The 72089-nt window shown below is 43.8% G+C and overlaps 1 pseudogene; it reads left to right on the top strand.

Annotated features, from left to right (window-relative positions):
- Nucleotides 1-35261: 35261 nt before the first annotated feature.
- Nucleotides 35262-35379, top strand: LOC124552825 (annotated as a pseudogene).
- The last annotated feature ends 36710 nt before the right edge of the window (nucleotides 35380-72089 follow it).

The following is a 72089-nucleotide window of genomic DNA, read 5'->3' as shown; positions in this document are numbered from 1 at the left end:
GTGAGGAGCACTGAATGGTAATGAAATGTCTTGCGATTGTACGCGTTGGGGGAGCGGGTGGGGGACAGAAGAAGAGGCAAAAGAGAGATACTTGTTTTTTCAAATAAACTTTTTTATCTTATACAGTTTCTCCTTTCAGTTGCAAGAGGGGAATATTTATCTTTTCTAATGTGCATGTTTGAAAAAGTTTAAGCTCAGCAGTATTTAAGATGTATGAAGCTATTTTGTTTCCTGTTTAGAATTCGTTTCGTTGAAAACGACTGTAATCTAATGACTGGCAACAGTTGGACATTTACACGTGTAAATTAGTTCACATTTCCAGTGACGATGTCAAAGGAAAATAAATAAATAAATAAAAGAAATGAGTTCATTGTAAGGGGGTTGGGGTAAGTTTCGATAGCAAAGTGGATCAAGTAAATATAGTTACTTGAATGTAAAATTTCCGAAGCTTGCAATGGGGCAAAGCATCTTCTCATATTGATCTACGTTTGTTTCGACAGGATTCAGTAATACAGAACTATGAACCTCATTTGTAGCTTTACGATAGTAAGAAAATCTTTCATCTGCATAAAACTGCAGAATCCAAAACAATACCAAACAGTTTGTCCAAAAATAAGAGATTTATAGTGATAAGAACGCCCAGGCGTTTCTGCCTGCAACAGACCTTGCGTTCGCCGTGCCTAGCTGACGTGACGTCACGAACAAGCGCCGAAGCCTTCCTTTGAGTCGGTGTTGGGTGTAGTCGGTAAGCTGTGCATGCTGGCCGGCGTTGTGTCGCCTGTAGTTCTGAAATGCGGCAACCCGCCAGACACGGCTGTGTTGCCACATATGTGTAGTTGCAGGCGACGGGCTAGGCTAAAGCACTTCGGACTTCTCATATACGGGTGTTTTGGAGTGGACAGGTGATCGTGTACAACATCTCAGTTAATATGGACAATCATTGCGGCGTAATTGGACGTTAAATTCACGATTTTCCGTTCAAGACCGTTTGTATGCAACGGAATAAAAACAACATACGTTTTGCCAGATGTGTTCCGCCTCAATTTATTAAACATTATCAGTGGCCTGAAATACATAGACATTACCATTTGTACACAGCACTTTCAACTTACATAATTTGCTATTGTTTACGTAAGTTACAAATAGATCTGGCACAGGCAGCTGTTGGTCAGTACAATTTTTATTACTTTTTGTGTTCATTGCTGCTCTACTGTTGCCCTTGGCGTACTATTGATAAAACTGTTGATCTAGCTTTAGCACCAAAAAACTTTCTCAGCATAGGATGCAAACTTCACAAAGTGTCTCATGTTGACTGTTATGTAGTGTTGCCAACTGTGGAATGTGTTTTGCGGCCGGCCGGAGTGGGCTAGCGGTTATAGGCGCTACAGTCTGGAACCGCACGACCGCTACGGTCGCAGGTTCGAATCCTGCCTCGGGCATGGATGTGTGTGGTGTCCTTAGGTTAGTTAGGTTTAAGTAGTTCTAAGTAGTTCTAAGTTCTAGGGGACGTATGACCACAGCAGTTGAGTCCCATAGTGCTCAGAGCCATTTGAACCATTTTTGTGTTTTTCGATGTGTATTGTCATTTTTTGTACTTTGTATGGGTGTGTGTGTGTGTGTGTGTGTGTGTCTGGGGGGGGGGGGAGTGATTTGTATGGCCAGGCTTAGTAGTGAGTTATTGTTTATGTGTGTTGGGTTGTTTATCAGTTACCTGCTTTCTGCTATGGCTATTTGAATGCGATAGTTTTCTTGTACTGGGATGAGACCTTTGTTGCAGTTGTTTATTCTGTAATTTTCATTTCATGTTCTCCTTTTTTGGAGTGATGAATACACTGTTTTAATGTTCAGAATATATGCGGTAATACGTGTCAAATTTCAAATTTTTATATATCCTTCACATGCTGCGCTAATATTCTATCTTGTAATTGAAAAACACACCGCATACAACATACACTGCAGATCTGTTTGTAGCTTACATGCACGATAGGAGACTGTGTAAACTGAAAGTGCTATGCGAATTTCAGGCCACTTGTGATGATACTTTAATAAACTGAGCCGAAACGAAACTGACAAAACAAATACTGCCTTTTACACTTGCACACAGACGGTCCTCACGTAAAATGATCAAAATGGCGTTAGTAACAACTGGCCTTTCAGAGCTCTTTGTCGTGTCTGACACAACTGAAATATCTTCAGTGCGACTAAAATTTTTTATTTCTTCTCCACGAACTTAATTTCCTTTCGAATTTCCTTCTTGAAATGCTTTATTGCTTGCTCAACATAGACATGAAACAACATGGTGGATATGCTTCTCACCCACTGCTTACCTTTCATGTCCCTCGAACCTTGTAACTGCAGTTTGGTTGAAACTTGACTGTGAAACTACAGAGCGATGTGGCGCAGTGGTTAGCGTACTGGACTCGCATTCGGGAGGACGACAGTTCAGACCCGTGTCCAGCCGTCCAAATTTAGGTTTTCCATGATTTCCCTAAATCGCTGCAGGCAAATGCCAGGGTGGTTCCTTTGAAAGGGCCTTCCGCATTCTTGATACAATCCGAGAATGTGCTCCGTCTCTAATGATCTCGATTTCGACGGAACGTTAAACCCAATCTTCCTTCCTTGTACTGTATTGTGTTGTATGTTAACCGAGGCCCTAGAAACGACGGAGAGGCTCCGTCCCCGCCGCAGCCGCAGTGGTCCACAACCCCGCGACGACTACCGCAGTCCACTTCACCCCTCCGCCACCCCACACCTAACCCAGGGTTATTGTGCGGTTCAGCCCCCAGTGGACCCCCTAGGGAACGTCTCACACCAGACGAGTGTAACCCCTATGTTTGCGTGGTTGAGTAATGGTGGTGTACGCGTACGTGGAGAACTATTTTACGCAGCGATCGCCGACATAGTGTAACTGAGGCGGGATAAGGGGAACCAGCCCGCATTCGCCGAGGCAGATAGATAACCGCCTAAAAACCATCCACAGACTGGACGGTTCACCGGACCTCGACACACATCCGACGGCCGGATTCGTGCCGGGGACCAGGCGCTCCTTCCGGCCCGGAAAGCCGTGCGTTAGATCGCACAGCCAACCGGGAGGGCTATCTTCCTTCCTTACCTGAATGTGAAACAAATATTCTGAAAACAGACAGGCCTTGATATACATCAACGGGGACAGTTGAAAATTAGTGCCCCGACCGGAACTCGAACCTGCTTACATTGCAGACCCTCTATCCATCTGGGTCACCGAGGGCACAGAGAATAGTGCGACTGCAGGGACTTACCCCTTGCACGCTCCTCGTGAGACCCACATTCCCAACTTAATGTCCACACACTCCATTCGTAGTGCCCCCGTTCATTACACTCATTACTCGCAGCAGACAGTGTTACCGAGTCCCGTAAGAGTTCGGCCAATACGTGTGCATCCAGCACAGAAGAAGGTCAATGGCTGGTTAGCCTTAACCATATGAAGATGGTATCTGTTACTTCGGACATGTCCGAAAGAACATATACCATCTTCATATATGTGGCCCATGTATTCTGATGTAGAATACCCCTGCTACTGATTTTTTAAACACGAACATGAACTGTTGAAATTACTTCCGATATTTGAGGTGGCGATTACTCTAAACTTAATCTGACTACCTGTAAATGAAATCGAATACAAAGGATGCCTGTAAACGGTACACGGAATGGCATTCACATAAAATAGTCAAGGCATTTTAGCTTATTGTCGCGTTCTAAATCTGGGTGCATTAAGTAAACGCATCTAGTGAGATATATTTCCCTTAATAATTATTTTTGGCTGCTCTGTGGAATGAGAATTTTTCTATCGTTCCAAAACCTACAGCTGACTGTCCACAAAATTGTCCAAGGCAAGACAATACTGTATTCTTACGATTTGCATTCACACAATGAGGATAAATTTAGTGAAATGTTTGGAAATGAGGGAAAATTTTGTTCAAATTTAATGTGTGTTTCGATTCTTTAATAGCTCAAGAACGGATCACATAAACTTAAAGATTATTTTCTTTCTTTCGCATTGTTATTATTTATTTTTGCTTTACTAATAAAAGTAATTTTAACTGAAATTGTAGGGTGAGTAATAACTAGAATTCTAAACTCGTGACTGATAATTTGCCCTGGATACCAAGAGAGATACTGTGTGTAGAACAAAATGCAATATATACACTACAGTAATTACGCGGCTAGCGTTCGACTTCTCGACTGTCTCTCTTCTCTCTCTCCCTCTCTCTCTTCTCTCTTCTCTCTTCTCTCTCTCTCTCTCTTTCTCTCTCTTCTCTCTCTCTCTCTCTCTCTCTCTCTCTCTCTCTCTCTCTCTCTCTTTCTCTCTTTCTCTCTCTCTCTCTTTCTCTCTCTTTCCCTCCCTCACCCCCCCCCCTCCAGCAGCAGAGTCTCTCTGTCTTCCGGCCTCTGCTACTAATCTGAAGGTGACCCAAAGCAGTAAAGGGCTTTTGTGCTTTGTAAACGCTTCTGTTTCGCGCCCTCGTGTGGTGAGATTATTGGGAGAGGTTGGGGGTTCTATATTAACATATGCGTGAACAATGTCATAACGAGTCCCCTAAGACCCCCACGTTTAGCAACGCTCTTGGCGTCACCCATGCGCCTTTGCTAAAAATGTTGCTCTCAGAAACCATAGTCGGTTCAGCCTTGTGGTTGATACAACGCCTGTGTCCTAGATACCTCGTTCGACACCTGTTCGCTGCGATTTGCCTACCTTCAAACCTACGCAACAGAATGGGAGACACTTACTGGGTTTCGGAAACGTGACCGTTTAACATTGTTGTGCCGTGTACAACCTCCGGTAGCCAAACCCTGACATATCACTCAGGTGTTCAGGCATCCAAAGACGCTCACAGTGGCAAACATTCCAAACAAAACCACCATCTCTCATATATTCATTTCATGGTTTCTGTACAGGTTGTAGATAATTTTTCGCTCCTGTATATTGTCTTTGCCACCTTTAAAATACCAAAAAATCTAGTACACTGTCAGTTCCATGAGCAGATGGTCAGTATGGATGCCGAGGCAAGCCGGACGCCGCGCGACGACTGGAGTCCACAGTCTGCTCTCTCTGGACGGGGACCACACCCCCCGCCCCTCCGGCTCTCCTCGTACCAACAGCGGCCATATTTCTGCGGCCCGGTTCCGCTCTCCTTATTTTATTTTCCGCTGGAACGGCGCCCTTCATCAGCGCCGACATCGGCTGGCGCGGCTTGCCAGCCGGCGCGTTTAGCCGCTGTTTAATTACGGGGAAAAGTGGCCGCCGGCGCTCGAGCCAAGCGCGACCCACCAGCTGGACATGTGCCCGCTCCTTCCTTACAGCCTGATTCATTCCGTCCGGTCGTCGTCGCACCGTAGTGCTGCCACTCAAGTCACTGTGGCCGTCTCACACACACACCGGTCAGGCCGGCTGGAAGTGACACAGGTGCCGACAGTCCTTTAGAGTACCAGAAGTCAAGTTCAATTTAGACCTGAGGTTTTCTCGACGTGTGCGATGTTCAAGAAGCCAGCTGACGTCTCGACAATCGTCGATATTTCGACAGGAGCACACACTGCCATTGTCAAGGCGAAACTGCAGCAAACAAGCGCTACACCAGGGAATTTAAAAGCTCTGTTTGTCGAGAAACTCCTGAAACATAACACACAGGCGCACACACTCACACACCCACACAGGCACACACACTCACACACACACACACACACTGTAAACACTCATGCTATCACAAACCAAAGACGATCGATGTCATAAATTACCGATAGTGAAATTATTATTGAATGGCTGAGATAACATTAACTCTGTCCTCTCTTTTCTTACCCACTCAGAATTTAAACAAAAGCCGCAATCTCTTTTTATAATGTTGCTTGCAAATTTAACTTCAACTGCTTCCTTAATAACACAATTGTAGTAGCTGAAAGTAGATGGCAGTTTCTCAGTGTTGTTATATTCCACAGTATGACTGGTGCCAAGACAGAAAGACTAGCAAGAGTCTTAATTCTTAGGTTTTTGCCACGCGTAAGGTCCCCAAAGAAGGGGATCTTCTTCGTCCGATTTTAAGTAACGATGGTGCTCCGACATACCGTGTAGCAAAACACTTCGTCACTCTGTTGAGCCTAGTAGTTGGTCGGTGTGAGCATCACATTGACAACCCGGCGGAACTCTTACGTCGATTGGAGGAAATGTGTTTGACTGATTCTGGTATCCCAGTAAGTTTAGATGTGGTCTCTCTCTTCGCTTGCGTTAGTCTGTCTGATTCGTTACGGTTGATTGAGATTAGGGGTGATGTTGAATTAACTTCCACACTCTGAATTCAATGACTAGTACTACGAAGAGAGCGATGGAGTTACGGTGGGAAGGCCGTTGTCACCTATTATTGCCAATTTGTTAAGGAAGACTTCGAGGAACGTGCCTTGTAGGCCGTTTTGAAGCCCATCTTTTTTTTGAGAGATGTAGTACGATACTTTCGCTGGTTTGCCTCATGGAAGTGAGAATTTGAATGACTTTATAGAATAGCTGAATTAATTTTTCCGCAATATCTTTTTCGCGACGGAGATGGAAAAGAATGGGATTTCCCATTCCGTAAAGTGTTCGTTACCTACCGTGGGACATGCCTTATAGACAGCCTCGTCTCACTCACTTGTAACTACAGGCAGAAAGTTGACACCATTAGACTCAACATGAAGGAGTAGCTAGTACCTTGATTCACAGGGCCCCTCGGACCCTCAGAGTTCGTCAGATGAGTTAGCCCACCTATAAATCACCTTTCGTCACAATGGAGATAGTGACAAACACAAATGGCGTTCGCAGCGCTATTGACCAGCTGCGCACGGTGAGTTACGACACTATCGAGATGGCAGCAAAATATGCGGCCTTTTATCCTTACGCAGGAATTATTTCGAACAAGGTCGGTCGTATTTTGCGGAAATAGGATGCAAAATGTGTTTTTCGACCACCATCTATGATCATTGTCCTTTTAAACTCCCGAAAGGATTATCTTCGTTTGTCTAAAGCGGGTGCCTACCGTATTCCTTGATGTTGTGCCATGTAATAAACTGGTCAGACTATCATGACTGTGGAGGACAGCTGTACTGAGGATAAGCGATACATGCGCTTCCAACAGACTAGTAAATCATTCATTGTCGATCTTTGTCCAGGCACTTATGGAATATAGCAACACGGATATCCTGCCGTGCACTTCCAGATACAGGGGTAATATTAGCAACTAAGGCTATAAACGGTGAAGGTTGTTTTTGTTTAAATTCTGCATGGGGCACTGCTCTCTCCGTTGTCGAAAACAGAGGGACAGATTTAAGACAACCTCACCCTCTGAGTATTAATTTCGCTATCGATAACTTCTGACGTCGGTCATCTTTCGTTTGTGATGGCCTTAGTGTTTACTGTGAGTGTTGTGTGTGTGTGTGTGTGTGTGTGTGTGTGTGTGTGTGTGTATTTTATCTTTCCGGAGTTTCTCTACAAACCGACTTTTTAAATTCCCTTGTGCTGCAGTTTTGCCTTGAAAATGGTAGGGTATCAAAGACCTCACCGCGCTACATTCCCCCACGTTATTTGAACATGCTCTGTTACATGATCTCATGTTAATTCTTTATGAAAATCGTATGTTTTAAGAGTATCTACCATTGCCTTCTTTAAGAGAGTACCTAACTGCTGATGAAGTAAAGGAACCGAACATATAAAATGTGTTTCCGTCCACAGCGACAAGAAGGTAATACTGACACCAACGATGGATCGTCACTTACAGTGTTTCGTTTCCGTTCCTACGAATAATGACGGACTTGCTCATATGCAGCCTCTCAGAACCAGACACACCCATACACTATGTGATCAAAAGTATCCGGACACATGGCTGAAAATTACTTAGAAGGTCTTGACGCCCTCCATCGGTAATGCTGGAACTTAATATGGTGTTTGTCCACTCTTAGCCTTGATGACAGCTTCCACTCTCGCAGGCATACGTTCCATCGGGTGCTGGAAGGTTTCCTGGGGAATGGCAGCCCATTCTTCATGGAGTGCTGCACTGAGGAGAGGTATCGATGTTGGTCGGTGAGGCGTGGCACGAAATCAGGGTTCCAAATCATCCCAAAGGTTTGTATAGCATTCAGGTACGGACTCTGTGCAGGCAATTATAGGGATGTTACTGTCGTGTAACCACTCTGTCACAGGTCGTTCATTATGAACACGTGTCGATCGTGTTGAAAGATGCAATAGCCATCCCCGAATTGCTCTTCAACTGTGGAAAGCGAGAAGGTGCTTAAAACATCAATGGAGACCAGTGCTGTGATAGTACCACGCAGAACAACAAGGGGTGCAAGCCCCCTCCATGAAAACCACCACCACACCATAACACCACCGCCTGCGAATTTTACTGTTGCCACTACACACGCTGGCAGATGACGTCCACCGGGCATTCGCCATATCCTCGCCCTGCCATCGGATCGCCATATTGTGTACCGTGATTCGTCACTCCACACACCGTTTTCCCATTGTTCTATCGTCCAATGTTTGCGCCCCTTACACCAAGCGAGCCGTCGTTTGGCATTTACTGGCGTGATGTGTGGCTTAAGAGCAGCCGCTGAGCATTAAATCCAAGTTTTCTCATTCCCGCCTAATTGTCATAGTACTTGCAGTGGATCCTTGTAAGTAGGCTGTTTAGGTTTTTATATTGGTAACGCCACGTAGCGCTCTGTATGAAAATCACTGACTGTGCTGTGTGAAGTCTGTGGCTGGTTGCCATTGTTTGAATATTTGCTATTGTAGTGTTGGGCAGTGCGATGCGAACAGCGCTTAGCGTTGCGCAGTTGGAGGTGAGCCGCCAGCACTGGTGGGTGTGGGGAGAGAGACGGCGGAGTTTTGAGAGCGGATGATCTGGACATATGTCCATCGGAGACAGTAAATTTGTAAGACTGGATGTCATGAACTGCTATATATATTATGACTTTTGAACACTTTTAAGGTAAATACATTGTTTGTTCTATATCAAAATCTTTCATTTGGTAACCTATGCGTATCAGTAGTTAGTGCCTTCAGTAGATAGAATCTCTTATTTAGCTGAGAGTATTGGCGGTCGCTGTATTGCAGTAGTTCGAGTAACGACGATTTTTGTGAGGTAAGTGATTCAAGAAAGGTATAGGTTATTGTTAGTCAGGGCCATTCATTTGTAGAGATTATTGAAAGTCATTTGCGCTAAAAATATTGTGTGTCAGTTTAGTGTTGATCAGAATAAGTAAAGAGCTAAATGTCTGAGTACGTTCAGTTCTGCTCAGCTGTTTGAAAATCAAATAACGTAAAGGGTTTATCAGCACCATCATTCATAAATTTTTCTAAGGGGAGGTTTCATCCTGATGCAGTTTGGAATTCGAGTCCGATGGTCTGGATAAATGTCTGCCTATTAACGTTACGACCCTCTTCAACTGTCTCTGTCAGTCAACAGAAGAGATCGGTCTGTACGCTTGGGTGGTGTACGTGACCCTCCACGTTTCCACTTCACCATCACATCGGAAACAGTGGACTTAGGGATGTTTAGGAGTGTGAAAATTTCGCGTACATACATACGACACTAGTGACACCCAATCACCCGACCACGTTCGAAGTCCGTGAGCTCCGCGGAGCGCCCCATTCTGCTCCCTCACCATGTCTAATGACTACTGAAGTCGCTGATATTGAGTACCTGGCAGTAGGTGGCAGTACAATGCACCTAATATGAAAAACATATGGTTGTCGGAGTGTCCGGATACTTTTGGTCACATAGTGTACAAACACTACATTGTCGCACAAATAAATGAAAAGCTGGTCAAGCACCCGAGTTCCGATAAAGATTTTCAGGAGAAAACTGATCGAAGAAGCATGCCGTTGGATGCTATACTGGAAGACTTCGTGACTGCGTGCAAGGACTGGGCTTTAGATCTCTGGACATTCGGCGTTACTGGTCTATGGCAGCAGACGACTGACGTCAGTGCCTTTGCTAACAGCATGGCGGCGCTTGCAGTACCTCTCGTGGGTTCGTGACCATATCGCTTATACCTTACACGACTGGAAAACAGTGGCCCGGTCAGATGAGACCAGATCTCAGTCGGTAAGAGTTGATGGTGCAGGCCCCACGAAGCCATGGACCCAAGTTGCCAACAAGGCACTGTGCAAGCTGGTTGTGGCTCCATAATGGTGTAGGCTGTGTTCACGTACAACAGATTGGGTCCGCCCAGTGTTCAGCTATTCGCCAACCATTGCAGGTTTTCTTCGACTGCTTTGAAGAACCAGCGAGTGACTTGGCCAGCCATATCGTCAGACATGAATCCCTTCGAGCATTTAAGAGACATAATCAAGAGGTCAGTTCGTGCACAAAATCCTGCTCCGACAACATTTCAGCACTTATCGGCGGCTATAGAGCCAGCATAGCTCAATATTTCTACAGGGGCCTTTCAGCGACTTGTTGTATCCATATCACGTCGATTTTTGCAGCACGTCGGGCAGTAGGAGTTCCGACATGGTATTAGGAGATATCCCATCATTGCGTTTTTTACTTTATGCCCACTCGAAGTGAGGACTTTACGTTAGAATTTATATCATACAGGGCAACCTTCTTCGGACCATATCCGCGTACGTTGTGAATTCTGCACGCACTGGCACCAGGGAAGTACCAATTTTGTTACTCCGATACTATTATTTTATCAAAATCCAGTCATTACTGTCCTAGAATATTGAGAGAGCCCACGGAAATACAAAAGTACAAAACAGCTTTAAGAGAGAAGGAGGGTTGAAATTTGACCATTGTGGCCCTTGGTACAAACAGTACTAACTCCATAACAGTCCCCGACCCTAGGCAGCTGTTTATGGCCCCGGAAGGGGACCATGCGTTGATACTTATAAACTGGTCTGATAAGCTTGTTAAAGTTAGAAAGCTCTCTGTGACTTTTTATAGCGTTTGACGATGTGTTCAGCACTAGGAGACGGATCATTCTACGTCTACGTCTACGTGATTACTCTGCTATTCACAATAAAGCGCCTGGCATAGGCTTCAACGAACCACCTTCAAGCTGTCTCTCTACCGTTCCACTCTCGAACAGCACGTGGGAGAAACCAGCATTTAAATTTTTCTGTGGGAGACATGATTTGTCTTATTTTATCGTGATGATCATTTCTCCCTATGTAGGTGGGTGCCAACAGGATGTTTACGCAATCGGACGAGAAAACTGGTGATCGAAATTTCATGAGAAGATCCCGTCGGAACAAAAAACGCCTTTGTTTTAATGACTGCCACTCCAATTTACGTATCGTGTCTGTGACACTATCTCCCCTATTTCGCGATAATACAGAACGAGCTGCCCTTCTTTTTACTTTTTCGATGTCATCCCTCAGTTCCCACGTGATGCGGATCCCACACCGCACAGCAATACTCCAGAATAGGGCGGACACGCGTGATGTAAGCGGTCTCTTTAGTAGGCTTGTTGCACCTTCTAAGTGTTCTGCAAATGAATCGCAGTCTTTGGTTTGCTCTGCCCACAATATTTTCTTCGCGATCGTTCCAATTTAGATTATTTGTAGCTGTAATCCCTTAGTATTTAGTTGAATTTACAGCCCTCAGATTTGTGTGATTTATCGCCTAATCGAAATTTAGCTGATTTATTTTAGTACTCATGTGAATAACTTCACAATTTTCTTTATTCAGGACCAATTGCCACTTTTCGCACCGTACAGATATCTTATCTAAATCATTTTGCAAGTCGTTTTGATCATCTGATGACTTAACAAGACGGTAAATGACAGTATCATCTGCAAACAATCTAAGACGGCTTCTCAGATTGTCTCCCATGTCGTTAATATAGATCAGGAACAATAGAGGGCCCATAACACTTCCTTGGGGAACGCCGGATATTACTTCTATTTTACTCGATGACTTTCCGTCTATTAGTACGAACTGTGACCTTTCTGACAGGAAATCACGAATCCAGTCGCACAACTGAGGCGAAATTCCATAGGCACGCAGTTTGGTTAGAAGACACTTGTGAGGAACGGTGTCGAAAGTCTTATGGAAATCTAAAAATATGGAATCAATTTGACACCCCCTGTCGATAGCACTCATCATTTTGTTAGTATGAAAAGCTAGTTGTGTTTCGCAAGACCGATATTTTCTGAAGCCGTGCTGACTATGTGTCAATAAACCGTTTCCTTCAAGGTACTTCATAATGATCGAATACAGTATATGTTCCAAAACCCTATTGGTAAATCGACGTTAGTGATAAAGGCCTGTAATTCCGCAGATTACTGCTACTTCCCTTTTTGGGTATTGGTGTGACTTGAGCAATTTTCCATTCTTTAGGTACGGATGTTTCTGTGAGTGAGTGGTTGTATATAACTGATAAATATGGAGCTATTTTATCAGCATACTCTGAGAGGAACCTGACTGGTATACAATCTGGACCGGAGGCCTTGCCTTTATTAAGTAAGCTGCTTAGTTACTCCGAGGATGTCTACTACATGTTTCTCATCTTGGCAGTTGTTCTTGATTGGAATTCAGGAATATTTACTTCGTCGTCTTTGGTAGATTACGTACAGAAATAAGATTTGTAAGGTGGCATTATGCTCATGTAACAAAATTCGCTAAGAATTTGCAGTTATTGAAGCAATACGAACCTCTCCGAAAAGTGGAGTGTGGAATTGACACTTGTATTAAGATGGGATACAAATCTAGCAACATTGATATTATTGGACATAAAATATCTTTGCGGGACATTCACAACTGTTGCTAAAATTTTTCATTGGAAATAAATCCAATCCAGCTGTACTTGACGTATCCTTTATTTACCTAAAATTGTACACACAAACCCGGGTATCATGATATAAATCCCATTTTGACGCGCTACAAAAATAAGTAAGTAAATAAATAAATAAATAAAATGAGAGAGAGAGAGAAAGCAAGCAAGAAAGAAAAAAGGGAAACTAAAGGGATTCTTCGGAAGATTAATTAACATTGAAAGAGCCAATGCAAGTATGAATATCAACTCATACCTTGGTTGCGCACGAGGGAGTCGAGCTGGTCATCTAAATAAATCCAGTAGATGTATCAAGTAGCGTGCGAGATTCCGTGTGGGCGAGGCATGAAAAGGTTCTCTGAGCCAACCAGTGCCACACCGGGAATTCGGGACCCAACCGAAAAAGCAGGGACGTAACAGGCAAACAAGCACACATCGCCTGGCTACACTATGAACCAACTGTGAACGACTACACATGTGGCGTGGGCTTAAGGTATTAAAATGAAGGCGTAGAAGCGGTAGAATTCCAATTTGTGAACCTCAAAAGCAGCTTACCGTGTAAGTGCTCAGCCCGTCGCATATCGTTGACGCCCAGCGAGAATGGTCAACGGAGTGCTTCGCGAACAGCAATGAGTCTCCTATGCACACGTGTATGTGAGAGTGTAGCCGTCAGGGGAACTGACAGCGAGGACGGGAGGGCCACCGAAGAAATGGGAATGCGGTCGCGTTTTACCTAAGATTTCTCCTGTGCAGCACTAGTGCACCTATCTCGTGCTCAATCGAGGTATGATCTGATATCCGCATTTCTCTGCACCCTTTCAATGTTAATCAGTCTTACGAAGAATCGCTCTTAATTTTCCTTGTATTTTTGTAGTGCACGAAGATGAGATTTACATCCAGAAACGCAGCTCCTGTGACCATTTGATACAAATAAAAGATTTGTCAAGTGCAGCTGGACTGGATTTAATCATCGCGGGAAAAATACTCTTAGAATTTGCAGGGCGCTGCCTTTTAAAACTTATGCTGTAGAATAAAAAATTCTTAGTAGTAGTCACCAAATTCTAAGCAGCAGATGATGGTAACAGTTATTTACGAAACGATGGATTATTAAAATTTTTAACTTCCAAACAGAATGGGATATTTATATTTAAATATTTTTATGTAAATTGAAGGTGGATGAGGGAGAAGGGAAAGGAAAAGCCAGAGACTATTCACGTCAGATTTTATGTATAGTGTAAAATGTACAGAAATACAAAAAAATAATAAGTGTTGACATAATTTTACACAAAAGAAGACAAAAAATTGGACACTTCAAGTGCATTTGGTGTAGCTCTCATAAGGCCTTGGTGCAGGTGGTTGGTGAAGAGGAACATTGAAGGAAATGGCTGTTAGTCTGCTGAACGCCACACTGGCAGAGAACTGAGTCCAAAGAGAAACCCCAAGTCCGCAGACTGATCTTGAATCTCGTTGTGTTTGATCGTAATCTATTGAGAGACCTCCATACTGACCAGTTCGCCGAATGTCCAGGATGAAGTTCTTTCTTCGGAACCATCCACTCTCCCAAATACCGACATTTCTCTCGCCATCTCGAGATACTTGCCGCATGTGGATTCTCGATGAGAGCCTCAGTAATTGTCAAGAAGCCCTTTCTTGATTTCAGCCTAGGATGTGCGGGCTGACGACCATACAGTGTATGTGCTTCCTTCGTTGTGGCCTTACTTTTCTCATATCTCGCAGCTACCTCACGTCTGATTTCAGGAGGTGCTGTGCCAGCGAGGCAATGGAGTTTGTCCACAGGAGTAGGTCTTAAGCATCCCTTGATAATCCGGCAAGACTCATTTAGAGCCACATCTACGTTCCTGGCTTGACTTGGCTTGTAGCATAACGGACATGCATATTCTTCAGTGGAATAACATAGAGCAAGCGTGCAATTTTACCCTTCTCTGAAACCTGTTAGCTGTGGGATTAGAAGACGCTGGGGACTTTTACGTGGAATCAGCGGCGACGAGTGAAAATAAGTGCCGGACCGGGTTTCGAAATCAGAATCTCCTACTTACAAGGCAAGTGTGACAACCACTGCCCCATCCGGACACAGCGTTCATTGCAACTGCGCCTATGTTGGCACGCCTCTCGGCCGATCCACACTCCCACGCAGAAGACATCTTGCCGCAGTCCGTATCGATGTCCTCAGTGCACGCTAATTAGAGATTCCCACAGGTGGTCGGACATAATCGTGCATTCGCACTGAATGTTGTGGATTCGTTGACCATCAAGACGAATCAGTTATATGAATGCGTGGTATTCGTTCTTCCGGAAATGTCCCAAAGAACAGACACCAGGCAATCATATAATTTAATGTTTTAATATGCTTAAGCAAACATGTACACTCAAGCCCTTACCATTTCGTATCATCTAAGTCTCTCTCAAGCAGCTTACAACAAAAATTATGATACCGGTATGCAGCAGTGCTGCTATAAACAAGATTTGTGTAGGCGCAGCAAGTTTCCGAAGCCACTGTGTATCCCCTTGTAGATAAACTGCAAAACTAGTAAATTAAAAATGAATTGAGAACTTTAAAACGAATTGAACCAGGTCTGTGCTAGTTGAGTGCAAGTTTCGAGTCCAGCAAGGCCCCACCATTGTTCACCACTGTCTACATCATTGAAACGCCTGGTTAAATCCGCAGGACAGAACAGGTAGTTGGAATTGTGGAAAGGGGCCAAAAATGAGCGGCTCTCAGTTACACTCGAACACGTATAGCTATATTTAGTTGCCCAAACATTACTGCGCAAATTTCCAACCTTAACTATCGACTGAATATGTCACACAATCTTATGGCTTAAGGGCACAACCTCTTTAATTTTTAAAACGGCTGAAGGCCCATGATTTACAACATAACTAAAATAAATTTTCAAAGGGCAGAAAGGGCAAAGCTTTATCCTTAAATAATTTTAAAAAAGAAGGCTGAGGGCCCAAACAATCTAAAGCTTAACAATAAGGAATTTTACTTTTAAAACGGCATTTTTTAAATGAGGCAGAAGGCCCAAACAATCTAAGATTTAACGAGTAAGGAATCTAAATTTTAAGACGGCTGAAGGCTCATCATTGAAACGCAACTACAACGAATTATCAAAAGGCAGAAGGCCCAACGCTTTATCCAAAAAATATTTTAAATGAGGCTGAAGGCCCAAACAATGCAAGACTTGACAAGTAAGGAACTTAAGATTTTAAAGTGGCTGAAGGCCCATTATTTAAAACCCAACTAAAAGCATACAAATTCAAACCATCGGCTATAAGCCATTAAAGTACACAATCAAACACCAATAAGAAAAGGCAGTACAGCCAGCGGCTCTCAGAAGTTAACGTTCGCTTCGGGGAGACAGGTAGTTTGCCCAACTATATCCGATCCGCCAGCAACCCAACTAAGGGACAGTCAACGGACCCACCACCAAGACGCTTTCCACCCGACCAGTACACAAGGAACTCCAAAGCCAAAACGTAAAATGCGTAGCCGCCCACCACCAAGTTTGCATAAGCTGTCAAAACTATACATACGTGTTGGATAGGACACTGCCTGAATTTTACGTCGGCCGCCAGGGAGGTAACCGGAACGCTATCGGCCACAAGGTAGAAAATTCCGCTGATGCAATTGGGCCTCAAATAACCAAAATACAGTTAAACTCCATCGGATGGTGGTCAAACTTTCGCCAACTCGAACACTCGCTCTTGCTCACGGGAATACCCCCAACAGCCAACCATGAAAACCAACGGTACAATGTGAATACACTGGCTTTGGTGCTTAAATTACCACTCAACTTTGATGTCCTGCGTTGGTGAGCCACGAACCGCGTAGCAATCGGAACAGTTCCCACACAATCCGACACTGCGTAGAGACCGCCAGCGGGCCAGGCCCGCTGAGCCGCGCGGAGATTTCCCGGCTGATCCACACCAACCGATCGACTGCGGCACACCGGCTAGCCGGAAACTATCAGCACCAGACCAAAGATTGCACAAGGTGTGAATATCGATACACACCGCTGCTGCCACACGTATAAAGAGGAAGAACCACGGCATAACAGCAATAACCGAGGGAAGCCAAACGCAGAGTAACAGACAAGGTTTAAACCAGCGCATAACCCGGGACCAGCACGGCTCAATCATACTTCACAAGCCACCTAACTGTATTTGATGGAGGGTACTTCTTGTACCACTAACCAATCCCCCTTCCGTGTTCCTCTCGCGAGTAGAGCTTGAGAAGAATGCTTGTTGGTAAGCCTCTGTATTGGCCCCAATTCCTCTCATTTTCTCGTCGTGGTCATTTCGCGAAATGTCTGTGGAAGGAAGGAATATGTCGAAACTTCCTGGCAGATTGAAACGGTGTGACGGCCCGAGACTCGAACTCGGGACCTTTGCCTTTCGCGGGCAAGTGCTCTACCAACTGAGCTACCCAAGCACGACTCACGCCCCGTCCTCACAGCTTTATCTCTGCCATTATCTCGTGTCCTACCTTATGAGCACGGGGCGTGAGTCATGCTTGGATAGCTCAGATGGTATAGCACTTGCCCGCGAAAGGCAAAGGTCCCGTGTTCGAGTCTCGGTCTGCCACACAGTTTTAATCTGCAAGGAAGTTTCATATCAGCGCACACTCCGCTGCAGAGTATAAATCTCATTCTGGAAAGGAATATGTTGTCCAACTCCTCCAGGAAAGTGCGTTTTCGAAAGTTCAACAGTAAACCTCTTCATGATCCATGACGCCTCTCTTGAAGCGTCTGCTGCTGGAGTTTGTTGAGCATCCCGCTGAAGGTATCGCGCCGACTAAACAATCACGTGAGGAAATACGCTGCTTTTAGTTGGAATCTCTCTGTCTCTTCAAAAATGGTTCAATTGGCTCTGAGCACAACGGGACTTAACATCTGAGGTCATCAGTCCCCTAGAACTTAGAACTGCATAAACCTAACTAACCTAACGCCATCACACACACATCCATACCTGCGGCAGGAGTCGAACCTTCGGCGGTAGCGGTCGCGCGGTTCCAGACCGAAGTGCCTAGAACCACTCGGTGACAACGGCTGGTTCTGTCTCTTCCATCAGTCCTACCTGGTAAGGATCCAACTTGTAAATAAATAGAGAACAGTGCCATATAAGACATGTTAATATGAGTAAAGCAGGCATAAACACGTATTATCAGCGCATAACTGACTTGAAAGAACTGATACTTATGAGGAGTGTAACAGATTAAAATGCAAGCAAAAACGGTGGGGGCAGATGGAGAGCAGGATGTTATAATCTGTCAAGTAGCATATGATAGAAGGTAGCCCTGAATGGTAACATACACTATGTAAACAAATTGAAATCGGTTGTAAGTAGCATTCTGTGGAAACAAAAGTGAATTACATTGTAAACTGTTGAAAAAGTGAATGATTATAGTGAATGATGACGTGTACACTAGAAAAAAACGAGATACTTGGAAAGGGTGTAAAAGATTAAATTACGAAGAAAAGGTGTGGCAGAGGGATTGAACGCGGGGGAGGGAGGGGGGAGATGAGCATTAAAACAGAGAAAGTAGGTATGCATGACAAAGTACGCTATGTGAAATTCAGAAGTTGAAAATAGGTTTCATGAATGGAAATAGAATTCTGAGGGAAACAAACATCCCACGGAGGCCAACAGCGGGCGAAAAACTTGGCTACGCTGGCAGAAGTTGCCGCTTAAAGCCTTTAAGGAAATGTCTACTTGCAGCTTGGAGCTGATCGTTTAAAATATTTCCAACTTTGTCCGCTAAATGCCTCAAAATTAAAAATTCTTCCCATAAATAAAATCTGCCTCTATTTACCTCTTTGTGCAGAATCACGCCATCCTCTACATTCCTCGCAGAATCATCAGCAATAAGTAAATGTCTTGCGAAGGTAAAATTGTGTACATTACCACCTATATTACCAAACAAACGTTCTTTTTATATCACTTTGATTGGTCTGCCTATTTTTCCGATACAGTAACTCGGAAAGTTACTGCAAATCATCCAGTAGAAGACTTAACGTGAGAACGTATCCTAAACAGTTTGGAGAGTGTGCACAAGATTTTTCTTTATTGGGTTGGGGCATAACTTCGTAGCGTTTTTACGTAAGTTTAATAAACACATATAACAGAGACTTAAGTCATCATTAATGTATCCTCCTTTAGTATTTACCATAGTCTGCGAGCGCTGGGGAACGTTTCGATTCTGCCCTGTACAGAACACGAGGTTTTGAGGCGAAGAACTCGTCTAGCGATATTCGGAGCGCATGATCATCCAGGAGAGGACTTGCTGGAAGGTTATTCGATAGAGAGCGGAGAAACTGAAAATCTGAGGGCGCAAGATTAGGTGAATAAGGTGTGTGCGGAATGTCTTCCAATCCCAAATCCTGTATAGTGTTTTTGACAGTGTAGCAGAATGCGGGCGGCAGTTATTGTGAAGTAACATTGCTTCACACAGTGTTCCTCGTCGCCGCTTTTGAACTGCATGTGGAAGACGCCTCAGATGTAGGCAATAAATATCGGTAGTGGTGGTTACACCTCGGGGAACCAATTCGTAGCACTACATCGTTGCTGTTTCACCAGATGCATAACACTATCTTTTGTGGATGTTCACAGATCTTTCTACGAGAAGCTGTTTCTTTGTTTGGGCTCAGTCATTCCTTCCTCTCCCTTGCGTTAGCATAAAGACACCAGTTTTCATCATCAGTAATGATACGGGATAGGAATGGTCGGTATTATTCATCAGTCGACGACGAGGAAGTACAGATTCATATAAGGCCACCGACCGATTTTTATATTTTTGGTTTAGTGCTTTCGGTACCTAATTACCCTGTTTTTCAACCTTTTCCACTGCACGCAAATGTCGCACGATGGTGGAAAGATCACACTTAATCACATCTGCCAGTGGTTTAGTACACTGAGGTCGATCATTGTTGATTAACGCGTTTAAAGCACGAAGGTTATTCGGAAAGTATGGAACGATTGGTCGCGAAATGGAAACCACAGTGAAAATCCCATGCAGTTTTGTACAAGTTGGTTGGGCAGTGTCTCTAGTATGCCCGTCGATCGCAGTACGTCGTTCTTTTTAGTTGTGAGCACACAGGGAGCACGTAAAGATAGCTAGAACAATAGTGTCTCCCACCAAGTATGAGGGCTTGGTGAGAAATTTCGCCTGAAGGTATGCAGCCAACATTACAAAACTTTCATGCGTTTTCTTCTTCAAGACAATTCTCAGCCGCATTCTGCAGGGCAATGAAGATGCTGCTCCATCTTTTTCAATTAGAAATGTTTGATTACACAGAATACAGCCGATAATTGTCTCCCTCTGAGTTTCATCTCTGCTCACATAAACCGCTGGCTATGAAGACAACATTTTGGCACAGACAACGAGCTGTAGGCCAGCGTAGAGAATTGGCGAAAAGCACTGGCGGCTGCCTTCTATAACGACGGTATTGAAAAGTTGGTACAACGCTACGACGGACGTGTAAGTCGGATCGGCGACTATGGAGATAAGTAGCTGGAAGTTTTAGCTGACTGTTGCAAATAAAATACTTTTGGTTTTCACTATGGTATCCATTTCGCGACCTATCGTTCCTTACTTTCCGAATAGCCCTCGTATATTTACCGACCCGCGAAGGTCTTCGTGAACGTGGAAAGTGGTTAAGGTTGAAACGGTCCTCCTTAAAACGATAATGCCATTTTCCAGCCGTGCTCCGACGAATGCCATTATTCCCAAACACAGTGCAAATGTTTCTGATTGCCTCCGCTGCTGCCACCCCTCTATTCAACCCATACAGAAGAATATGTCGGAAATCTTACAATTTCTTCACTTGGCACTCCATTTTCTAGCGTCCATAGCTCCACTCTACATCTCCAAACGCTGAGATGTAAATACACTACTGGCCATTAAAATTGCTACACCAAGAAGAAATGCAGATGATATACGGGTATTCGTTGGACAAAAAGTGACATGTGATTACATTTTCACGCAATTTGGGTGCACAGATCCCGAGAAATCAGTACCCAGAACAACCACCTCTGGCCGTAATATCGGCCTTGAAACGCCTGGGTTTTGATGGCGTGTACAGGTACAGCTGCCCATGCAGCTTCAACACGATACCACAGTTCATCAAGAGTAGTGACTGGCGTATTGTGACGAGCCAGTTGCTCGGCCACCATTGACCAGACATTTTCAGTTGTTGAGAGATCTGGAGAATGTGCTGGCCAGGGCAGCAGTCGAACATTTTCTGTATCCAGAGAGGCCCGTACAGGACCTGCAACATGCGGTCGTGCATTATCCTGCTGAAATGTAGGGTTTCGCAGAGATCGAATGAAGGGTAGAGCCAAGGGTAGTAACACATCTGAAATGTAACGTCCACTGTTCAAAGTGCCGTCAATGCGAACAAGAGGTGACCGAGACGTGTAACCAATGGCACCCGATACCACCACGCCGGGTGATACGCCAGTATGCCGATGACGAATACACGCTTCCAATGTCCGTTCACCGCGATGTCGCCAAACACGGATGCGACTATCATGATGCTGTAAACAGAACCTGGATTCATCCGAAAAAATGACGTTTTGCCATTCGTGAACCCAGGTTCGTCGTTGAGTACACCATCGCAGGTGCTCCTGTCTGTGATGCAGCGTCAAGGGTAACCGCAGCCATGGTCTCCGAGCTGACAGTCCATGCTGCTGCAAACGTCGTCAAACTGTTCGTGCAGATGGTTGTTGTCTTGCAAACGTCCCCATCTGTTGACTCAGGGATGGAGACGTGGCTGCACGATCTGTTACAGCCATGCGGATAAGATGCCTGTCATCTCGACTGCTAGTGATACGAGGCCATTTCCTTACACGAGGCATCACAACTACGTTTCACCAGGCAACCCCGGTCAGCTGCTATTTGTGTGTGAGAAATCGGTTGGAAAGTTTCCTGATGGCAGCACGTTGTAGGTGTCGCCGCCGGCGCCAACCTTGTGTGAGTGCTCTGAAAAGCTGATCATTTGCATATCACAGCATCTTCTTCCTGTCGGGTAAATTTCGCGTCTGTAGCACGTCAACTTTGTGGTGTAGCAATTTTAATGGCCAGTATTGTATGTCAACTCAAATGGGAGACAGTGAACGATAAATAAAAACTGACGATTTCTTAATAAGCCCGTAGCAATCTGAATACCAACGTGCAAAACAAAATCGCTACGAACTCATGCACCAACAAAATACCTATTTTAAAAAGAAGAATGAGCACTTGTTGATTTTCACTAATGTGAAACACATCTCTTTCACTGAACAAGTGGTCATAACTCTTACGGTATGCATTTGAGTGCCTATATTTACTAGACATTTTTCCTTGCTTTGATTCTTACTAGCACCTCTGAATGCGGAATCCTGGTTCATCGTGTATAACTGTAGAACTTCACAGTTCCCATTCTTACCTTATCGCGGCGCCCAGTGTTATTAACAGCAGGGTGGTGGGGGGTGGAGGAATCTGGAAGACGGCGCAGGGCCGCTCTCCACCAATCAGCGCTCTTGTCACGCGGCCAAACAGCCCCTCGTCGCCCGCACCTTGCTGCGGAAGGCGTTTCCCTGCCAACCGCCCCCGCTGCCAAGACGCTTTGGCTCCCAGGGGGCGGCCGCCTCTATCATTGCCACCCCCGGGGCGCAGCGTGCCAAAACTGCTTTAACATAAATACTTCCGCCGGATTTGCCACCCGCTACGCCCCCCTCCCCCCATCACTCCGTCCAGAATCCCCTTTCCCTGTGGACGGAAGGTTGGACGGAGTCGTCGTAAACATTTTATCGCTCCACAAATGGAGAAGTCTTGCATTCTCTTTTAATAGGAGACTCCGAAAATTCTGTATTATTTCTCAGTTGCTCGTCACCCTTTATGCACGTATCCTCTTCCAGGACGAATCTTGTAAAAGAGGTTTATAGCAACCATAGTAAACAGAGACACTACATCAAAACCGGCAAGAATATCAATTGAGCTGACATTAACCTCCTTCAGTTTTTCAAGCATTTAATATAAATGTCATTTCTACCGGGCCACGGCCTTGCCGCAGTGGATACACCGGTTCCCGTGAGATTACCGAACTTAAGAGCGCCAGTCGGTGTGGCCGAGCGGCTTTGGTCACAGAAAACCATCATAACGACCGGGAGAGCGGTGTGCTGACAACGTGCCCTTCCCATCCACATCCTTAACTAAGGATGACATGGCGCTCGGATGGTCCCGATAGGCCACTTGTGGCCTGAAGACGGAGTGCTTTTCATTTCTACCAATATATGGCTGTAGGCAATGATAGTGGGTGACCGTTATTGAACTACATGCAAAAGATGTAAATTAGTTACAAGCTACGCGTGCACACACTTTATCCAAAATGAAAAAATCACTACCGATATTCGGATTTAGCTTATGACATGTGCGTTATGCCTGCCATAATTGGCGATGATGTGACGCAGACGAATAGCGAAATTCTGCATGACCCGCTGAAGTGTCGGAACATCGATGCTGGCGATGGCCTTCTGAATCACTGTTTTCAGATCAGTAATAGTTATGGGATATTGCTGTATACCTTGTCTTTAATATAGTCCCTCAAAAAGGAGTCGCATGTGTTCAGATCCGGAGGATTTGGAGCCAATCGAGGCCCATGCCAGTGGCCTCTGGGTGCCCAGAGCCAGAATGCAGTCCGCAGAGTGCTCCACCAGGTCTTCAAACACTCTTCTGCTTCGATTGGGTCGAGCTCTGTCTTGCATGAACCACATCTTGTCGAAATCGGGGTCACTTTGGATAATGGGATGAAATCATCTTCCAAAACCATCATGTACCGTTCGGTAGTCACCGTGCCCTCAAGGAATATCACACCAATTATTCCGTGACTGGAGATTGCACACCACACAGTCTCCCGTTGAGGGCGAAGAAACTTCTCGATCGCAAAATGCGGATTCTCAGCTCCTGGAATGCGCTAATTTTGCTTACTGACGAACCCATCCAAATGAAAGTGGGATTCGTCGCTAAAACAAACCATACTAATTTCCATCATGCCCCGCGGCCAACCGTGAAGTCTGAACGTCCTAACGCAAACCGTTCAGAAATTATGACGATTTTACTTTATATAGTTCAATAATTGTCACCTTGTAGATTATAAAACGAAACACTTAAAGTAGTGGATGAGTTTTGCTATTTGGACAGAAAAATAACTGAGAAGGGCAGAAGTAGGGATGAGATGAAATGTAGACTGGAATTCGCAAGAAATGGATTTCTAAAGAAGAAAAATTTATTAACATCCAATATGTTAGGAAGTCTTTCCTGGAAGTATTTGCCTGGCGTGAAGCCATGTGCGGATGTGAAACATGGACGATGAAGATTTTAAACAAAAAAAGAATAGAAGCTTTCGAAACGTGGTACTACAGGAGAATGTTGAAGATTAGATGGTAGATCACGTCACTAATATGAGAGGGGGGGGGGGGGGATAATGAAATTGGGAAGACAAGAAATTTGTGGCATATCTTGTCCAAGAGAAGGGATCAGTTAACAGGACAATTCTAATCCATCAAAGGCTCAAGACACTGGAGGTCAATGTGGATGTGGTGGGGGGAGGGGGGGGAGGGGAAAATCGTACAGGGTGTTTCAAAAATGACCGGTATATTTGAAACGGCAATACAAACTAAACGAGCAGCTATAGAAATACACCGTTTGTTGCAATATGCTTGGGACAACAGTACATTTTCAGGCAGACAAACTTTCGAAATTACAGTAGTTACAATTGTCAACAACAGATGGCGCTGCCGTCTGGGAAACTCTATAGTACGATATTTTCCACATATCCACCATGCGTAGCAATAATATGGCGTAGTCTCTGAATGAAATTACCCGAAACCTTTGACAACGTGTCTGGCGGAATGGCTTCACATGCAGATGAGATGTACTCCTTCAGCTGTTCAATTGTTTCTGGATTCTGGCGGTACACTTGGTCTTTCAAGTGTCCCCACAGAAAGAAGTCACAGGGGTTCATGTCTGGCGAATAGGGAGGCCAATCCACGCCGCCTCCTGTATGTTTCGGATAGCCCAAAGCAATCACACGATCATCGAAATATTCATTTAGGAAATTAAAGACGTCGGCCGTGCGATGTGGCCGGGCACCATCTTGCATAAACCACGAGGTGTTCGCAGTGTCGTCTAAGGCAGTTTGTACCGCCACAAATTCACGAAGAATGTCCAGATAGCGTGATGCAGTAATCGTTTCGGATCTGAAAAATGGGCCAATGATTCCCTTGGAAGAAATGGCGGCCCAGACCAGTACTTTTTGAGGATGCAGGGACGATGGGACTGCAACATGGGGCTTTTCGGTTCCCCATATGCGCCAGTTCTGTTTATTGACGAAGCCGTCCAGATAAAAATAAGCTTCGTCAGTAAACCAAATGCTGCCCACATGCATATCGTCGTCATCAATCCTGTGCACTATATCGTTAGCGAATGTCTCTCGTGCAGCAATGGTAGCGGCGCTGAGGGGTTGCTGCGTTTGAATTTTGTATGGATAGAGGTGTAAATTCTGGCGCATGAGACGATACGTGGACGTTGGCGTCATTTGGACCGCAGCTGCAACACGGCGTACGGAAATCCGAGGCCGCTGTTGGATCACCTGCTGCACTAGCTGCGCGTTGCCCTCTGTGGTTGCCGTACGCGGTCGCCCTACCTTTCCAGCACGTTCATCCGTCACGTTCCCAGTCCGTTGAAATTTTTCAAACAGATCCTTTATTGTATCGCTTTTCGGTCCTTTGGTTACGTTAAACCTCCATTGAAAACTTCGTCTTGTTGCAACAACACTGTGTTCTAGGCGGTGGAATTCCAACACCAGAAAAATCCTCTGTTCTAAGGAATAAACCATGTTGTCCACAGCACACGTGCACGTTGTGAACAGCACACGCTTACAGCAGAAAGACGACGTACAGAATGGCGCACCCACAGACTGCGTTGTCGTCTATATCTTTCACATCACTTGCAGCGCCATCTGTTGTTGAAAATTGTAACTACTGTAATTTCGAAAGTTTGTCCGCCTGAAAATGTACTGTTGTCCCAAGCATATTGCAACAAACGGTGTATTTCTATCGCTGCTCGTTTAGTTTTTATTGCCGTTTCAAATATACCTGTCATTTTTGAAACACCCTGTAGATGGAGAAAATTGGCACTTTGTGGTAAGGTCTTGTGGGACCGAACTGCTAAGGTCATCGGTCCCTAAGATTACACACTACTTAATCTAACTTATTCTACCTTACGCTAAGGACAACACACACACACACACACACACACACACACACACACACACACACACATGCCCGAGGGAGGGCGAACCTCCGACGGGGAAGCCGCACGAACCGTGACAAGGTGCCCTAGAACGCTCGGCTACCCCGCGCGGCGTAGAGGGAGACCGAGAGTTGAATACAATCAGAAGGACATGAAGAGGCTGGTACAGGACAGAGTAGCATGGGGAGTTGCATCAAAACAGTCTTCGGACTGAAGACCACTAAGTGGCTGCGGCAAGAAGGTGAGATATTGGGCCACCCCATGTGTAAGAGATCCTGTGGTACTCACAATCGGTTTCAAAGGAACATTTGACTGCTGCACCTTTGGTAGTGTATACGGTCTGGGAGGATAAGTCTAGGTTCTGCACTTTTGTTTTCTATCGTCAAAAGACAAATAAAACTGTTTCACCAGTTAACTGATAATTCTCAAAACCTTCATTCTAGGGACATTCTGAAGCTTTTTGTATGTACTGGGATCCCTCCTTATCTCTCTGTTTTGAGCATCCTCTTTCTTGTAACTTCTTCCTCCCTTCGCATCTGTTAGCATTTTAAAACTTCTTCTTCTCTTTCTCCTCCTTTTTCCTTATAATTTTCTCTTCTCAATAGTTCATAGAAGACAGTTCCTAAGTAATGTCTGCCCAATCCAATATTTTTCCTCTTCTGCATCATTCTCATGAAGTTACTCACCTCCCCTACTCTGCTCAGCACCGCCTCATTTCTCATTCTGTCCATCCGTTTCCCTTTCTGCAATCCTTTCCCTAAACACGTTTCGAAAATTTCTAAATGTTTTTGTTCTTTCTATGCAACTGTCCCGTTCCAGAACCATAGGACGCCACATTCCATACAAAACATTTCGCGAACCTTTTGGTAAGTATTATGAGAATGCTTCTGTCTGTCAGCAGACTTCTCACTCTCCCGAAAGCTGTCTTTCCCATGGACATTCTCCGACTCACTTATTCTGTGAAAGTTACGCTGGAAACTACCAAGCTTCCTAAATGATAAACTGACTGGACCTGTTCTAATAACGTTCCACCTAGTGATATATTAATCGTGTCCCCGTCTTTTCGATTCTCAGCACTTTGGCCATGCCAATGTTCAATTCGATTCAAAAGTCTTTAACTACAGTAAAAAATATTATCCATCGTTACCCGGAGCTCCTCTTCCTTTTCTGCTAGCACAAGTGTATCATTAGAGTGCTTCACGGCTTTTATTCTTTTGCCTGCCACTATAAGACCTTTCAATATTTCGAACATATTATTGATTAGCTTTTCAGCATATACATACCTACGAAAAAAGTTACACTAAGTAATAATCAATGTAGAGCAATGAAATTTCAGGAAACCATTGTCTTGGTAACATATTTAAATGACTAGCCTTGCAAGATTACAGGTTAACGTCAGCACTAGAAAGTCAGTGCATATGCAGGGTGCTGGCCGCTGTGGCCGAGCGGTTCTAGGCTCTTCAGTCTGGAACCGCGCTGCTGCTACGGTCGCAGGTTCGAATCCTGACTCAAGCATGGATGTGTGTGATGTCCTTAGGTTGGTTAGGTTTAAGTAGTTCTAAGTTCTAGCGGACTGATGACCTGAGCTGTCAATTCCCATAGAGCCATTTGAACCATTTTGAACCATTGCGCTTAGAGCCATTTGAACGCTATGCAGGGTGATTCACGAAGATATGCAAATATTTTAATATGTTATTCTACAAGTAAAACTATAGAAAAAAATTCATGTAAACATAGGTCCGCAAATGTTTAGTTACAGACTTACGGCTAATAAAAGACTTTGCCTGAAATTTAGCAACTTCCATAATATGAAGCCATCGCAAAACTGTAAGACGTTAAAGTAAGGCAGGATTTCCTTTTACTTTGATGTTTTGGTCTGGTGACTCTAATGAAACATGTGACAGACGTGTATCTGCAGTAGTTTTCCAAAACATGAAATAGATGAAACTAAGAACTGAAACGAGCAGCCGGCCGCGGTGGTAGAGTGGTTCTAGGCGCTCAGTCCGGAACCGCGCGACCGCTACGGTCGCAGGTTCGAATCCTGCCTCGTGCATGGATGTGTGTGATGTCCTTAGGTTAGTTAGGTTTAAGTAGTCTAAGTTCTAGGGGACTGATGACCACAGATGTTAAGTCCCATAGAGCTCAGAGCCATTTTTTGTGGGTCCACTGCTCAACTTCATTAACATTGAGCTTTGTTTTGTTTTGTAACATGAATTCACCCGTGCTATGGTATTAATAAAAGCGGGTTATCTGACACATTCATGCAGTTCCAGTTAACATTATAACCATCGTCTTTCCAAAATTAAATTCTCTACAGCTTCTGCTGAAAACTTTGTGCAATTGTCTGGAATTTAGAAATCGGCTTGTAGGACATGTTCTGAGGCATCAAGGGATCACCAATTTAGTATTGGAGGTCAGCGTGGAGGGTAAAAATCGTAGAGGGAGACCTAGAGACGAATACACTAAGCAGATTCAGAAGGATGTAGGCTGCAGTACGTACTGGGAGATGAAGCAGCTTGCAGAGGATAGAGTAGCATGGAGAGCTGCATCAAACCAGTCTCAGGACTGAAGACCACAACATATAAAACAAATTGGGCCAAGTAGGTAATAAAAATTTCACGAAATTACTTCTTTTCCTCTCTAGATGTTCTGGAAAACTCCTCCTTGGTGTTGCGATATTGTCAGTCTCCGACGGTTCACCTGAGCATGATTGCAGATGCCCAGGCGAAACATCTTTGAATAAGGGAAACGACGACCAGCTGAAACCCTTAAACTTCTTTTCCGAGTCAAAATGGTTCTGTCGCATTAAGACAAGATTTCTCTGGTAACAGACCTGCACATCATGAGTTACAACTGTCCCACACCTGACGAACGGCCGAGAAATTGGTGGGGGTTGTGAGTGGTGTGGACAGGGGAATTGGAGTGTAGTTGGAGTGGTAGGGTAAAGAAGCTCTAGACCTGCGCGGGAAATCCGCTGAGGCCACCGCATTTGCATGTCGAGTCCTCTCCCCCAAACATCCGTGCATTTTTATACTCTCTCTCTCTCTCTCTTTTTCACTTTTGCATTCGGCGCCCTTCCAGGGGGACACGAAGAGATGGGGAAGGAATCCAGCCCCACAAGGGCGACACACCACTGCTGATGCTCCATCTTTTTTTCTGCATCTTTTTTTTTATTTCTCCCTTCCCCCTTCCCGGTATCTTCCCCTCGCTAGATTTATGACGAATAACAAATTTAAATATAAGTTCGCCATCTAAAGCTCGTCCCTCGGAGAATTTCGCGTGATTTAGCATCTGCATACGGTAGCAGCACTGCTTCCCTCCAACCCCTGTCTCACTCCCCCTTTTTTACGCTTCTTTCCCCTTGTCTTTGCGAATAGGCCCGCTTAGACTCGAGTGCGTTATGCGTCTCCTCTTTTCGCGTTCTCTTGTATCGCTCGTTTAGTATCTCATCTCTCCACCCCTACCCCCTCCCCCTCCTCCAGTCGCCGCCACCTCCCCATGTGACTCACTTAGCCATGTACGAGCCACAACTGTGAAGTCATTAATATTGCGAAATACTAATTCTAAAGTACTATACCGAAATTCTAGCGCAATTTTACGGGGACATCCTGGGATGCAGTAGCAAAAGCAGCTAAAGCTATGCCTTAATCTTAGCCCGCCCGACTAATAGTGCGTTCTGCCGAAACTCAACTATTGCCATGTAATCTGACACAGCAAGAGCAGTCAAAATGATAGACAGTTGGAACTGAAAATGAATGCTTGTGTGCGTTATATTTGTAACATCTGTCTATTTAACCATGTCTGTGTTTACACCCGACCGGCTAGCCACGCGGTCTAACGCGCTGCTTCCCGAGCGGGAAGGCGTGTCGGTCCCCGGCACGAATCCGCCCGACGGCTTAGCGTCGCGGTTCGGTGTGCTGGCCAGTCTGTGGATGGTTTTTAGGCGGTTTTCCATCTACCTCGGCGAATGCGGGCTGGTTCCCCTTACTCCACCTCAGTTCCAATATGTTGACGATTCCTGCGCTAACACTGTCTTCAGGGACGTTCCATTGTGACTCACGTTACATTTTGAAATCAGTGTTTATTATGTCGACATTTTATCAATCTATTAACCCATATTTTCTTTTGAAAATCATCATTATAAATTGCGTATTCAGGCAAAGATTTTTAAGTGTTATTTAAGAAGGGAAGAGCATTAAAATTAGAGAACAAGAATATAATTTATGTTGTGACTCATGTTACAAATTTTGGGTCATCCTACTCCTAATGTCCATTTTAGATCAAAAGTGTCCTCAAACTATTAGGAGTGTGGATCAGGTTATTATCACAGAAAATGCATATTAGGTTGGCATTCAACTTCCACAGTTACAGATTTCTAAAAATATTTATACCATGTGAAATATTTAATATATTGAAAAAGGCACGTGACTCAATGTTACGTGACTCATGTTACTTGCTGCTTCTTGTTGGAAAAACTTTTTTCCTGCAAGCAGAGAAATGAAAATATGACATTATGTGCCAAATAAGGTAAATTTAACATTAAAATTTTAAATTTCAAACACAACGAAAAATTATAAGAGCATGACATCTGGGAAAATAAACTGTATATTCAATTAGAAGTCAGAGAACTGAAAATATCCTCTTGCATTGACAACATCAAGTGGATTAATTTTCTTTATAATTTCATCACATTTTACAGGCCATTTCCAATAGTAACCAGCATGCTCCATTCCACTGATTAAGCAAGAATTTCCAAAAACTGCACGTACTTCTCCACCATTGAATTTATTGTCCTATCCTACTTTGTACCACTCTCCAATTCTCACACTTTCTATAGCTCCTTCAGTATGATGACCTGCAGCAGCAAAATTCTTTGGAGACAGCAGATATGTTTGTAGTACTCTTTTCTTGTGGTGAAAGCGGTGAATGCTTTTTGTGTTTGGTACTGATGGTGCTGAAGAAAATATTTGAGCCAGATTAAGTTTCATATCGATTCATTGAATTTCATCAGTAGACACATGAAAAATCTGTGTAGCTGTGGTACTTGCAGCTACCTGAGCGAAAGCTGATGCATCACCTACTATGTTTTTCACTTTTTTACTGAATTCCCCACTACCCGTTCCGCAACTGCACCAATTCCATCTACGAGCTTTTTGCCATGGCATGTAGCAAACAAGTTCCAATAGATTTCCATATTATGAGATGATTGAAATTGAGGTACAGCAGCAGTAATCTATTTGTTTTTAAATTTTGACGCAGGTCCATCTGACCAGATTAAAACTACCTTCACATTTCCAGGTATATTCGGCAGTACTTTGCTAACATTAGCAATGCCGCACTGGAGCCATACGTGACTGATACGATGACAAACTTGCTTTACTAGGTTGCTGATTTTGCATCTTATGTAGCCTATGTTTTCTCTCTCCCTATTTTTAGCTTTTCCTTCTTCTAATAACAATCATTGCTTACGTTGACTCATCTGTAGAAACTTTTGGTACTTCTTCTGCTGGCCTTTTTCGAGCTTCTTCCAGGTGCTTCTTAAATTCTTCATATTTTCCTTCACTCTTTAATTTTTCACTCCTGCTCTGTCTTTCCGTTGCTGCAAAAAGGGCATCCGCTTCTTCTAATGATAATAATACAACTATGACTCAGATTACGTGACTTATGTTACACAGTTTTCTGTTTCTACAATATTGGTTGAAATTGGGAAATTCTTAGCGGTGATATTAGTTACACATTCACACTTAGAAGTAAATTACTGAACAAGATAAAGTTATCTCTAATATCTCTCTTGGTATAACAACTTACTTGCATGAAAGTGACTCATGCTACATGAAAGTTGATGCTGTTGTATTATACTGTTTACTCCAACCTATAATTTACCTACTTCAGTTTTATACTCTTTACGCAGTACATTAGATTATCTAACAGTAATATAAATAATGATATGCTAATTCTTACATGCCAAGTAGTTGAGATGAAGTTCCAAAATCTCCAATAACTCACACTCTCATCACATGAAAAACATATGGCGTTATAAAAATGCCTAAAAATTACGGAAGGAAAGCAATAATGGGCCACAAACCATTGCTGCCGTATAGTAAAAAGACTAGCCATTTCGAAACATATATAAAAAGTACCAAATTTTAAACTTTTAACTATCGTAAGTGTGTCCTACTTCACGTGGAATATCCCTCCACGTACGTGTACACCATAATTACTCTACCACGCAAACATTTGTGTTACATTCGTCTGGTATGAGATGTTCATGGGGGGCGGAAGGGGGAGGGGTGGGGGTCCACTGGGGGCCGAACTGCACAATAACTCTGGGTTCAGACTGGGGCGGCGGGGCTGTGGGTGGACTGCTGTGGCCTGTTGTGGGGTTGGGACCCTCTGAAGGCTACGGCGGGACGAAGCCTCTCCTTCGTTTCTAGGTCCCCAGTTCAATACACAATACGCAATACCTTTATCTTCGTCTTACACTGCAGGTGGACATGGTAACCCTGTTTCGTTTAATTCTGTCCATACTAAGCTAGAAGACATTGTTCTTCTTAAGTCGTCCAGATTAAATACTGGAAGCTTTAAATCTGTACCGCTGGATAGATTCTACCACTTAGCTGGAAATGCTTTTCCAGACATCAGGCTTAAGGTAGCAACTCGCACAGAAAGGCATAAGATAAACACCCATTATACAGTCACCATACTTCTCCTCCTCGACTGACGTCAAAGAAAAGAGTCACTACAGAAAAGAGTGTCCAGTAGACCGTACGTCGAATATGGTATCTGAATATCACTGGATGCTGTCATCAGGAAATGTGGGTTTTCACTCAAGAATTAAACGCCCGTGTGGGAAACTTTGAACAGGCCCAGAACTCGGATGTCAAGACCAAACGAAAATTTTCAGAAATGGAACTTCCACACACCATTGAGCCCATGTGACTGAGGAGCTCAAAAATCAGCAGAGCACTTATATGAGATTTTCACACTGCAGCGGCGTGTGCGGTGATATGAAACTTCCTGGCAGGTTAATACTTTGTGCCGGACCGAGGCTCGAACACGGAACTTTGCCATTCGGGGGCAAGGGCTCTCCCATCTGACTACCGAAGCACGACTCATGCCCCCCCCCCCCCCCCCCTCACAGCTTTAATTCCACCAGTAGAGCACTTGCCAGTGAAAGGCAAAGTTCAGAGTTCGAGTCTCTGTCCTGAACGGACCACTTGTATCTAGTATAAGTAACGCTGTACCATTGATGAATAGATTCCTCTAGCCCTGAAGCTGTTCTGATTGCCACATACTGAGCCGAAGTTGGTTCGATTATCTCCTTTGTCTTCATCTCTTTTGTTTAACGTCCTTTTAATATTTTCCGATGTAGACTATGACCTGTACGATGCAATATTGTCTTCAACTGTTTTGTATTGCTGAAGTTTTATGCTTTCTTATGAATAAATAAAATAAATAATTCTTAATTAATGATGCTGTCTGTGGATCAGCGGGCGATGCAGTGACTGTTCTGCAATTCACATCTGAGTGTTTGGCTCACGGTCCATAGAACAGCTTTCGGACTGTATCTCGATATTTTAACTCCCGAATAGCACTTGGGAAAAATATGAACGCCTAAATATTTCCTTGCGAGCTGTGATCCCTATTTTGTCGGAATAGACGTTTCTCTCTGTGTAGGTGGGAATCAATAAAATATTTTGGCATCCGGAGTAGAAAATTAGTGGTCTACATTTCATGAAATGTCGATCCTTTACGTCACTGGGATAGTGAAATGGGAATTTCCCTCTAATTTAGCCAACGACAGGACGAATATGGGAAACTGAAGAAATTTTGTGTAGCATCTGGAAATTTTATTTAGTGCCAAAGAAGCGGGTGGTGGTGGTGGTAAGTACATATGGGGCGAAACTGCTGAGGTCATCAGTCTGTAGGCTAACTTAAACTAACCAACGCTAAGGAAAACACACACACACACACACACACACACACACACACACACACACACACACGTCTGGAACCGCGCGACAGCTACGGTCGCAGGTTCGAATCCTGCCTCGGGCATGGATGTGTGTGATGTCCTTAGGTTAGTTAGTTCTAAGTTCTAGGGGACTGACGACCTCAGATGTTAAGTCCCATAGTGCTTAGAGCCTTTTGAATCATTTGAGTAAAATGTCTGTTCTGTGTATCTGTTGTGTTTATTAAACTTACGGAAAACCCCACGAAGTTATGCACCAACGCATGAACAAATAGAAAATCTGTAATACTAAAGAAAAGCTTATAAAAAGGGAAAAAAGAAATTCAGAGTTTACATTTTAATGTGTTCCCACAGTACAGCGTTCTCCAGTCAGATCTAGAATGAACACAAGAAGTTTTTATCTTTCACAAGTTCACACTGGTGGCCTATTATTTTTTTCTTGCCGTTTAGCATCACGTCTCTCCAAATAAGCAAACCAATCGCCAACGTGAAACCCTAACTGAAATCATAGAAATTACTGTTTAAACTCTGGTTCAAATGGTGCAAATGGCTCTGAGCACTATGGGACTTAACATCTGAGGTCATCAGTCCCCTAGAACTTAGAACTACTTAAACCGAACTAAAACCGAACTAACCTAAGGACGTCACACACATCCATGCCCGAGGCAGGATTCGAACCTCTGACCGTAGCGGTCGCGCGGTTCCTGACTGAGGCGCCTAGAACCTCTCGGCCACACCGGCTGGCTTTAAACTCTGCTTTGCATATGAGCGAAATAGGGCAGTGCTGGCTTAACAACGTCCGTTTCCTTTAACTAATTCGCAGATTATATTTTTCTTAATTTTCTTTGTAACTCGGTGTTATTACTTTATTTTTCATGTTAACAAACTCTTCCACCGGTCTTGGTAGAACAACATTACAATAAATGAAAAGAACGAGTTTGCTTTTCTTCTACAATATTACTTTTATTGTTAACTGGTTTTCAGCATACAAGGCCATCTTCAGACATTTACATCAGGAATGTCTGAAGATGACCCTGTAAGCCGAAAATAGGTTAACAATAAAAGTAATATTGTAGAACAAAGGCAAACTGGTACTTTATTTTTCTTTGCTGAAAACAGTTTTTCATTGTAATAAGGAACAGTTTATAATATTATGTGATGAAAATTTTAAGATATTCGATCTGTTTGAAAATACAGGGCAACGGCCTTGCCGCAGTAGATACACCGGTTCCCGTGAGATCACCGAAGTTAAGCGCTGTTGGGCGTGGCCGGCACTTGGATGGGTGACCATCCAGGCCGCCATGCGCTGTTGTCGTTCTTCAGGGTGACTCGGCCACGTGATGCCAATTGAGGAGCTACTCGACCGAATAGTAGCGGCTTCGGTCAAGAATACCATCATAACGACCGGGAGAGCGGTGTGTTGACCCCACGCCCTCTTATCCGCATCCTCCTCTGAGGATGACACGGCGGTCGGAAGGTCCAGGTAGGCCACTCGTGGCCCGAAGACGGGGTGATTTTTCTCAGTTTTCTTTGTAGCTCGGTATTATTACTTTACTTTTCTTCGCTGAAAACAGTTTTTGAACGTAATAAGGAACAGTTTATGATATTACGCTATGAAAATTTTAAGATGTACGACCTATTTTGAAAATACAGGGTAACGGGTCTTTAAATTCGCAATAAATGAAATGAAGTGAATGGAATCTGAAACCCTAAAAGCACTTACAAATAACCCAGATCTGACAGCCCTAGTAATGTGATACTTCCATTTTGTTCCGCAGTTCCAAGGCACGACAGAACTCAGTAGGTTAAGGACCGCTCTATTCATGTTTACTGCAACGAGCGGACTCCATTTTTAGAGAGGTACTTCTGCACACAGCCACACCAGGAAAAAAAAATTTTCACAGGTCATTTTCAGCTTCGCATTACCGCCGCAGTAATAGCGTCCAAACGTTTTATATTTTTAAATTCCGCATTTGTACTGCCATTACACTCGAAAGTATTCGGAGGAACCTTTTCATTTGTGGCAGCCGTGAATATGTGTTTATTTTTACAGCCCGCACACAAAAAAGCGGCTAAATAGAAAGGCAAGATAGCCGCAAAGAGATATAGAGGGGTGAGGAATGGGTGGGGTGGTTGACTGTGCGGGGGTGGAGCGGAGGTGGAGTATATACATCCCTGCTGAGTGCCGTCGTTAAAAGCTGGAAAGCGGGTTTCGCATTTCGGGCCACGGACCAACGGCGTAATAGTGCAACCCGAAACTCCGGCACAACTAATGACCGGTGCGCGAGGGGAACGGATTCATCCCCCTTAAAAATACACGCCCTGATGAATATTTGAACCCGTTTCGCCCCAGTCAGCGGCGGGGTAAGTCGTAAAAAATAATCCCCCAGTCCGTGCACTGCTGCCTGTTTAGGACGGCGCTAGTGGTGGACTACTCTGGGGGGGAACAAAAAAAGACAGGCGAATGTAAAATAGAAAGGGTAGCGCCCGTCATATGGAGAGATTTTGGGAAAGTGCACCTGGTAGCGGACAGCACAGCGAGCGCCGCATATGCAGATGTATTCTCTGCCAGCCACAGGATTTGTCTGCGAGACGTAAAGGATTAGTGGAGGCACACCCAGGGATATGATGCCGCTTGCTTCAGAGTCTCGCATATCTGCATTGCATTACGAGCATTACTGCATAAGACGGAGAGTGGGATTACCATAACATATCTTTATTTACAAGGAGTTGCGGGATGCAGTTACGTAATGCTATGACAGGAAACTTGAGGCAGGAGGCAGATCATGCAAATACAGGATGTGGTTTGGTGTGCTGAAGTAGGAGAAAGTTTGAATGGGAGAAGTGCATGGGAGAAGTACGAACAGGGGGGAGGAGGGAGGGAGAGAGAGAGAGAGAGAGAGAGAGAGAGAGAGAGAGAGAGAGAAGGAGAGGGAGGGAGGGAGGGATGGAGAGAGAAGGAGAGGCAGAGAGAGAGGGAGAGGATCGGAGAGAGAGCCGTTACTGAATAGGGACTAGGTACATCATGTAGTTTTCTTTATGAGTCTTGACTGGTTTGATGCTGCGTGCCACGGCTTCGTAAACTGTGGCAACCTCTCCACCTCAGAGTAGTGTTTGCGAACTCACTCTCTCTCTCTCTCTCTCTCTCTCTCTCTCTCTCTTCTCAGCGATCACAGGCCCTGTAGACCACGCGCTGCATCAACGATCTGCCTCCACCGCCTTCTATCTCTCGCAGCCTCTCTCCACCCTGCGGAAATTCCTAATGCTGCGATGTCCTTCTATATGTCATCTTTCTACCTTGTACGAGGTCAGCCCAATGGTCTTGTTGCCTGGAGAGTTCCTTCAAATACTTTCTTGGTGATTCTGTTGTTTTCCATTCTGGCCACATATCCAGCCCATTGCAGTCTCCTACTTTTTAATTTCTGGATGATAGTAGGTTGCTTCATTAACTGATAAATTTCATTGTTCTTTCGAATTCTCCATACGCCATTCTCCAAGACAGGTCCCCAGATTTTTCTCATTACGTTTCTTTCAGAAACATTCTGTTTTTTTCTTTCATTCTTTGTAAGCGTCCAGCTTTATGAACCATACAGTTCTATGTGGCAGATAATAGTGTTGTATATCTTCATCTTTGTGGTGATTGACCAAGCTTTACTTTTGAGTGGATTTATTAGTGAGTACAGACTTCTTGACTCTGAGGCTATTCTTTCATTTATATCCATTGTTATGATATTTTTACTGTTGAAACGTGATCCAAGGTATTTAAACTGGAGAACTTTTCTGAATTTAGAATGTTGGTCAATTTCAAAGTAAGGATTTGGGTTTATGACTCGACCTATTTCCATATATTCGGTTTTCTCTTGGTTAATCAAAAGCCCGATTTTGCTGGCACTGTGCTTGAGAGATCCGTACATGTCTTTCAGTTCTTCTTCAGTTTCACTCAGCAACACTGTATCATCTGCATAAGCCAGGCGTTTTACTTCACTGTGTTCGAATCGGAGACCATTGTATAGATGTAAATTACTCTCCCGAACCACTTTCTCTAATGCAAGGTTGAAGAGGACACATGAAACAGCGTCTCCCTGTCGTAAGCCTGTTTTAATTGGAAAGGTGGCGGATATGGATCCTCTGCCTGGAAGCCATCCATGCACAGTTGTATCATCCTAATGATTTTACTGGATATACTAAATCCTTGTTAGGTGTTGTAGAGGCTATTTCTTTGGATGCTCTCGTAGGCTCGCTGGAAGTCAATGAAGATACAGTGGATGGTTTTGTTCCCAGTATTTCTGAAAGATCTGTCGTATAGTAAACAAATTATCAGTTGTGCAGCGGTTTTTTCGAAATCCAGCCTGGTAATCTTGAATAATGTTTTGCGCTTAAGGTTTAAGTTCTTCCAGAATGGTCATTGACAGGATTTTGTATGTTATGTTCAGCAAACTGATTCCTCTGTAACTTCCACATTCCATCCTGTTTCCTTTCTTGTGTATGGGACAAATTACTGCAGTTTTCCAATCTTCAGGCAGTGTTTTAGTTTCCCAGAACATTCGGATAAGGTTATAAATTTCTTTGTGTAGTTTGCTTCCGCCCTCCTTTAACATATCTGCTGATATTTGGTCCTCGCCTGTTGGCTTGTTGTTTTTGAGCTTTTGAATGGAGTGGATCACTTCCTGTTCTGTTATTGTACTTTCGTCATTATTAATGCTGTCACTCTCAGACATTGCGTAATTGAATGTTATATGCGAATAGCGCAATTTAACATTTCTGACAAATACTCTTTAGATTTGCATCCAATGTCCTCAGTTATTTATAGTTCATATGCCAATCTCTGTCTTCTCCTACAGCTTTCACCCTCTGCAGCTCCTTACAATTGACTGTATTCCCACAGTACAGCGTTCTCCAGTCAGATCGGGAATGAGCAGAAGCAGTTTTTATCTTTTACAAGTTCAAACTGGTGGCCTATTATTTTTTTCCCGTTTAGTGTCAGGTATATCGAAATAAGCAAGGTAATCGGTAGTGTTGTACTCTGACTGAAAGCAGACAAAATCCTGTTCAAACTCTGCTTTGCAGATGTGCCAATTATTCCTCAACCTCTTCTCGTTGTCAGTGTGGGGCTAATTTTCTCTCCTTCCCGATTCTGCTGAGAAGAACCCCATTGCACATCTTTTAAGTCCACCTAATTTTCAGTTTCCTTCCATAGCATCGCATCTCAAATGTTGAGATACTATTATTTTCTAGTTTTTGCGCAGTCCATGGTTAACCCACTTACAACGCAGCTCTTCAAACGTATATTTTCAGAAATTTCTTTCTCAAATTAAGGCCGATGTTTCACACTAGTGAACTTCTCTTGATGAGGAATAGTATCTCTGTTTGTGCTAGTCTTCTTTTTATATCCTCCTCGTCATACTTTATTTTGTTCCCATAGTAGCACAGTTTACCCACTTAATCTACTTTATGGTCATCAATTTTGACGGTAATTTTATGCCTAATCGCATTTTGGATACTTTTCATTGCTTGCTTCTTCCTTCGGTGAATTTAAACACCATTTTAATTATACAGTTCGTCCTGTTTCGCAGGCCCTGCAAATGTTCCTAATTTTCGCTGTCGTCAGTGAATTTGATCATCGATACCCTTTCACCGCCATAGAAACAACAAAAGAGGAGTGACAGCTAGTATGTGTCACTTAAGCCAATCAGTACTGATATGAAACTTCTAATATTGCTTTGAAATGAGGTATAACTGGACAAAACCTTTATTTGAACATTCCATTTGGTGCAAATGGTGAAAAGAACATTTCTAACCAAAACTACACACAACAAGAAACGGTGTCTAAAACTTACAATTCGAGATATTGATGTAGCGGGTAGTATGTGCCATGCAAGAAAATATAGGTTTTAAATTAAAAAAGTGTTGTTGCGCTTCACAAACAAATGCAATCTGCTTATATACGAAAAGCACAATACAATATAAAAGTGTAAAAACTTGCAACTGAAATGTAAATTTACTACGGAAAATGAGATTTTGGCTCTTTCGTACCATTAAAGTTAAGTAAGCAATACTTTTCTAATTTCCAAATTTGAAAAAAAGCTGTTTTCAGTGTAATGTAATGGATTCTCAAAATCTGCACAAAATTCATGAGTCCGGCCTTCTCATTGGATTCGGTTTGCTTTAGAAAATTCCACACAGACAACGACGTTCAGAGAATCCCCCTCTGAAATGTCATGGATATATGCATATCTGCTGATTACCTACAACCGATTTTAATCTCATTTGCAGTGTAGGAGGTGTATGAGAAAAGGTATGAGACATTTTTTTATACCTAAAATTTTTCATTTATTTGTTTTATTTATTTATTTTTTCAGACAACAATAATGTCCCCTGAAAGCGTTTAACTTCAGCAGCTACACACTCGTGCAGTCGTTCCCAGTATTGATAACAGTGCTGAAAGGTTTCAGCTGGTTGATGCCTTTACCATGTCTGTCACATGCTTTCGCATGTTCAACAGAGTCCGTAAGTGACGACCTCTTAAGACATTTTTCAATTTCCGGACGAGAAACAAGTCACAAGGGGACAGACCAGGTAAAGAGAGGGGGTTGTGGAACAACAGGAATACCTTTTCAGTCCAAAATTTCGTGACAGAAGTGACATTGTGTCTCGGGACATTTTCATGAAGCACCACCCACAAGCCTGCAATGTCAAAAACAAAAAATGGTTCAAATGGCTCTGAGCACTATGGGACTCAACTGCTGAGGTCATTAGTCCCCTAGAACTTAGAACTAGTTAAACCTAACTAACCTAAGGACATCACAAACATCCATGCCCGAGACAGGATTCGAACCTGCGAGCGTAGCGGTCTTGCGGTTCCAGACTGCAGCGCCTTTAACCTGCAATGTCCAGTCTTATTCAACTCACCATTTTCCTGAGTCTTTCATATACATCTCTGGGAAACACTTGGTTGACATTTTGTTCTCAAGAAATAATCTCACACCGCATGCATGCATTCGACGGGAAATCAGAGCTCGTACGGAATGATATAGGTGTTCATTCTTTCCGCGTGCTATACGAGATTGGAATAACAGAGATTGTAAAGGTGGTTCAATGAACCTTCTGCCAGGCACTTAAATGGGATTTGCAGAGTATCCTTGCAGACGTAGATAGATGTAGATGTATTCGTCGTTTTTTGGAGTCTCCCTAAGCGAGGTTCCTCTTCCAAAAGTGATTTTTCCAGTGAAAAGCTTGAGTTCTTGATAAGGAAGGTTCCCATTATGCTTCTTTCAAAGGTCGCACTCACGTATTCCCCAAGTTTAACGTAAATGTAATGGTACAGCGTTGCTCAAAATTCTGCTGTTCCAGCTATTAAATTTTCTCGGATTATTAGCCGAGTTGCACCGTCATCTTGTCGCAACGTCCCAATGGATTCCCTAACCATCATCTTCAGGCTAAGTGGAACATGAAGATGATGGATACAGAACCGACTGAAACGTTGCGACTGGACGACGACACCCCTCGGCTGATAACCAGAGAAAATTTCATAGCTGATATATACCGAGAAAGCCTGCAGTTACACTCCTGGAAATGGAAAAAAGAACACATTGACACCGGTGTGTCACACCCACCATACTTGCTCCGGACACTTCGAGAGGGCTGTACAAGCAATGATCACACGCACGGCACAGCGGACACACCAGGAACCGCGGTGTTGGCCGTCGAATGGCGCTAGCTGCGCAGCATTTGTGCACCGCCGCCGTCAGTGTCAGCCAGTTTGCCGTGGCATACGGAGCTCCATCGCAGTCTTTAACACTGGTAGCATGCCGCGACAGCGTGGACGTGAACCGTATGTGCAGTTGACGGACTTTGAGCGAGGGCGTATAGTGGGCATGCGGGAGGCCGGGTGGACGTACCGCCGAATTGCTCAACACGTGGGGCGTGAGGTCTCCACAGTACATCAATGTTGTCATCAGTGGTCGGCGGAAGGTGCACGTGCCCGTCGACCTGGGACCGGACCGCAGCGACGCACGGATGCACGCCAAGACCGTAGGATCCTACGCAGTGCCGTAGGGGACCGCACCGCCACTTCCCAGCCAATTAGGGACACTGTTGCTCCTGGGGTATCGGCGAGGACCATTCGCAACCGTCTCCATGAAGCTGGGCTACGGTCCCGCACACCGTTAGGCCGTCTTCCGCTCACGCCCCAACATCGTGCAGCCCTCCTCCAGTGGCGTCGCAACAGGCGTGAATGGAGGGACGAATGGAGACGTGTCGTCTTCAGCGATGAGAGTCGCTTCTGCCTTGGTGCCAATGATGGTCGTATGCGTGTTTGGCGCCGTGCAGGTGAGCGCCACAATCAGGACTGCATACGACCGAGGCACACAGGGCCAACACCCGGCATCATGGAGTGGGGAGCGATCTCCTACACTGGCCGTACACCACTGGTGATCGTCGAGGGGACACTGAATAGTGCACGGTACATCCAAACCGTCATCGAACCCATCGTTCTACCATTCCTAGACCGGGAAGGGAACTTGCTGTTCCAACAGGACAATGCACGTCCGCATGTATCCCGTGCCACCCAACGTCCTCTAGAAGGTGTAAGTCAACTACCCTGGCCAGCAAGATCTCCGGATCTGTCCCCCATTGAGCATGTTTGGGACTGGATGAAGCGTCGTCTCACGCGGTCTGCACGTCCAGCACGAACGCTGGTCCAACTGAGGCGCCAGGTGGAAATGGCATGGCAAGCCGTTCCACAGGACTACATCCAGCATCTCTACGATCGTCTCCATGGGAGAATAGCAGCCTGCATTGCTGCGAAAGGTGGATATACACTGTACTAGTGCCGACATTGTGCATGCTCTGTTGCCTGTGTCTATGTGCCTGTGGTTCTGTCAGTGTGATCATGTGATGTATCTGACCCCAGGAATGTGTCAATAAAGTTTCCCCTTCCTGGGACAATGAATTCACGGTGTTCTTATTTCAATTTCCAGGAGTGTATATATTCTGCTGTTCCATTTTTGTAATCCATAACAAAAACACAACTTCGCACATGACACATTCAAAAGTCACATGATGGCTGTACAGAGTCGAAATTATGACCGAGTGTCAGGAAGTGATGAACGTACCAGTCTACACAAGTAGAACAACACAGTGTTACCATATCACTAGCACTGTAGTCAGTCTTATCACTTTTCTCACACAATGCGTATTTCTATGATCATTAAAATTATTGGGTGCAACCGAACAACTTCCTAAACACGTGAAACCTCTCGCTTCATTGCTGTCTCAGACCACTCCCCTTGTCTCTCACTGTTAGGCTTCGTCTTAGACCTTTCCATCACGCCCCAAGAAGAAGAAAAGATTTTCTTCTGTGGCCTTATACCAATTGACAGACATTGCACATTAAAACACGGCGGAAACAGAAACCAGTGAGTTGGATTTCATAATCATAACACAATCTACATGAGAATACTTGAATGTTGATAATAGTATGATAATATTACTTCTTACTTTCAACAGTATAAACTGACGCTAAAATTAAAACATCTACCACCCGTAACACTCGGAACTGAATAACATTATTGAAGATAATTCCTATTAGCATTACTTCAGATAAATCAAATATTTACATAGAATACACTCCTAAAATTTCATCACTCAAGTTGTAGCAATTGGCAAACTGCAGTGTGTGCCCTATTTCAAGCGCTGCATGCCCCAGTGTCTAACGGCAAACGTCCCACCGGAACCTTACTAACCGCCACTCCCCTACTCGAAAAAGTGAATCGTATACCCAGGTACAGCGAGAAGTTAATGGATTCAGCCATAGTAATGTGCGCACTACCTCACAGTGCAGACACGGAAAATGGTCACGGAAAATGCGTTCACAGACAGCCGCGACCATTGTTGTGACGCCATTAACTGAGAGGAGAAAACGAGTGTCTGTGCTGACGGAAAAGCCGGTGGCAGTTTCGAGCGAAATGTAGAATTTCAGTGAGACAATGTGGAGAGAATTATGGAATGGGGAGTACTTTCTTGTATAGTTTTTCATTTTTTCATTCTGTTCACGTGTTGTTTACATCTCCTGTCATCATCATCAGTTATCTGCTGTATTAGCAATTCCTTTGCCTCTCCATTTTCTGCGATCCATTGCTTCCTTCTTAAGGCTGCTGTATGTTGTACCGTCCATCATGTCATCCAGTATCTGGAATCTCTTCCTTCCTCGCTTCCTTTTCCCTTCTACATAACCTTCTAAAACTGTTTTTATCAGTCCGTCATTCTTTCTTAATATATGCCCAATCCAATTTCTTTTTCTTCTCTTTATTACATCTCGTAACTGCCTTTTCTCTCCCACTCTTCTCAGTACCTCTTCATTTTTTACTCTGTCCATCCAACTTATTCCTTCCATCTTCCGCCATGTCCAGATCTCAAAAGCCTCCAGCCTTTCTCTGTCTTTTTTCCTCATAGTCCATGTTTCAGCGCCATATAGAAGAACACTCCATACAAGACATTTTATGAGTCTCTTCCTGAGTTCTCTGTCCATACCGCTGCAGAAGATTCTCCTTTTCTTATAAAACGCCTCTTTTGCCATTGCTATCCTTGTTTTAATTTCTGTGGTGCACTTCCAGTCGGTGTCTATCCTGCTTCCAAGATACTTAAAATTTTGAACCTGTTCTAGTTTTTCTCCATTCAGCACAATTTTTAGTTCCTTATTTCCTCCTATTGCCAATACTTTTGTTTTATTTGTGTTAATTTTCATTCCATATTTTTTTCCGTTAGTTGCAATGGTGTCCACCAAATCCTGTAATTCTTTTTCCCCTGTGGCTAGAAGGACCATGTCATCAGCAAATCTCAAGCACCCTACTCTTCTTCCTCCAATTTCTACTCCTTTGTCATCTAATGAGCATTGGTCAATCATATTTTCCAAGTACAGGTTGAAAAGAGTAGGTGATAAACAGCATCCTTGTCTTACTCCTTTCCCTAGTCTGATCCAGTTCGTACTTTCTCCTCTCACTTTAACTGAAACTTTTTGATTAAGGTACAATGAGTTTATAAGTCTTCTGGTTTTCCAGTCCACTCTCTTTTCCCTCATAATAGTCGCCAGCTTGTCCCAAACCACATTGTCAAATGCCTTTTCTAAATCGATGAAGCACATATATAGGTCTCTTCCTTTTTCAATAAACCTTTCTCCTAAGGTTCGTAGGAGCCCTATTGCATCTCTGGTGCCCGTATTCCGTCTAAAGCCAAACTGCTCCTCGCCGAGATTCTCCTCTATTACTTTTTCAAGTCTTTTATTAATTATTCTTAACATCACTTTGGCTGCATGTGAAATGAGGCTGATTGTCCTGTGCTCGCTGCATTTCTTGGTTCCTTGTTTTTTCGGCAATGGAATCATTACTGTTGTCAAAAAGTCCTCAGGCCATTCACCACTGTCATATATTTTATTACATAACCTCAATATTTCTCTTATTCCATTGTGGTTCAAGCATTTTAGTATTTCTCCCGGTATTGTATCTGTACCTACTGCTTTGCCATTTTTCATTGCAGCAATAGCAGACTTCTTCCATTATGATGGTCGGTCCTTCCTCTTCATCACTTACACTGTTGTGTGATTCAAGTTCCAGAGTTTCTGGTTTGCTATTTGTGTCATATAGCTCTTTTATATATTCTTCCCATCTCTGGAGGGCATCGTCACGATCTTTATACACTACCTCTTCGTCTTTACTCAAAATTTCCATAGTAGCACTTTCTGCTCTGTTTTGTTCCCATGTCATAGTCTTTACTCTGTTGTATAGTAAGTCGTATCTTCCTTTCCTGTCCAGTTCTTCAATTTCATCACATTCCTCTTTTAGCCATTTTTTCCTAGCCTGCTCTGTTTCTCTTCGCAGTTCGTTATTTAACCTTCGGTATATCTTTCTTGCATCTTCAGTGTTCTTGTTTTTCAATTTTCTTCTCTCCTCCATCTTGGGAATCATTTCTTGTGTGACCCATGGTTTTTTTGACCTTTTCCCTTTTACATATCCTATATTTTGCTGTCCTGCTTTAATGATTCCTTCTTTCAGCATATTCCAGTACTCGTTGGCATTATCAGGTGCTTCTTTGTCCCGTAATGTGTTTAGAAAGTCCCGAGACAGCATTTCTGTAATTTGTTCTTTGTTGGACCTTGTCTTCTCTAGATCCCATTTCTTCACCATTGTCGCCTTTTTCAGTTTTTTCATTCTTATTTCTATTTCTGCCATAAGTAAGTTGTGGTCACTATTAATATCTGCACCTGGTAATGTGTGCACCTTCTTGATTCCATTCCTGTATCTTTCTTCTACCAGTATAAAATCGATTTGGTTTCTATATTTATCCCCTGGTGATTTCCAAGTGTAGAGCCTCCTCTTATGGTTCTTGAACCATGTGTTTGCCACTATCAGCTGCCTTTCCCTACAGAAGTCAATTAACCATTCACCTCTGTCATTTCTCTTTCCAAGACCATGACTGCCTACTATGTTTCCCTCTTTCCCTTCTCCCACAATGGCGTTCCAGTCTCCCATTACTATTTTGCAGCATTTTTTATTTTCGTCCATTATTCTCTCTATTACATTGTACGTTTCCTCTACAATTTGGTCATCATGTTCTGAAGTTGGCATATACACCTGGACAATCAGTAAATCTTTTTGTGCTCCTTTCAGCCTTACACCAATAACCCGGTCATTTGCATAGTCTACATATTCCACACATTTAGCCAATTCCTTTGTCATAATCATTCCTACTCCATTAATTCCTTTTACTTCTCCTCCTGAGTAGTAGAATACATATTCATCTGACTGCAACTCTCCATGTCCATTCCATCTTGCTTCAGCAACTCCTACGAGGTCCATATGATTCTTTTCCATCTCTCTTTTAAGGTTTTCTAGTTTTCCTGCTTGTAGCAGAGTTCTGACATTCCAGGTACCAATTCTCGTTTTGATTTTTTGCCTCCTTTCAAGTTGTCCCCCCCCGGAGATCCGAATGGGGGACTATTTTACCTCCGGACACTGATTTAACATGAGAGGAAGCCATTTTTTGTGCATAAAATGGAGACTGCATTATGCAGGGAAGATAATCTGCGGTGGTATTCCGTTGCCTTCCGCAGTTCTGGAGGCCGCCCCTAACATGGGATACAGACGCCTTTTGCAGCCGCCCGCTCCGGGTCAGACGCTGCATGAGAAGTATAGGTTGGAAAATGAAAGACCCCTAGCCCTCGAAACCTAATAGCGTCAGGGTCGGAAAAGAACAAGAGCTGGCCGAGGGTGGCCAGATAGGAAAGATAAGAGTGAGGAGCCTGGCATAAGTAAGTGGAAGCAATGCCAGGACTCAGCTCGGGGCCCCGTGGTCGCCAGCCACGTATCACTAGGTGAGACTCCCTGAGGAGTTCACATGTTGTTTACATCTCCTGTATATTCAGCTATATGCTCATTAGCAGCAAGTACATTCAACTCATTTAAAATATTTTTACTCTTTGTTAAAATTCTCTCTATGCATTTCTCTAAACAATCCTGTATTTGCTGCTTGTACCGTAATTTGTTGTTATATTTCTTTTAATTTATTGAACACTCACTTCTATTTGTTAGTAATTCTTCCAAGTTTTGTAACAGCAGGTTTCGATATTTAAGTGTTCTTTTAATTGTTCCACATGTCGCTTCAGATCTGTGCAGTTTTTCCATCTGTGCCATTGTCTTATTCCTCGCTCCTGTCTCTGCCCACTTATTTAAAATGTGACATGCATACAACTGTGTCATTGTTAATTACTATTTCCGTCCATACTGGGCACAACTTACCACTTACGTGATGAAATTCTAGGATTGTTTTCTGTACATATTTGATTTATCTGAAGTACTGCTAATCGGAATTATCTTCACTTTAGTGCGTTTATATATTATTGCCTGCAAATACACTCACACATCTAATGTATTTTCTTGATAATTCACCGATTTCCAATTTATAAGAACATTCTCGGCACAAATGTTAAAACAGTAGGTGAAAGAGACACCAGAATTTATTCTACTTTTTTCTGTACTGAATACCATAAAAACTCGAAGTCAAGATAATTTTGATTTCTGTAAAAATGAATGTTGTCATTTTAAAATAGCTTCTAATGAGCCACTAAGCCGTTAATGCAGTTACACTAATCAAGAATTTTTTATTGTATACAAACTGTAATTATTTCTTCTTACATACTTTTGAATTTTGCTATAATTTTATGTGCAGTTTGTAATTTTAACTCCTAGAAGCTGTTGTATGTACCTCTGTGTCCAATTTTATATTCCAGATCTTGAGATAGTTTGTGTGTAGCTGAAAACAGCAATCAGAATAAAAACATTATTTGCGATCTTTAATATAAAAATTCCGACAGATCGCTTGTCTTCTGCGTTTACAATCTCAGCAAGCACTTCTTGATTAACCCATTTGTCACATTTCAGTTGCATTTATTGCTATTTCTGTGAGGCAAGATAAGCTTTTGACTGTCTTTATGAAGTGTGATGGATAGCCGGTGCCGTTTATTGTCACCTATTATTTATTTCGATCATCTAGGAGGAACGCTTTATAATATGTACTATAGAACCACAATAAATGTAGTCGATGTACTGGCCCCTCTCAGTTTTCCTGTATACGACGTAACACGCGAAAGGCATGGATCAAAGCTGGTGTCCAGTATTGGTACTTTCAATTATTATTAATAAACTAATATTAGTGGTAGCGATTTCGTTCGTACTTGAAGCACATTTACAGGGATATCGGAAATGTTATGATCGTACAGTTTAAAAGATGCTGTTCCTACCTATCCGACAGTCGGAAAGATCTCTCTCAAACTAAGGTTTCCAAACGAATTTACCCACTGAGTTCAAGGAGGTCATGGTTTCGTTTGCAGTAGCAGTAAAGAAGCCCCAAACTCGTACAACGAGAGACTTTAGAATTCTTTTACGGTCAGCGTGTTTGTACCACGATCAGTTGCATGTTACCCTTTGATTAGCAGACTGCACAGAAAAGCAGTTTATGCTCTTTTCACACTGTATCAAAAACGAGAAAAAATATGGCATGTAGTTTCGCATTTGTATTGAGTTCAAAAAAAGTGAAAAAAGCTTAGAAACACAACAACAAAGGAGCAGTTTTCATTCATATTCTATGTGATTCACTGCAATTTCGAGCTTCGTACCTTCATAGTGGACAAAATTTGCTTCCAGAGACAGTTCTCAGTTTAACCCATATTACTACGTATATCCAATTCCCATACATATTTGGGTATTGCGGAGCACTGCTGGGTTCGTTAATTAAAAATAAAAAGATGTTATTTTTGTCAAAAAAAAATATTTCCTCTAAGTCGTTACAAGCCAACTGAGGACGACGTCTAGTAAACTGTCTATTTCCCTTCTCTTTCATAATGCTCAAAAACTTTTCATTTTCTCAAAATGCACTCTTTTCTTCTCGTCGGACTATTTGACATCATTTGTTTTCCTATTTGTTTTAGCTTCTTGCAAATCTTTGAAATTCTTGACTTCTATTTTAAATTCGTACCTGTTGACTAAGGTCTCCTGTTGAATCTGCATTTATTCGAAGCCTCTTTTTTAGAGTTTTCTGATCTCAGTCGGTAAAAATAGAACCTTTGTAGGAACATTTTGCTGTCCGCCCGTCTGTCTGTCGGTCGTTTAAGATGAAACGGTTACAGGTTTAAAGTTGAAATTTATAAAAAAGACCAAGGTTACGGTCACTTAGCAGTATAAAAATGCAAGATTCAAACTTAACGGTAAGTGCAGTCAAGAGATATGCCACATACTTTGGTACTTGCAAACCCAATCTTCAAACCAATACATGAGCTATCTGTATATGTAACTAAGTTTGTACTGAACCCTTAAAGTACAAATCACATGTGTCCAGTTCTTTCCTGTCTCGCGTCCCCACTCATTTTCTATGTGTGGTTTCCTGCTTTGGAAGAATTTGCAGATTTTTGATCTGTCTTCCTCCAGTCTCTCTAGACGTCCATACAGCGTAAAATTCCTTTTCCTGATCGTCTGTTACTTTATTGCAGTAGGAGTATATTTCCTTATCTGGCCTAAAAAAACAGTTGCCATTTTCTTTTTTGTTTAATTTCGAGCGTATTAATATATGTTAACATTTGTTAAATATTTCCATTTCAAATTAAATACCCTTTGATTAGCAGACAGCACAGAAAAGCAGTTTATGCTCTTTTCACACTGTATCAAAAACGAGAAAAAATATGGCATGTAGTTTCGCATTTGTATTGAGTTCAAAAAAAGTGAAAAAATCTGTTCTACAAGATTATGGAATAGGAGGCAAACTTTTGTAAGCAATTAAAGGTCTTTACATGGATAGTCAGGCAGCAGTTAGAGTTGACGGTAAATTGAGTTCATGGTTCAGAGTAGTTTCAGGGGTAAGACAAGGCTGCAACCTGTCTCCACTGTTGTTCATATTATTTATGGATCATATGTTGAAAACAATAGACTGGCTGGGTGAGATTAAGATATGTGAACACAAAATAAGCAGTCTTGCATATGCGGATGACTTAGTTGTGATGGTAGATTCGATTGAAAGTTTGCAAAGTAATATTTCAGAGCTAGATCAGAAATGTAAGGACTATGGTATGAAGATTAGCATCTCCAAAACGAAAGTAATGTCAGTGGGAATGAAATATAAACGGATTGAGTGCCAAATAGGAGGAACAAAGTTAGAATAGGTGGACAGTTTCAAGTACTTAGGATGCATATTCTCACAGGATGGTAACATAGTGAAAGAACTGGAAGCGAGGTGTAGCAAAGCTAATGCAGTGAGTGCTCAGCTACGATCTACTCTCTTCTGCAAGAAGGAAGTCAGTACCAAGACTAAGTTATCTGTGCACCGTTCAATCTTTCGACCAACTTTGTTGTATGGGAGCGAAAGCTGGGTGGATTCAGGTTACCTTATCAACAAGGTTGAGGTTACGGATATGAAAGTAGCTAGGAAGATTGCAGGTACTAGTAGATGGGAACAATGGCAGGAGGGTGTCCACAATGAGGAAATCAAAGAAAAACTGGAAATGAATTGTATAGATGTAGCAGTCAGGGCGAACAGGCTTAGATGGTGGGGTCATGTTACACGCATGGGAGTAGCAAGGTTACTCAAGAGACTCATGGATTCAGCAGTAGAGGGTAGGAGGAGTCGGGGTAGACCGAGGAGAAGGTACCTGTATTCGGTTAAGAATGATTTTGAAGTAATAGGTTTAACATCAGAAGAGGCACCAATGAATAGGGGATCATGGAGGAACTGTATAAGGGGGACTATGCTCCAGACTGAACGCTGAATGGCATAATCAGTCTTAAATGATGATGATGATGATGATGATGAATTAAATACAGAATTCAAATAGAAGTAAAACGATCGTTGGAACTAGTGAAAATCGAACCACTTGCTTTTCTGCCGAGAGACTTTCGCGCTAATCAGCAACCCGGGGTGTAGCTAAAATTGCTGAAATGTTTATTGCTTCAAAAGTATAGAAAAGTCTTCAAACCACGATGATGCATTTCACAAGTTTTTTTATCAGAATTTTGTCGTACTGCTTCATATTCAGGCACTGACCTACAAACCGTGTAACGTATGCAGAAACCGAAGAGCGTTATGATAATGTCCATCTGTTAGATCACGTTTCCATAACGCAGGTTTTCAGCGCTGGACGTGATGAGCCAACAATACCAGCCTTGTCTCGAATGTGGATTGGTATCCGTGCAGCTATCCGTGCCCCAATTAAGGAAGCCGTTGTATGGAATTGCAGCCCCCTGGTATGGGCAGATTAATTACGCCACACCACTGTTCGAGGCTCGCCCTTTGTCCCACCCACCCTGCGCTGTACGCACTGGCGCACTCGCGTCATTCCACATGGCCAGGCAGGGGCGTAATGGCTACCGAGTTACACCCTACCCCACCCCCCATCCCTCACACTCCGTCAAACGATGTTGCACCTTGATTACACTAGCAATTACTGCGTGAAGATTGGCATACACATCAGAGAAACCTAGTTATAATTGTTAATGAAAGATGGAGCTGTATCTTTAGCACCATCGTCAATGTAAGCTATGTGTAATATTCTGCGTTTATGTACAGAGGATGTTTCGAGGTGGTTGTTGTTGTTGTTATTGTTGCTGTTATGGTCTTCAGTACGAAGACTGGTTTGATGAAACTCTCCATCTCAACTTATTCCGTGCAAGCCTCTTCATCCCCTAATAACTACTGCAACCAACAGCGTTCTCAATATGCTTACTGCATTCATCTCGTGGTCTCCGTCTACAATTTTCCCTCCCCTCCCCCCCCCCCTTCCCAGACCTCCCTCCAATACAACTCTGCTGATCCCTTGGTGTCACAGAACATGTCCTGTCAGCTGATCCCTTCTTTTAGTCAAGTTGCCATACAGATTTCTTGTCTCCCAACTTTTATTCAGTACCTCCTCATTAGTTACGTGATCTACCCATCTAATCTTCAGCATTCTTCTATAGTACCGCATTTCAGGAGCTACTATTCGATGTTGACAAATTTCTCTTCATCAGCAACTATTTCCTGTCATTGCCTGTCTACATTTTATGTCCTCTCTACTTTGTACATCATCAGTTATTTCACTGCCCAAACTGCAGAACTGATCACTCCTTTTAGCGTCTAATTTCCTAATTTAATTCCCTCAACATTGTCGGATTTAATTCGACTACATTCCATTATACTCGTTTTGCTTTTGTTGATGTACATTTCACATCTACGTTCCACGACGCTATCCATTCAGTTCCACTGCTATTCCAAGTGCTTACAATGTCTTCGGCGAACCGCAGAGTTCTTATTACTCCTGCGAGACCTTAAAATCCCATTACAGATTTCTTCTTGCTTTCGTTCATAGCCTACCGAATGTACAAATTGAATAACATTAGCGTGCCGGCCGCGGTGGCCGAGCGGTTCTAGGCGCTTCAGTCCGGAACCGCGCGACCGCTACGGTCGCAGGTTCGAATCCTGCCTCGGGCATGGATGTTTGTGATGTACTTAGGTTCGTTAGGTTTAAGTAGTTCCAATTTCTAGGGGACTGATGACCTCAGATGTCCAATAGTGCTTAGAGTCTTTTGAACTATTTTTATGCCCTTCGACTCTCATAACTGCCGTCTGATTTCTATACAGATGGTAAATAGCCTGTCGACCGTATATTTTAACCCTGCTACCTTCAGAAATTTGAAATAGGATTTTAAAGTCAGAACTGTCCAAAGTTTTCTCCAAATCTACAACGCTATATACACTCCTGGAAATGGAAAAAAAGAACACATTGACACCGGTGTGTCAGACCCACCATACTTGCTCCGGACACTGCGAGAGGGCTGCACAAGCAATGATCACACGCACGGCACAGCGGACACACCAGGAACCGTGGTGTTGGCCGTCGAATGGCGCTAGCTGCGCAGCATTTGTGCACCGCCGCCGTCAGTGTCAGCCAGTTTGCCGTGGCATACGGAGCTCCATCGCAGTCTTTAACACTGGTAGCATGCCGCGACAGCGTGGACGTGAACCGTATGTGCAGTTGACGGACTTTGAGCGAGGGCGTATAGTGGGCATGCGGGAGGCCGGGTGGACGTACCGCCGAATTGCTCAACACGTGGGGCGTGAGGTCTCCACAGTACATCGATGTTGTCGTCAGTGGTCGGCGGAAGGTGCACGTGCCCGTCGACCTGGGACCGGACCGCAGCGACGCACGGATGCACGCCAAGACCGTAGGATCCTACGCAGTGCCGTAGGGGACCGCACCGCCACTTCCCAGCCAATTAGGGACACTGTTGCTCCTGGGGTATCGGCGAGGACCATTCGCAACCGTCTCCATGAAGCTGGGCTACGGTCCCGCACACCGTTAGGCCGTCTTCCGCTCACGCCCCAACATCGTGCAGCCCGCCTCCAGTGGTGTCGCGACAGGCGTGAATGGAGGGACGAATGGAGACGTGTCGGCTTCAGCGATGAGAGTCGCTTCTCCCTTGGTGCCAATGATGGTCGTATGCGTATTTGGCGCCGTGCAGGTGAGCGCCACAATATGGACTGCATACGACCAAGGCACACAGGGCCAACACCCGGCATCATGGTGTGGGGAGCGATCTCCTACACTGGCCGTGCACCACTGGTGATCGTCGAGGGGACACTGAATAGTGCACAGTACATACAAACCGTCATCGAACCCATCGTTCTACCATTCCTAGACCGGCAAGGAAACTTGCTGTTCCAACAGGACAATGCACGTCCGCATGTATCCCGTGCCACCCAACGTGCTCTAGAAGGTGTAAGTCAACTACCCTGGCCAGCAAGATCTCCGGATCTGTCCCCCTATGAGCATGTTTGGGACTGGATGAAGCGTCGTCTCACGCGGTCTGCACGTCCAGCACGAATGCTGGTCCAACTGAGGCGCCAGGTGGAAATGGCATGGCAAGTCGTTCCACAGGACTACATCCAGCATCTCTACGATCGTCTCCATGGGAGAATAGCAGCCTGCATTGCTGCGAAAGGTGGATATACACTGTACTAGTGCCGACATTGTGCATGCTCTGTTGCCTGTGTCTATGTGCCTGTGGTTCTGTCAGTGTGATCATGTGATGTATCTGACCCCAGGAACGTGTCAATGAAGTTTCCCCTTCCTGGGACAATGAATTCACGGTGTTCTTATTTCAATTTCCAGGAGTGTAGTTTTGCCTTTCTTTAACCTAAGTCGTAGGGCTGGTATTAACTAGCGTGTTCCAGCATTTCTCCGGATCCCGAATTGATCTTCGCCGAGGTCGCCTTCTACCAGTTTTTTTTCAGCCTTCTGTAGATAATTTGTGTCACTATTTTGCAACCATAACTTATTAAACTCATAGCTCTGTAACATTCACTGTTGTAAGCACCTACTTTCTTTGGTATTGGATTTACTCGTATTACATTGTTCTTGACGTTTGAAGGTATTTTGTCTCATATATATCTTGCACCCCACGCAGAACAGTTCATTCGTGGCTGGCTCTGTCAACAATATCAGCAGTTCTGAGGGAATGTCGTGTACTTCACTGTTTACAATTCTACAGAGTACAGAACCACAGACTGCACGAGAAAAAATATCGTCCAAAAGACAGTTGTGATCATAACATTCACAAGAGTGATAAATGAGATTCTATTTTGTAAAAAGCTTAATATGTACGTGAAACAGTATTTGTAAACCCATGCAGTGCTTACAGAGTACGGGAGAGAAGACCTTTCAGATTTTCGCCTCTATCCAGCCCTGTAATAGAAGTTTAATATGTTTTCTGATTCGATTTTGGAACGACAGCATTCATTTTTATGTGCTCCAGTGTTTTTATAAAATTGTAAAAATTACTCGAGAATATTAATGTTTTCCCAAATGTGAAAACATGTTCCAAGGAACAGCATGATATGTACTGTCAACAAGTATTCCAGTGAAATTTGAAAATGTGGCAATCGAGACAATCTTGTCAATACTGTTCTTAATTGTTCATCTGTTACGTTATTAGTCTACTATAGAGGTGACAAACCAGAATAACTCGAAAAATGAGCTTCAGACAAAAAATGTGTAGAACACAAAGTTGATTATTTTCTTGAGGGACATCTGCTGGTGCTAAAATTAGCCCGCCACCCCAGCCCCCTGGGGGTGGGGCGTGAGGCAACTTTAAAATTTCAAATATTTTATTGCAGAATCAGATTCTGCATAAAAAACTATGTACATTTTGTCTTAAACATTTGTTTTGATTCTTGATAGTTGGCGTTGTAATTCAAGAAAATCCATCTACTCATTTTTGCGTGGAAAATGGTTACGTATGAATAAAAAATACTAATTTACTTCGTAAATTTGGATTCGCTAAAACTAAAACTCTCCCTCTGTCCCCACAGGGTGGGGTTTGAGAAGGAGGAATTAGAGTTTTGCAAATGTTAACCAAAATATTGATTTTTTTTCCGCGGATTCGGATAAGTTTTGTTCGTTTCGTGGTCAACATTTGTAATACTCTAATTCCTCTCTCTCAAACACCAGCCTATGGGCAGAGCGGGAGAGTTTTAGTTTTAGCGAATCAAAAGTTACTAAGTAAATATGTATTTTTTATTTATCCGTAACCATTTTCCCCGCAAAAATGAGAACATTGATTTTCTTGTATTACACCGCCAACTACCAAGAATCAAAACAAATGTTTAAGACAAAATTTACGTAGTTTTTTTTTTGTAGAATCTGATTCTGCAAAAAAAATTGGGGTTCCCATTTCAAATTTTAAAGCTACCTCCCGCCCCACCCCCAGGGGGCTGGGGTGGTGGGCTAATTATAGCACCAGCAGATGTCCCCCTCTAAATTAATCAACATTGGATTCTACAAATTTTTTCGTGTGAAGCTTATTTTTAGAGGTATTCCGGTTTGTCTACTTAAAATTTACACCCTGCATATGAATCATCAGTGAGGGTAATCAGACGCAGAAGTATTATTAAAAACTTATGTTAATTACATTTTGAAATAGAAACTATTTGAAACTGAAACAAATTTCCGTTTTCAAGACAGGCAAAAACGTGATTCTTGAAGTTTTCCGGCGCACTGTATAATCTATGAGCGTGGATTCCGAAAGAGGGCGGACATGTAGTTTCACTTTCACGGATGCGCCTGCGCGTCACAGACGGAACAGAATTTGCCGTGGATGCGGATTTCGATACAGGATCCTCCTGTGACGGCCGCCAATGCGCATTCCTCTCCGCGCCAATTTTTTTCTTTGAAGCCGACTCCGTGAACGAGCTGTCTCCAGTGGCGGACACTCACCTGAAGATTGGTGGAGACTTGCCAGTCGAAACGTTATGGCAAGAATACAGCATGATTCGGCTACAATCTGGAAGTCTCATAGAACAGAGGTACAAATGTTAGGATAATAACGAAATTCAGTCAATTTGCATATGTCAGGTATTCTGTGGTAAAAGACCTCCTACTGCTTTAAGGAATAAGATGATGTTCGACCGATGATGTATTGCTTAACTGCGCAAGAATTACGGAACTATTGTTAAAAATATGCAGATTTTTGCTTGCTGTAAATCAACTGTAACTGAAGAATTAACGCTGTTTTCCAAATAGCTTTATACATCGTACAGCACTCCAATCCGTAGAACTCTAAATATTTACGAACTACCGAAACTCCACCTCGCTTCTGACAACAACAGAAACTGCAGGAATTGGCAGAAACTGCTTACTGCTGTCTCCAGTGCGCATTCAATGACGTCATTGTAAAATCACTCGCTATTCTGAAGTAGCGACCAAAACACGTTGTGCGTTGCTAGCTGTACTATCCTTCAAGTTCAACAGTATCCCCTGATATTGGCCAATTGGAAAGTTACTGTGTTATCAAATAATTCCTCCTCATTTGGCAGCAAAGTGCAAATGTGGCACCCTGTCTGCATGGGTAGCTGCGCGGTCAGAGCATCTGATTGCTAACCGAAACGGCCGGGTTCGATTCCCGGCCGGGTAGGAGATTTTCACCTTTCGGGGTCTGGATGTTGTACTTACTACCGTTACATTACTATTTGAATAGCTGACTGGGCATGGCCTTGAAGTCAATAAATTGAAATAAAAATAAATGTGGCACCACCCTCCCTGTTCCCCCTCCCCCCCTTTCCCCTCCCTGGTTACCTGTCCGTGTTAATGCGACTGTCTCCAGGACATGGTGGTATGCCGGCCCCGAATAGCATCTGGCCGGCAGGTTAATGACTGAGGTGGTTGGTGTGCTGGCCAGCCTGGATGTGGTTTTTAGGCGGTTTTCCGCATTCCGCTAAGTGAATAGCGGGCTGGTTCCCACGTTCCGCCTTAGATACACTCTATGCAAACAGTTAATACTCTTAATCGGTCTCGAACATAAGATTTACATTGCAACCAAACATGTTGGTTGGACTGCTTATATCCCTGGGGACGAATAGGAGACTGATGAACTTAGCTGTTTGGTCTTCCTAGACACACAATCAGCACAGCAGCAGCAAATATGGAGCACTAATGAAGTGGTTAAAACACAGTGGAACAGAACAGTATGCTAACTTTCGCAAGGGCAACATGGCTATACGTTCCACGATTTTCTCTGCTCTGCACTGCAGTAGTCCACTGCCAAAAGCTATACTGATTACATTAGCAGGATGTTTGCAATCAGCATCTCCACAGCAGTGTATTTTAATCACTTCATTGAAACTCCATATCTGACTCGGATTACAGGTAAGAGAGGAATCTGTGGCAAGACTGCGAACTTCTATTTAGGGCAATAGTAACCTGTAAGTACCGCATGTGTTGACATACTGCACATCGTTTCAATCAAATATTATTCCTCGTGCCAAAATGTACATCATTTATGGCTCTTGTCAGTCTATTGGTCGTAACTGCCGTTTTGCGGTATTGTTTCATCAGCAACTCGTACTTTTGTAGACTTTATCGTTTTGTTAAATTGTAAACACCGATTGCACTCAGATGCAGAGACTGGCAGATATATATGACATTGATAGGGGTCAGAAAAGACAGATTTTCCTATATTACTCGTACAATTATTTTGATTTTATTTTGGTTATTCAGGGTGGGGTAATTTCCTTGCAAGTGGTGTCACACTAGTGTGCGTAGTATTTGTGTATTTTGCAGCAACGGTTACTTCACTGTAAGAACAAGCATCCTACCTGCCGTAGCAGGAAGCTGACGCCATTGCATACTACTGATACGTGTGCGTGAGACGTATGACGTGTCGGTTTGCACGTGGAAGCATAGAGCGGTGCCCACATTTCTTCAGCTGACATGGCACCACCGGAACTATCCTACTCTCTGACTGCATATGTGCTGAATGGGAAATAAAAATTTACAGTTTCATTACTTATTTGCTAAATGAAACATCAAGTAAAAATAAAATAAAAGGCCTCTCATGACTGTAATAAAAAAAAAAATGGCTCTGAGCACTATGGGACTCAACTTCTGAGGTCATTAGTCCCCTTGAACTTAGAACTAGTTAAACCTAACTAACCTAACGACATCACACACATCCATGCCCGAGGCAGGATTCGAACCTGCGACCGTAGCGGTCTCGCGGTTCCAGCCTGCAGCGCCACAACCGCACGGCCACTTCGGCCGGCAACTGTAATCATTAGGATATATTCTACAGTTCTATTTTATTTTACCAACCTGTTTTCGGCTGTTACACTGTCATCAGGTACAAAGATAAGTATCTGTACGATATTTCAGTGCGTCTGTTTGTAAGACGTACGATGCATGTTGCTTGAAAATGTATGAAGGACCGTGTTGCGTGGCGGGTTTAGTTAGCCTTACTGTTGGGGTTAGCCGTCTTTCTCACGCAATCTTGGCAACTACTTTTGTGGTCAGCCGGAAGCGAAGGCAAACATACTGACCTTTGTTTCCATTCTGCACGGCAACATTCTGGTCCAGCAAACTCAAAGAAATGTTTCTATTCTTTTTCTACATAACGGGATCAGGACTATGATTTTAAATGGAAGTATATGGTTCAAGTTAATACATATATTGAGTGAAGTCTCTCACATACAACACCTTAAAATTCCCAATGTTCATTTGGCTGTGAATCTTTCTATCATAACTCACACAAGTCGCAGTTCAGAGGCGACCTCTACGGTACGTTCCTACCAGATTGTGTTTCGCCCTGTCTAATAATACTCCATAAATGTTTGCAATAAATGTTCAAAATTAAAAGTGGAAATAATAGTCGCCACTAGCCAGGCTGATTTGAAATTATCACGGACGGCACACTAAAAGTTACTTCGGCGAATTCTAAGCGATCCAGGACGATGTACAGTCCTCGCCAGTTCACTACCCGTTTTTACCGCAAATATTCGATTTGTCACAGTTCGGCTTTGACGTCATCCGAGGCAGAGCGCGATCCGACGTTTAACGGACATGGATCTCAAGTGGCCGAGTGCGAAGTGAACCTTACCACTGCACCTCTGGCTGTATGTACAATACTGGCCATTAAAATTGCTACACCACGAAGATGACGTGCTACAGAAGTGAAATTTAACCGACAGGAAGAAGATGCTGTGATATGCAAATGATTAGCTTTTCAGAGCGTTCACATAAGGTTGGCGCCGGTGGCGACACCTGCAAATTGCTGACACGAGGAAAGTTTCCAACCGATTTCTCATACACAAAAAGTAGTTGACCGGCGTTGCCTGGTGAAACGTTGTTGTGATGCCTCGTGTAAGGAGGACAAATGCGTACCATCACGTTTCCGACTTTGATAAAGGTCGGATTGTAGCCTATCGAGATTGCAGTTTATCGAATCGCGACATTGCTGCTAGCGTTGGTCGAGATCCAATGACTGTTAGCAGAATATGGAATCGGTGGGTTCAGGAGGGTAATACGGAACGCCGTGCTGGATCCCAATGGCAGTTGAGATGACAGGCATCTTATCCGCATGGCTGTAACGGATCGTGCAGCCACGTCTCGATCCCTGAGTCAACAGATGGGGACGTTTGCAACACAACAACCATCTGTACGAACAGTTGGACGACGTTGGCAGCAGCATCTGTACGAACAGTTGGACGACGTTGGCAGCAGCATGGACTATCAGCTCGCAGACCGTGGCTGCGGTTACCCTTGACACTGCATCACAGACAGGAGCGCCTGCGATGGTGTACTCGACGACGAACCTGGTTGCACGAATGGTAAAACGTATTTTTTCGGATGAATCCAGGTTCTGTTTACGGCATCATGATGGTCGCATCTGTGTTTGGCGACATCGCGGTTAAAGCACATTGGAAGCGTGTATTCGTCATCGCCATACTGGCGTATCACCCTGCGTGATGGTATGGGGTGCCATTGGTTACACGTCTCGGTCACCTCTTGCTCGCATTGACGGCACTTTGAACAGTGGACGTTACATTTCAGATGTGTTACGACCCGTGGATCTACCCTTCATTCGATCCCTGCGAAACCCTTCATTTCAGCAGAATAATGCACGACCGCATGTTGCAGGTCCCGTACGGGCCTTTCTGGATGCAGAAAATGTTCGAATGCCACCCTGGCCAGAACATTCTCCAGATCTCTCACCAACTGAAAACGTCTGGTCAATGGTGGCCGAGCAACTGGCTCGTCACAATACGCCAGTCACTACTCTTAATGAACTGTGGTATCCTGTACACGCCATCCAAGCTCTGTTTGACTCAATACCAAGGCGTATCAAGGCCATTATTACGGTCAGAGGTGGTTATTCAAAAAATGGTTCAAATGGCTCTGAGCACTATGGGACTTAACAGCTATGGTCATCAGTCCCCTAGAACTTAGAACTACTTAAACCTAACTAACCTAAGGACAGCACACAACATCCAGCCATCACGAGGCAGAGAAAATCCCTGACCCCGCCGGGAATCGAACCCGGGAACCCGGGCGTGGGAAGCCAGAACGCGTGGTTGTTCTGGGTACTGATTTCTCAGGATCTATGCACCCAAATTGCGTGAAAATGTAATGACATGTCAGTTCTAGTATAATATATTTGTCCAATGAATACCCGTTTATTATCTGCATTTCTTCTTGGTGTAGCAATTTTAATGGCCAGTAGTGTATATACGTGCCGAAGCGGGCGGCCGAGGGAACATCTGTTGTCTACTGCCTTAACACACGGCAGCAGCCTCAGAACGACCACTTTTTCCGACACATAATCCTTAATATCATGGTTATGATTTAACTCAGAATCTTCTTAATTTTTTACAAGTATACAGGTAAGCTGTTTGAAAGCACAGAAAACGTTTCAGCCCGCTTGAATGAAAACTTTCCATTCTAGAATTTTTATAGTGGAACTAACGGTAGATAGTTACCTCTCAATCATACTTTTACTAGTACTTCTATTGGCTCTTACTAACACTACAACTCTCAAATTTGGTATAGCTCTACTAGTTGGTATGTTTTATCATCTGACTTAACCAAAATTCTCTAGTCTTAAAATTACAGGTACTTAGTGTACCACACTTTGGTACGAGTATATTTTAGTTACAAAATTAGTTTTTACTTAATTACTCAAAAACTGTAACAGGTAGCTTAACATGGTCTCTTAGTTATGATTTTTAGGGTTCACTAAAGCATAAACCCAATTTTCACGTTTCTAGGTCCCATATTGAGGGCTTTTCATTTTTCCTAAAAACGTGGATTCCGGTAGTATTTATCGTTCATTGGTTTTGAAGCTCTAGAGGCAGCTTCTGGCAAGATTCTGGCCTTCCAGCTTTATTATTTAGCGCCTCTTATTCCCTTAAAACTGCATTTTTACATAAACCGTTAAGTCTATGTACTTGATATTCGGAACGTTGTTATACTGAATTGTATTTTAATGAAGTTGTAAACGTAAATTTTGAGTTTTAGTTTTATGCCTAATTATGATGCAATACTTGCGTTCTACGTGCAGACGCGTTATGATGACGTGGTGCCAGTAGCAGTGAACTGGGGTAAGTCCCGGCACACTCGCACGCCTCTGTATCTCACACATGATACAGCGCTTGCTTTGCTTCAGCCGGGATTCGAAGCCGTTTTTCTCGCTTGTCGCGGGCGGTTGTCAATTCGGCTATCCGTGCACGCTTCACATCTAGACCCAGACTTCCATACGTCGTCGACCATGTGTCATTAACTTGCAGTCGTACACTTACCGTGATTCCCGTAAAGGAGAGGAAAGTTAATCGGAACTCAGCCTGGTGTCAGTGCCAGTGTTTGTAGGAAGTAACATGCAGTGTTTCTTCGGACCACTCTCGACAAGCGGGAAATTCGAGTTCGCGTCCCAGTCTGGCGCTAATTTTCAATGTCGTCATTCCCCTCTACAGTTGGAGGTTGCCCGTATTCGCAACTGCATATACATTTTCTGTGTCCCAGTACATATGAGTGACTGAAATTTTTGTCGAAAGACGTCTGTTTCCCGTGGTGGGGGCGGAAGGGGGAGTTAAAAAATGGTTCGATTGGCTCTAAGCACTATGGGACTTAACATGTGAGGTTATCAGTCCCCTAGACTTAGAATTGCTTAAACCTAACTAAGCTAAGGACATGACACACATCCATGCCCGAGGCAGGATTCGAACCAGCGACCGTAGCAGCAGCGCGGTTCCAGACTGAAGAGCCTAGAACCGCTCGGCCACAGCGGCCGACGAAGCTGGGACGGGGTTTACAGCAGTTCTGAGTAACGTCAGCATGTGCATGGAACGTCCCCTTGCTCGGATGCAGGTCTCAATCAGCCGTGGCATAACATCGATTAGATCATCAAGCCAGCCCATGTCCACTCCTTAATGACCATCCTATGTAAGTTGGGCGGAGTAAGTGGTCGCTGTCGACGTTACATAACATTTTTTTCGAACGATCCCACACATTTTCCATTGAGTTCATGTCCGGGGAACAACAGGCCCCATCCTTCTGGTGATCCTGGCATGCTGAAGGAACAAGTCCACGAGAACAGCACAACGTTCACGCAAATTATCATCCAGCAATATAAAATCGTCACTAAAATGTTAGCTGCACATTCTCACTATTGGTTGCATAATGCCGTCGCTGCACCGCAGACCAGTGAGATTTCCCTCAGTAACCACGAGAAATGTACGGTAGCCCCATGTAATGCCAGCCTCAGAACATCATTGCAGAATCACTTTGTTGCACAAATGACGCACAGTGTTGCAGGAGTGCGGTATTACTGGGTTCCCTCCTTACACGTCGTCTGTGATTGTGAAGGTACAAATAGACCCGAGTTTCGTCCGTAAACAACACCCGATGCCAGTCCGGGGGAGTTTATTCTGCGTGATTTCTGTAACGCAGACCGTCGTGTTTTAGTGTACAACGTGTGAATGTATATTCGCATCATGAAATCGTCTCGTAATAGTTCGAAGCGATACGTGACTTCCAGCAGCCTCCTAGAAAGGCGAATTCAGTTTTGAAATACTACTAAGTACTTGATATATATACGTCTGGACATGTTGTTGCTTATCTCTGAGGATGTCTGTCGTTGTAGGAGATGAAACAGCACACAGAAAACTAGGAGCAAAGTCTAAACAAAGAACAAAAGGAAGTGAACTACGAGTAATTTACCGTAGGTTGCTGGAGCCGTCGTTGGTACCCAGAGGGCGGGAAAAGCGCAGGTCAATGTGACATCCACTTACTGTTTATTTAATGGCCAGTATTACGAGCAGACAGATGGAGTTGCGATGGGTAGTCCGTTGACTCCTGTGACCGCAAATTTGTTTAAAAAAAATGGTTCAAATGGCTCTGAGCACTATGGGACTTAACATCTATGGTCATCAGTCCCCTAGAACTTAGAACGACTTAAATCTAACTAACCTAAGGACATCACACAACACCCAGTCATCACGAGGCAGAGAAAATCCCTGACCCCGCCGGGAATCGAACCCGGGAACCCGGGCGTGGGAAGCGAGAACGCTACCGCACGACCACGAGCTGCGGACGCAAATTTGTTTATGGAAGACTTCGAGGAGGGTGCATTGGAGTCGGCGCCTTTGAAACCCGCCTGTTTCTGTACATGCGTTGACGATACCTTCGTTGTTTGGCCTCATGGTAGGGAGAATTTGAATGTCTTTCTAGAACATCTGAACTCGATCCACCCGAACATTCGTTTTACGATGGAGGTGGAAGAGGATGGTTTCCTTCCCTTTCTTGACGTGTTGGTTAGGAAGAAGGATGATGGATCATTGGGACATGCTGTCTACAGGAAAAGTTCTCACACCGACTTGTACTTACAGGCTAATAGTTGTCACCATCCGGCTCAGCGTGAAGGGGTACTTCTTACCTTGGTACACAGGGCACATGTCGTTTCTCACTCGGAGACTTTGCCAGCTGAGCTGTCCAATCTTGAAGTTACATTTCGTCGAAATGGTTATAGTCATAGACAGATTGAACGTGCGTTGCGCTATCGACCAACTGTACATCGGGTGATTGATGATAATTCTGAGTCAACACCTAAGTATACTGCCTTTTTTCCTTACGTAGGAAACACTTCCAACAAGATCGGTCGTATTTTACGGAAACACGATGTGAAATGTGTTTTCCGACCTCCATCTAAAATTAGAGTGCTTTTGAGTTCTGTTAAGGATGATCTAGGTCTGCGTAAGGCGGGTGTATATCGCATTCCTTGTAGCTGCGGCATGGCATATATTGGTCATACTATCAGGACCATGGAGGACAGATGTACTGAGCATGAACGGCACATACGATTACAGCAGCCACATAGATCTGCTATTGCTGAACATTGCTTGGATACTGGTCACCCCATGTTATACAATAACACCGAGATATTGGCATGCACGTCCAGCTATTGGGACAGTGTTATTAGGGAGGCAGTTGAGATTAAATTAGCGAGCAACCTCGTTAACAGGGATGGAGGTTTCTGTTTAAACTCTGTTTGGAATCCGGCTCTCTCCCATGTCAAAAAACAGAGGAGCAAAGTCAATGCTGCCTCACCTGCGAATTCATAGTCTCACTATCGATAGCTCTGACTTTGGCCATCTTTGGTGGCACTAGTGTTCAGTGTGTGTGTGTTATCTTTCCTGCTTCTGTCCGAGAACCGAGGTATTAAATTTGCACGTACGCCGCCTGTCCGTTGCAGTTTGCCTTGAAAATGGCGGGGTGTTCTCCCGCCGAAATATCGGCGGTCGCTGAAAGTGTTACCTGGCTGAATTCCCGGAAGTTACTTGAAAGTTGTATACGCCAGGAGAAACTCAGGTCTCTAAATCAAGTGTTCTATACAATCTCAACAGTGTTTCAAGTAACAGAAAATTGCGTGCAAAGTCTGACCCGCACACCTTGACTCGCGACCAAAAAGCAACGTCCCGTGGACACATGCTGAGATCTGATAAAAATAGAGAACGCAGAGAATTATTTTCCGGGAAAAGTCATCACGGATGACGAGAATTGCCGTTTTCAAATGCGAAACCTTTCACAAAACGCCTGTATGAACGTTCTTTGCGCTGTAATCCTGTGGGGGAGGGGAGGAGGCTGTGTGATCTGAAGCATTAAAAATCACACACCTTTACTTTTCTCTAATTATTGTTAATCCGGTCTCAACTTTTTTGTACTACGGGGGTATCACTTCCTCCCACATATTACGGGCGAAATGACAACAACGAGAAAAATGAGCAAACGGCAATTGAAAGAAAATCAGCCCTCGGTCACTATTTTTAACAAATTGACCTGGTTTCGGTACTGCTAGGAGTGTCTTCCTCAGAATTTAAATCAAATAATGGTGTATATTCTATAACATGGTCACAGAATTATGACTAAAAACGTATGATATCATTTGTAAAATAATAAATATGCCAAAAGGGCATTAGTCACAAAGATATTTAAGATAAAGAAAACTGTGGTGGCGAACCACTAAGGGCTGCTCGTTACTTGTGTGGTGCGGGAGTCCGTTTTGCAAGCTGCACCACACAAGTAAAGAGCAGCCCTTAGTGGCTCGCCATCACAGTTTTCTTTATCTTAAATATCTTTGTGACTAATGCCCTTTTGGCATATTTACTATTTTGTAAAAAATGGTTCAAATGGCTCTGAGCACTATGGGACTTCTACGGTCATCAGTCCCCTGGAACTTATAACTACTTAAACCTAACTAACCTAAGGACATCACACAACACCCAGTCATCACGAGGCAGAGAAAATCCCTGACCCCGTCAGGAATCGAACCCGGGAACCCGGGCGTGGGTACTATTTTATAAATGATATCATAAGTTTTTAGTCATAATTCTGTGACCATGTTATAGAATATACACCATTATTTGATTTAAATTCTGAGGAAGACACTCCTAGCAGTGTCGAAACCAGGTCAATTTGTTAAAAATAGTGGCCGAGGGCTGATTTTCTTTCAATTGTAACTATTAACGGTCTCTGAACGTGCAGCCATGTACAAGATTTTGAGCAAAATGAGTGTGAACACAGAGGTTTACAGACAGAACATTTCTCCCACACGCCATTCGCCAATCGAACAGGGAAAGGCGACATCAGATAGTGGTGAGAGAAGCACTCTCCGCCACAGACTGTGAGGTGGCTCGCGAAGTGTAGATACGGATGTAAATGGAACCCCGCTCCGCCGCCAGTTGAGAGCCGCTGCCCAGCCTACCGTGCCGGACGCCCTACGTGGTGTCCAGGGAGGCGGCGCCGCCCCCGGTCTTATCTGAGACGCACCCCAGGGGACGGCGGATCAATCGCGGCCCATATCCCACACCCACACGCACGCCGCGCGCTTCACGGTCCATATCAGCCCGCGGCCCGCTAGACACCCCTAATATCCCTCCTGGGGGCGGCGACGGGGGGGCGAGATTGGTCAGCGAGGTCGGAGCGCCTATCGGCCGGCAAACGCCGATGGCGGGATCAGACCGGGCGCCGCTGTAAGGGCGCGGAGTCGTAGGCGCGGGAAGGGAGCCCGGAAGTGTGGAGGGAAGACGAGGACGGCAATGCGTCTCGCGGTTTTGTCCGGCGCGGCGACCCGACACGTCATCACACTGATAGCGTCTCCACAGCGGTGGCAGGTGTGCGGTGGAATGACGCTAGTCAGCCGCGGGCATCAAAAGAGGACACTAGTGCCAGGTAGGACGAGCCATACCTAACGGCAATATATAGCGAAATCTTTGCCGTGTTCCAGATTTCGGGAATATGCAGCACTAACGAGTCACGTACGAGTTTACAGAGTGAAAAGGGCCCTCACACAGTGCCGACAAGCGAAACTCCCTACTGCAAAAAATGGTTCGTATGGCTCTGAGCACTATGGGACTTAACATCTGAGGTCATCAGGCCCCTAGACTTAGAACTACTTAAATCTAACTAACCTAACGACATCACACACACCTATGCCCGAGGCAGGATTCGAACCTGCGACCGTAGCAGTCGCGCAGTTCCGTACTGAAGAGCCTAGAACCGCTCGGCCACCGCGGCCGGCCTCTCCCTTTTGCAACCCACCTCGCCCAACCCCCTCAGAATTAGTGGTAAACTGACCCAGTGGACAGCCCATCAAAAACTGAACACAGGTCAAGCAAGGAAACAGGAATAAAGTGAACTGAACTGCGAAACACGAAGTAGAAACGGTGTAGAAACAGTGAAAGGTCCAAGCTCAAGATGGGCAAAAGAGAGGAAAGTGCAAGTGCAAGAATCAGGGCGCCGTGGTTGTGTAGTCACGCTGTTGGACTGCAAAGCCGGAGTTCTGTGTTCAGATCTCTCCCATGCCCAATTCCTTTTTACCAAAATTATGAACTTTGCATCCGGTCATTGACGTGTCTTTTCTCCTTCTGCAGTCCTTGCAATTGTATTATACAGGGTGTATCAAAAAGGATCACCTGATTTAAAAAAGAAATCATAACTATTGTGTTATTTGAGATATGTGCGTCAACAACGAGCTATTGGAAAGAGCAAACTCTCGAGTTTTACATGGCACCCGCTAGATATCAGCAGTGTAGGCCCAGTTCAGTTGTAGTAAAAATTGTCGTCGGGACAACAAATAGAGGTCAGTAACAACTGATCAGCGTGACATCCTCCTACAGCACAGAAACGATGGCATGAAGCCGGCCGGAGAGACCGTGCGGTTCTTGGCGCTACGGTCTGGAAGCGAGCGAGCGCTACGGTCGCAGGTTCGAATCCTGCCTCGGGTATGTATGTGTGTGATGGCCTTAGGTTAGTTAGGTTTAATTAGTTCTAAGTTCTAGGCGACTGATGACCTCAGAAGTTAAGGCGCATAGTGCTCTGAGCCATTTGAACCATTTGATGGCATGAACAATTCCGAGAAACAGGTTGTTTGCGTAAAGGCAAATCAATGTTACTTATAATCCGTCTTGATTGCAAATTGTTTATTCATATGACCGGTTTCGGTTCCTCTAGAACCATCTTCAGATCTGTAACGATAATAACACTAATTTACTATTTCACGAATGCAAACCTTTCTCATCCTATCCAATCAACATTAAATATACCAGAACGTACCTTATATTTCGGTTACAGGAGTAACCCGTCCATACAGAGCAACCTTCACGTGCTGCGTCACATAAAATTGGTCGGCAGAATGCACGTCATTTACATTAATTATAACACAGGTGGCGTCTGGTACATTTGTTACGTTACATCTGCACATACTGTATTCAGTAGATTTTTGTAATTAACTTTTATCTCTAAAAATACTTAATTAAAATCTGTAGATGACAAGGTTAAAATCTGTGCTTGTCAATACTAAACAGTAAAATTATCATTTTTATACGATCTAAAAACAAAGGGCGATTCCTATATCCATGGCGCTGGTGTAGACTTGTTTTCCTCCATGGTCTACTTCCGTGGCTGCCGCCATTTCGGTGTTGTGCCGCGATCCGCTCAGTCGTCTGACATCCATCGCCGTGGGTAAGAGGGCCGTGCAGGAGGGCCCCGTTAAAGACGCCAGGCGCTGCACGCGTCTTCCAGCTTCTCCATCACACACCATCTCTCATCCCTCGGCCTGGACCTCCACACGCAACAGTTACCGTCTTAGTAAGTCGTCATAAATACTAAATTAGGCGTTATGAGTGAACTCGCTTTGCTCGTTGAGGATTAAATCCGGATATTTCTTTTTGTCGGTGTATATTTCAATTTCTTCCAAAATGTTAAGAAACCGTCCCTTATGAGCTCTATGCAGGATGTCCAAATTTTGTTAAATGTTCGTGACTCAGTGCTTTGAGGCAGCCATATGCGCCCCAAACGCTGTTTTGTTTTGAGAGTAGGTGTGCTCCCTGAATCTGGTCTCAAAGTTTCTACCAGTGTGCGCTATATATTGTATACAGCAGTCATTACATTTGATCTTGAATCCTGAAATTTATTCCTACTATTAGATATTTTGCGCCGGAGCTTCAATTTTAGCGTGTTATTTGTTCGGAACCTTATTTTAACATCGGATTTACGAAAGGATCCTTCAGTCTTATCTTGTCACCCACCGCGATACAAATTGGCATATTTTACTTCGATGGTATACAGGCTACTAAGATTGCCACTAAGCCAACAGGAAATAGAAAAGGAGCTAAGTATTTTAAAACAAGAGGCCGTAGCGAACGGATATACTAGTAACCAGGTGATGAATATTTATAAGAAGATACAGAAGAGGCGAATGAAACAAATAGAAGGAAGTCAAATGGCAGTTAAGAGGAACAACAAGAAAAAAATATGTGGCTCTCACTTACAGTGGAAGAATTACAGAGGTCGTAGCTATTCAGATTCGCATGATACTGCATATCTTGTGTTTGTAGCCTTCAGTGTTTCCGTTTTAAATCGTTTTTCAACGTTCAGTACACCTTTCTGTTGTCCTGCTTGACTTGTGTTCAGTTTTTGACGGGCTCTCCTCTGGACCATCTTACCACTAAACCTGAGGGAGGTGGTGAGGAGAATTTCACATGTGAGTAATGCGCAGTAATATTGACAGTCTGCTATCGGAATTGAGGGTTTTCGAAATATCTACATTCCCGAAACGGTGGCCCGGAACCTGGTATCAATCGCAGCTAAGGGGGAAAGAAATATTCGATTTTCCATATTTCAGTAATTATTGACCAAATTAAAAACTTAAAATGCTGACATAATCTACACAGTATAATATTACATTAGCATTGCGTTTTGGTCTTGATATGCAGCGTACCAGAGGCCAGGCAGATATGGGGACTTCATTGCTCCAGTATTTGAAAACGAGAAAATTTAGCAACTTCCAAAAGTTTGGACCGTACTTTCAAACCTTTCCTAAAATATTTCTCGCACTCATTCCTAAAGGCAAATATTTAAGGCATTGACTGATTAATAAAGTAATCAAATGTTTGAAGTTATTTCTATACGTGAGAGTTCGATGCTTTTTAGGAATTACAGGTTTACTGTTACTGAAATGGCTGCAGACCTTTAAAAATACTTCAGCTCGTTCAATGCATTGTTCGATATATTTGCATCGCATAAGGACGGTTTACGCAATACATGGCAATTACTGCCGAGACAGTGCAAAACTCAATTCGCTCCGAACGAAATTCCGCAAAGAACTGACAAAAATGAATGGTACAACTTCAGGAAGGGGGCTGGAACATATTTATGAAACCACCATGCAGTACTTTGAGAAATGAGATTCGTATTCGACCAGAAAACTTCTGATATCTCGTTGTCCACAATAACAGACGAAACTTGTCGAGGGAGCACACTTATATGTATGAGTTGTCACGCCACAGTCACAGGGTCATGAGAAATTTCAGTCAGTAGTGAGTAAATAATTGTTCTATTCAGTTTGAAACAGAAGTTACAGTAGAGAAGTGCATAGAAAGCAGCATATGCACGCGATAGATTAGACAGCTAACTTATTTGATTTGCAGTTAGTAGTTGTGATTTCCCCCCATGAACCATGGACCTTGCCGATGGTGGGGAGGCTTGCGTGCCTCAGCGATACAGATAGCCGTACCGTAGGTGCAACCACAACGGAGGGGTATCTGTTGAGAGGCCAGACAAACGTGTGGTTCCTGAAGAGGGGCAGCAGCCTTTTCAGTAGTTGCAAGGGCAACAGTCTGGATGATTGACTGATCTGGCCTTGTAACAATAACCAAAACGGCCTTGCTGTGCTGGTACTGCGAACGGCTGAAAGCAAGGGGAAACTACAGCCGTAATTTTTCCCGAGGGCATGCAGCTTTACTGTATGATTACATGATGATGGCGTCCTCTTGGGTAAAATATTCCGGAGGTAAAATAGTCCCCCATTCGGATCTCCGGGCGGGGACTACTCAAGAGGATGTCGTTATCAGGAGAAAGAAAACTGGCGTTCTACGGATCGGAGCGTGGAATGTCAGATCCCTTAATCGGGCAGGTAGGTTAGAAAATTTAAAAAGGGAAATGGATAGGTTGAAGTTAGATATAGTGGGAATTAGTGAAGTTCGGTGGCAGGAGGAACAAGACTTCTGGTCAGGTGACTACAGGGTTATAAACACAAAATCAAATAGGGGTAATGCAGGAGTAGGTTTAATAATGAATAGGAAAATAGGAATGCGGGTAAGCTACTACAAACAGCATAGTGAACGCATTATTGT

Source organism: Schistocerca americana, chromosome 10 (genome assembly GCF_021461395.2).
Source record: "Schistocerca americana isolate TAMUIC-IGC-003095 chromosome 10, iqSchAmer2.1, whole genome shotgun sequence".
Taxonomy (NCBI): Eukaryota; Metazoa; Arthropoda; class Insecta; order Orthoptera; family Acrididae; genus Schistocerca; species Schistocerca americana.
Note: the sequence above shows the minus strand (reverse complement) of the source record. Positions and strands in the feature narration are given on the sequence as shown.